General features: G+C 39.6%; 1 protein-coding gene across 1 annotated transcript; it reads left to right on the top strand.

Annotated features, from left to right (window-relative positions):
• The first annotated feature begins 13,939 nt into the window (after positions 1–13,939).
• Positions 13,940–69,315, top strand: SNCAIP (synuclein alpha interacting protein). The gene is made up of 11 exons (XM_075726552.1): positions 13,940–13,996; positions 23,346–23,418; positions 36,514–37,376; positions 39,025–39,204; positions 42,239–42,352; positions 48,278–48,403; positions 52,092–52,261; positions 59,384–59,476; positions 62,307–63,369; positions 65,130–65,200; positions 69,231–69,315. The coding sequence occupies exons 1-11, from the start codon at positions 13,940–13,942 to the stop codon at positions 69,313–69,315; spliced, it is 2,895 nt and encodes a 964-aa protein (XP_075582667.1).
• The last annotated feature ends 2,774 nt before the right edge of the window (positions 69,316–72,089 follow it).

Raw genomic sequence — 72,089 nt, 5'->3', positions numbered from 1 at the left:
GTTCTAGATTTTATAGAAGAGACTTTGTGAGAAATATTTTCAGACCCTGCTGGGATATAGTCAGGATTATGGCAATTTCCCATAAGAACATGTGTTTACCAGCTCCAGCTTCCTTTTGAAACACTGTAAAGAATTGCTTTCATGAATAGTTGTTTGTTTTTTTTTTTCTGTTTGAACAGGCAGAACAAACAGGATATCTTGGTCGTAATGAGCAGCATAATGAAATGATAAGTACATCCTAATTGCAGCTTGTTTGTGTCATGATTATGCAAACAATTATTTTGATAAGTATTTCTGCTTCTACACACCTTAAAAAGTCTTTAAACAGTATTGTCTCTTTTTCATTTTTTTCTCTGTTAAATTCTTCAATATATAAGAAGGACATTAAAATGAAAAAGCATTGAAACCATGCCAACCTGTAAAAATGTATATAAAATGCAAAATTAGTCTTCATCTCTGCCTTGGGTTTAGTTCTCAATGTTGGATCTCCTATATTACTAGCATTATGATATCCAGTGTTTGAAATGCAAACTTCCTTTTATTTAGTTTCGCACAAATTTAGCAAAATAATAGAAAATAAATGCTTAGAGAAAAAAGTCATTGTTGACATAACAGCCACCAATACTAGTCCATACATCTCTTTGGAGATCTGCTTGAAAGAATTGCATGCGTTACAGCCCTGGAAGGAAGAGGAGTCTGAAAGCACTGTTGATATACAAGGATCACCTCCAAGTTCAAAAACAGTCCGTCCCAACAAGCAGGAAATCAAGCAAAGGTGGCAGGAGTCAGTCCTGCTTGGTGGATTGATGAGCCATGAGTTCCTGACTGAACTCAGACGTGAAATGTACAAGAGGTGGAAACAGAGGCAGGTGACCTAGGACCAGTATGGAGTTGTCTGATCTTGCATGGATAGGGTTAGGAAAGCCAAGGCTGACCTGGATTGAGTCTGGCAGAGGATGTGAAAGGTTAACAGGTAAGGCTTCTACAAGTACATAAAAAGCAAAAGGAAGACTAGGGAAAACATGAACCCGCTGCTGAATGGGGCATGGGAACTGGTGACAAAGGACATGGAAAAGGCCAAGGTACTCAATGCCTTGTGTCAGTCTTTACTAGTATGACAGGCTGCAGGAATCCCAGGCACCTGTGATTAGAGGGAAGGTCTGGAGCAAGGAAGGATGAGGAGGACAACGACAAGGTGAAGGACAAGGTTAGGGAGCACTTAAACTGGACACAAATAAGTCCATGGTGCCTGACAGGCTGCACCCATGAGTGCTGAGTGAGATGGCTGGTGTCATTGTGTGACCACTCTTGATTATCTTTGAAAGGTCATGGTGATTGAAGACTGGAGACCAAATGTCACTCCTGTCTTCAAGAAGGGTAAGAAGGAAAACCTGGGGAAAAACACACTGATCAGGCTCACCTCAATCTCTAGTAAGGTGATAGAGAGTGTCTTCCTGCACAGCACTTCCAAACACATGAAGTGCAAGAAAGTAATCTATAATAGTCAGCATTGATTTATGAAGGGGAAACAATGCATAACCAACCTGACAGCATTCTACAATTAGGTTACTAGCTTGGTGGATTACGGGAGAGCAGTGGTTGTTGTTTACTAAGACTTTTTGACACTGTCTCCCATAACATTCTTACAGGCAAGCTCACAAAGCTTGGGTGAAATAAGTGGACAGGGGGATTGATTCAAAACTATCCAAGTGCTTGGGCCCAGAGGATTGTCATCAGTAACACAAAGTCTAGTTGGTTGCAAGTCACTAGTGGTCTACCCCAGCCATCAGTACTGGTGCCAGTACTGCTTAAAATCTTCATGTTCATGTTAGCAGTTAAACAGACCTGGACAATGGGAGAGAGTGCAGTCTTACTAAGTTTGCAGATGATACAAAACGGGGAGGAGTTGTGCTGCCATTCAGAGGGGCCTGAACAGCCTGATGGACTGGGCAGAGAGGAATCACACAAAGTTCAACAAAGGGAAATACAAAGTCCTGCATTTGAGGTGGAATAACCCCCCAGTGTATGCTGGGGGCCAGGCAGCTGGAAATGAGCTCTGCAGAGAAGGACCTAGGGGTCCTTGTGGACACCAAGCTGACCATGAACCAGCAACATGCCCCTGTGGCAAAGGCAGCCAACAGCCTTCTGGGCTGCTTTAGGCAGAGTGTTCTCAGCAAGTCAAAAGAGGTAGTCCTTCCTCTCTATTCAGCCCTGATGAGGCCACACCTGGAGTACTACGTCCAGTTCTGAGCTCCCCAGTACAAGACAGATACGGACTTACTGGAGCAAGTTCAGCACAGAGACACAAAGATGATTAAGGGACAGGAGCCTCTGTTATATGAACCGAGGCTGAGGGAGCTGGAACTGTTGAACCTGGAAAAGAGAAGGGTCAGGAGGAATCTTATCCTTGTGTATAATTACTCAAGGGAGCAAGGCTTTTCTCCATGTTGCCCACTGACAGGATGAGAGGCAATGGGCACACACTGAAACACATGAAACTCCATCTGAACACGAGAACGCACTTTTTTACTGTGAGGCTGGTCAAAGGCAGGCACAGGTTGGCCAGAGATATTGTGGAGTCTCCATCCTTGGAGATACTCAAAATCTGACTGGACACAGTCCTGGGCTTAACCTGCTCTAGCTGGCCCTGCATGAGCAGGGGGGTTGGACTAAATGATCTCAGGTGGACCCTTCCAGCCTAAGACATTCTGTGCTTTAACCTCAACACACTGTGCTATTTTGGGGGATAATGTTGATCTATCTATGAGTTATTTCTGAGGAGATATAAAGCTGTCAAAAATGTCTTTGCTCGTTGTTTCATTTTTCCTTTTCTGAAAATTGATTTTTATTGATGGAAAAATATTTTTTCAGTTCAGTCCTTGCTGTTAAAATTTCTGCATGTAAACACACCATTTGCCTCAAGTGTCCATTTTTTTTGAAACCATTGTAACATTTCATATGAGAAAATTAAGTATATTTCATGGGGAAGATGCTGATCTTTTTTGTGCGTGGAGAAAGTGGCCCTTTCATACCTGAACGATAAGAATGTCACCCTTTAAGTAGCTTGCTTTTTTTTGTGACTATTTCATATACCTCTCAATGACTGGTTTTTAAATTTACAAGTAGATAATTTTAAATGGACATTAGTATTTCTCCTGTAACAGAGATTTAAGAACTGTTGCTCTCTACATTAAGCACTGTCATTTTAGAGTCATGCTGTCACAAAATGTTTAGTGGGAAGACTGAAAAAATTCTTTCTGAGAACTAGTGGTAACTGAAGATAACATGAGGTTAAATACATATTCATAGAACAATTTAAAGGAAGAAGCAGAAACTTGTTACCATTTAAAGACCCTTTTTAAACAAGTGAAGGGAGCAGCAACCATGCCCAAATAGGGTCAGTGGTTGGCAGGAAGTAGTACTCCACAGCTGAGGTAAGTGGGATGAAAGTAGCAGTAGAAATAAGTAGAACTACAGGATATTTTCCACACTTGACTAGTTTAATGCCCTTTAACAAAAAATGTCTGAGAAGAATGAACATTGTTTCATTTTATCGTCCCTCAGAGGTAAAATCTCTTTTTTTATATGGAAAATTACTAAGTAAGGAATGAGCTTATAGAAAATAATGGTTAAAGTTACTAAATAAGGAATGAGCTTATAGAAATTAACGGTTAAAGTTACTTCGTGGTCCCTGTGTGCAAGAAGTATAACAACATGTCACAGTGGAGAGGAAAGGATGCTGCTGCAGTACGCTCAAGTCAGTAGAAACCGTACCTCTGTGCATGGTACCTCAGTTAAAGCACTGCTGTTCTTACTAGCACAAGTTGGCAAGTGGATAAGTGGCAGAGCCGGACCAGGTTCCACTTCTAATGCAAAAGTTAAGATGTTAGAAGTTAGAGTAAATCCCACCACCTGCTTTTCTTATAGTTTGACTGTGGATTGCGTCCAAAGCAGCAACTGTATGTTCTACTCCAAATGCACATAGAGCATCCAGTACAACTACTATCCTAATCTGGCCTCTGTTGTCACTAGATCACTACAAACAGTGGCATTATAGAAATAAGTTATGGTAATAGAACAGCATGTATTCTTGCTGTGTGTTCAGGTGAGGTTTCTGTCTGGTCTTTCCCTCCATTTATGCATATATGTACATATGTCATTTACAGAAGGGAGTTGTTTGATCTGGTTTTGATCTGCATGTCGGTGAGTCTTAAAACCCAGAGAAAGAGCTGGTGTGAAATAACTGAAGCAGTTGCCATATAAGCTAGAGTACAATGAAGTAAGCATATTAATATTACATGACTGTAGGGTATTTCATAATAAGAGCAAATGGCCTTGTAGTAGTTCAAAGGGAATAAAAATATAAATTAATCAAATACAGCCAATGAAATAGCTTTTTGAACAGGTCAGTTGACCCCTTATTTGTTTTGATCCTGTCATTAAAGTTAAGCAGACAGTGCATGAGCTTTTGTACAGTGCTTGAATCACGTATGCTGTTTCAGTTTTAAAATAACAGCTGTTAATTTCCAACTCCAAAGGTTTCTCCTTTAAGGCTAATTGAAACAAACAAGCTTATTTTTCTAGGCCTCATTCCAGAATGCTCAAGTGCATATATTCTGGCTGAATGCTTGGAGTCCAGTTTTCTTTATGCTTGAATATTGAAGGAAATACAAAACCGTGGGGTGGAAAGGTTGGTTTTATTATGCGAAATCTGGGGTGGTTTGCAGTGAGCAGATATCTTTGAAGTTGTGTTACAGTAAAAACAACTCTTCAATTAGTCAGATCACTCAGTAGTCTGAATATTGATTTCTTTTTGTTAGGTTGCTGTTTTCTTTTGGGAATGAAGAAGTAGAATAATTCTCTTTAAATATTAAAAGTAATGGTTATTCATGAAAGCAGTGAATGGAGTAGTATTTAGAAAAGCAAGAAGGAAGTACATCCTAACAGCCAAATAGACACTCCTTGCCTTAAGATGGGTGACATCTTAGTCACACAGCTATTAATGGCAAAGGTTGCTTATACTTTAGCAGAGCTCAGATGTCATCCTTGGAGTAACACTTTGCTTTTGCAGTAAGTTATGTGGAGTACTATTCAGTGTGCTAAAAAGTCCCAACAAACATGAGGAACTGTGTCTTAATAAGCATACTTTGTCTTCACTCTGTGCATCCTGTCGTACGTATTACTTACAGACTACATAGTGTCAGTCACTGTAATTGTTAAAAATACTTGATGTTAAAATGCCTCAAGTTGTGATGAATTTTCCATGCAATTCATGGGGGTAGAAGATAGAGCAGGTGAACTATACACTGTTACCTACCTCCACATGACTTCTTTGAAATCATCTCCCTTAAGGCTCCATAGGCTTGCTTTCTATCCAAGCAATATAGAGGAATATGTGATCTTCAGATCTAGGTAGATGAATAGGAGAAGTTCAATTATCTTTGGCCAGAAACAAATACATTTGTTCTTATCTAAAACCAGTGCTGAATGTGCATTGACTTCATTAGGAACAGAACTGGGCTCAGTATTTGTGCCTCTTCAGGGCTGCGGGTGGATTTTTTCTGCATGTCTGAATGCAGTTTTTCTGAAGTTAAATTTTTAAAATAACATATTTTGATCTTGGAAAATTGTTGTGCTTTGCTGCATTCCTTCTTCCTGTCCTATCAGTGTAGCTTGTGCACTGATGGTACTTGCGTGGTGACTAAAAGCAGTGCTTTTATTTTGACTTGCTTTAGAAGTATTACACTATTACAAATTGCTGCTGTGAACTTTTAAACTCAGGAAAACTTCTGACTAAATGTGTTAAGGGATAAGGTAATCCTGGTCTCAGAATTCATTCCTTCACTGAAATAAATCACATCATTTTTCAGCCTCACTGTTAACTTTTTTTTTTAACAATAAATTGTTATTTAAAATTCATCTGTACTTTTAAAAATCTCCCACTGCTCCTATTGAGCCTTCCCTTTATACTTTTATATTTTAAATTTGACTGGACAGATAATTTTCTTTGCATGATATACTTTTCTTGGCTTACATAGAGGGAAGAAAAGTAAATAAAATAAACTAGTACAAGAGAGGTGCTCAGTCAGTGAGAGACAATCCAGACACTGAGCATGACAAGTAATAGAAAAAATGTTATTTCATGTAATTAGAAAAAACAATCTGGGAGCCCTAGAAGGTAACAAAGATTGGTTGCACAATGCACTTCAGACTGCATTATAATATCACAAACCCTTATATTACTTAAAAGTGTCAACGTAGTCTAACTATATGTCAGGTTGTCCATTTTATTTGAATGCATGAAGCTAAAGTGGTATGCTTGAAAAGCAAATGAACTTCCATTTGAGCTGCAGTGTCACTTTTTACATTCTTGAAGTCATGTGCTTCAATATTTATTGATTATATCCAAGTAATTTCCCCCTTAGAGATAATGAAGAGAATATAAATATACGTGAGAAGCTGGGGCCTTCTAAGAGTGCAGGTATGTATAGTGTTAAATTTAAAGTATTGCTCACAACTAGATGATCATTGTAGGTCCCTTCCAACTGAAATATAATATTCTATTCTATTCTGTTCTATTCTAAAAAGATGAAACTGCAAGCTTTCTATGTATTTGATGCTTTTGCCTTGTGTTCTGCATTTATCACCTGTGGAGGCACCATCTGTATTTGGTGAGAAAAGATTTTCAGTTGTCCTGGAGATCTCCTACAAAGCTTCAAATATGACCTCTTCCAGTGTCCATTGCAGTGCATTCACATCAAGTTCATTATTTAATTGGATTACTTTTGTACCATGGAGCTCCGTTAATAGACAAGGACACAGCCTATGTGAAGAGCCAGACAAATAAATAGTGACTACACAATACCTGTCTCAAAGAGCATGTAGTCTTTAATATGAGACAACACACCAGGGAGCATACGAAGCAGTAAGAGGTGTGATAGCTGGAGAGGTGGTGGTGTTAGCCCAGACCAGCTTTGCTGGGACCCAGTGGCCAAGCTTTCTTGCTTTCATTCAATAGTGCAGTTCCCATATCCCCTAATTATGGCAGTGCTCCTGAACATACTATAGTGCTTTCCTGATACTGTGTGTTGATAGGGTTACAAGGCCAAATTAATTTTTGGTAGAACTTCACTGTTACAGTGGAATATGAGGATGGAGGAACTGAATTCAAAGTTCTGGATATTTCCTACTGCTGACAGATGTGCCTTCCTGAATTGCAGGTTTTAATCGGGTGCTGGGCTTTTCACTGCATGCTAAATAGATTTAACAATGCAACATTGCACTGTTCTGTTTGTTTGAAAGTGAAGAATCCTGGTTTTATGCTCTTGGTATTTCTTAATGTTGGGGAATAAAATTCAGATGCTTACCAGATTTCAAGCATTACTTGAAACACATACTGTGTGCTTAAATTAAAGACGTAAAGTCTTTCCTTTCTGCCCATGAATCTTGTTCATCTTGAGCTCCTATAGTCTCTGACGCTTAGGAAAGGGCAATATGTTTATTTTGTTATCTCAGACCTATAATTGTAAAATGTAACCTTATCCCCTAAATAAAAAGGAACCGTCATGGCATTCCGGCATTTAAAGCCTAATTCTTTAATATTAACTGTGCTTAAGGAAGCAGCCTTTTGCCAACCACTATAGAAGTATTTACATCTGATTTACTTTATATTTGATTGAAAGTTTAAGTAAATCCCCAAATATTTTGGTATAGTAGTTCTGAGATGTGGAAAATAAAATCTCATGTGGCATTTAGCAGGATTTCTTAGAGTTACAACTGAAGTAGACATTTAATTGACAGCAGATCTTTTTATTGTTATTTGTTCTTGTTATTTCTGTATCCATAAATAATTAAAATGATGCATTCTCAATTAGTTGTTTTGTTTTGGCTCAATAAATGACATTTCCCTTGTGCTCCCTCTTGGATTTAGTCTTTCACAGGCAGCACTGAGGCTGGTTTTGGCTGAGGTACTGGATCAGATTCCTTTCCGAAGCTACCGAATTCACTACAACCTTGTTGCAAAGGGGTCACTACAAATCAGTTATGCTTTTTCACTCCATGGTTTTGCATCGAGCAAACAGAACAAGAAACTGAACCTGATGGTTGCTTACTTTCTGCCTGCCATACCAGTCTCTTCATTCACTCAGTTAATTGACAGACAGCAAATGCTCACCTGTATGGCCTTGTTCTTGCCTGATGTGCATTAGTGTGGATAAGGCAATGACCATTCACAATACAAAGTCAGTGGCAGGAAAGCTTTTAAAGCATTCCTGCCATTCCCACACTGAGTCTTCTTCAGCTTCAAAAGGCACAGCAGCCCCTAGGGATTGTTGTTGGTGTGACTGTTTTTTGAGGCTGTGTGATAAGACAAATCCAAGGCTTGATATAGCTTAAAAAAGAAATCTGTGAACAATGTAAGCATTTCACCTGTAGGCAATGCATGCCACCAGTCTAGAGTGGAGTTTTAGTTTTTGCAGAAATGGATGGATTTGTTCCCTGTATCTAATATTTCATTGCCTTTTATTTTAATTATTATTTTACTGGGAATTACTTGCTTTGCCCTTTTTTTTTTTTTCTCTTTCACCTAATTGTATTGAACGTTTGTCAGTAACAAGATTTAAGTTCAGACAACTAGTTTTAGCTGAGAAGGACAACAGCAGAGGAAATCTATGTTTTGGAACAATAAGGATTGTTGCTGTTGTTTGAAAAGGAGAACTGTTTAGTATCTGTTGCAATATGTTATTATACCGATACTACTGTTACCACATTTATATGTGTTAATTTTTAGCTGGATGATTTCTCCTGGTGGAGCTGTTTAATGAAACTATAAAAAACATATTTTCTTGGGTACATATGGGTGATGTTTATGCAGTTTTCTTCTTTTAGCTGTGAATTCTGAGAGCAGACAGGATTTCTTTTACCTGTATAAAATGTGTATGTGTGTGTATGTGTCCCTCTGTGCAAATAAAATTGCCAGACAAGAAATGCCCTTTTTTGGGTTAAAATTTTGTGGAATATTTAATAACTAGCTTCCAAAATACAGTTACGAAAATTGATCAGTTAAATGTCAGACTGGCATTTCTGCTGGCAGGCTAGAGACAGTAGTCTCTATTGCTTTGCTGTTGATGCTGGAAATACATTATTTGTCTCATGTCATCCATTGCTGGCAGTTTCAGTTTTGCTTGCAATTATTTTTACCTTGAATTTGACCAGTTGTGCTTATGATCTGCTTGTGAATGCTGTTCAGATTGTTTATATTTCTGGTAATAGGCTGGATTCAGCCATTGCAAAAGTCTCAAAATAGCCACAACTGGAGTACTATCCTTACCATATGGTTTGCATTATATATGGTATAGTTCTACTGTGTTGAATTGTATCAAAAAAGTACACCTCTTGAATAAGACTCTAAGTATAATCATGGGAAATCTTATTTGGTCATGGTATTTGTCCTGAGTTGCAGTCCAGTTTTACCTCATAAAGAAAAAAAAGAAAATCTTACAGCAAACAGAATGCATGAGTCTCTTGTCCTTTCTTTACATATAACTGAACACTATCTTCAGAAAGAGAAGTTTTCCATAGAGAGAATGTGTTTGTTTTGGTTACCAACTTTCTCTTCAGCCTTTTTGTGTTTCACAGTCTTTATGTTTTGAGAAGGCAGAAGATAGTGTTTTGGGGAAGTAATGTTGCAAGACTGTGGACTGGCATGATGAGTTTTGTACATCTGTAGGTGAAGTGCAGTCCTTGCGTTAGTTGTGGATGGATGCAGCATTTTTTTGCCTCAATGGCTTCTTGCAGTTTAGAACTAAAAAATAAGTTTGAGAGGTTGAGATCTTTTTGTTCTAAAATTTTGAGACATGTGGTAACCAGGAATAGTAGTTCTTTTATTAAAGCTATAGAGGTTTTTTACGTGAATAAATCAGTTTTAATTGCAAAATAAAATCTTTAGGTCACTTCTTGATTGTGGCTTATGTGGCATGTTTAGGGTACCTTTATTTATCTCTTCCATTGATTTTTAGACATACTGGGTGGGGGTTTCTTTAATCCATGTAATTCCAGTGAAAACCTAAAACTCAGTGAAGCTTTGGTTTGTTTTTAGGCTATTTGTATGTGATATGGTCCATGTAGGTCTTTACCCATTAAACTTTTATATTTTAATTCTCATTCTTACTTCATACATGGAATGATACTGTATAGATTCTACAATCCTGTAATTTGTGTAGGACAGCACATGTAGAGTTGGCATTTATCTTGCTTCTAAAACTGACTTACTAATTTGGTTTGAGCTGGTATCGATAGTCACAGTGATAAAATGACAGCTAGTCTTTACCTCTGTGGAGGAACACTGCGATGGGTTGACCTTGGCTGGCTGTCAGATGCCCACCCAGCTGCTCTCTCATTCCCCCTCCTGAACAGGACAACGGGAGAAAATAAGATTAAAAAGTTTATGGGTTGAGATCAAACCAGGGAGGTCACTCACCAATTACCGTCACAGGCAAAACAGACTCAACTTGGGGAAAAGTAATTTAATTTATTGCCAATTAGAAATAGAGTATAATAGTGAGAAATGAACACAAAAACTAACACCTTCCCCCCACCCCACCCTTCCCATGTTCAACTTCATTCCTTTGTTTCTGACTCCTCTACATGCTCCTCCCTGAGTGGCACAAGGGGACGGGGAATGGGGGTTGTGTTCAGTTCATCACATGTCTCTGCTGCTCCTTCCTCCTCAAGGTGAGGGCTCCTCACACTCTTTCCCTGCTCCAGCGTGGGGTCCCTCTGAGAGACAGTCCTCCATGAACTTCTCCAACATGAGTCCTTCCCATGGGCTGCAGTTCTTCATGAACTGCTAAAGCATGGGTCCCTTCCATGGGGTGCATGCTTCAGGAGCAGACTGCTCCAGTGTGGGTCCCCCACAGGGTCACAGGTCCTGCCAGAAAACCTGCTGCAGCATGGGCTCCTCTCTCCGTGGGTCCACAGGTCCTGCCAGGAGCCTGCTCCAGCGCAGGCCTCCCATGGGATCACAGCCTCCTTCAGATATCCACCTGCTCTGGTGTGTGGTCCTCCAAGGGCTGCAGGTGGATATCTGCTCCACCACGGACCTCCATGGGCTGCAGGGGCACAGCCTGCCTCACCGTCGTCTTCACCAGGGGCCGCAGGGGAATCTCTGCTCCGGTGCCTGGAGCACCTCCTCCCCTCCTCCTGCACTGACCTTGGTGACTGCAGGGCTGTTTCTCTCACATATTCTCACTCCTCTCTCCGAGCTGCTGTTGCGCAGCTGTTTTCTCCCCTTCTTAAATATGTTATCCCAGAGGCACTACCACCATCGCTGACAGACTCAGCCTTGGCCACTGAGGGGTCCATCTTGGAGCTGCTTGGCACTAGCTCTATTGGACATGGGGACAGCTTCTGCCATCTTCTCACAGAAGGCATCCCTGTAACCCCCCCTGCTACCAGAACTTCGCCATGCAAACCAGTGACAGTGCGCTTTGCCACAAGCTGTAATGTCACCCGAATGCAACATAACTTTAAAAATATATACTGAAATTCTATGTTTCTGTTAAGAAAGCAAAATCTCTAATGTGGAAAAGAATCTGTAGACCTGAATGTCACACCTTTTCACAACACCTAATTCCTTTCATTGCAAGGATTTTGTCTGATTTTAGTGGTTCCATCTAAGAATAAACTTAGCATTTGGGAATTGTGCAAAATGAAAAGCTTCCGATTAGTTTCATATTATAGCCACTTCTGTCTCCTCATATCAAGTTGGACTGAGGGCTTTACACTGCTTTTACCTTTTCGTAGCCATCTCCGTTCCCACTGCTTCACTCAAGTCTAACAGCAACAGTGAGAGCAAATAACAGGTAGCTGAGGTTGTTCTTACATGCTGCCTTCCTCTCCAGTTTCTCCTTCCCAGGAGTTCCTTCCTTCTCCTATTGCAAGAAGCAGAAATATCCTAATACATTAAAGAAAAGCCATGCTTTATTCCCCCATCCCCATCCCTCTGCTGCCATTTAAAGGGAAATGATGCTGAATAGTCCTTCACCTTCAGTAACTTGGTGTTATGGTCTAACCCAGCAGGCAGCTAAACAACACAGAGATGTTCCCTGCCCCAATGGGATGGGGAGAGAATCAGGGGAAAAAAAAGTAGAATTCATGGGTTGAGATAAAGATAGTTTAACAGGACAGAAAAGGAAGGGAAAATAATAATAATATTAATATACAAAACAAGTGATGCACAATGCAATTGCTCACCACCTGCTGACCGATACCCAGCCAGTCCCTGAGCAGCGATCGCTGCTCCCCGGGCCAACCCCCCCAGTTTCTATACTGAGCATGACGTCATACGGTATGCAATAGCCCTTTGGTCAGTTTGGGTCAACTATTCTGGCTGTGCCCCCTCCCAGTTTCTTGTGCACCTGGCAGAGCATGGGAAGCTGCAAAGTCCTTGACTAGCATAAGCAGTACTTAGCAACAACTAAACCGTCAGTGTGTTATCAACATTATTCTCATCTTAAATCCAAAACACAGCACTGTGCCTGCTACTAGGAAGAAAATTATCCCAGCTGAAACCAGGACACTTGGTGAGAAATAAAAATTTGCTTTTCCAGCTCTTTTAGCTTAAAACTGTAGATTTGCCTCTTGGTTCTTCTAATAACTTTTCAAGAATAAGTGTCTTAAGATCAGCTTTGTGCTTGGATGGGGTTTTATGAAGGAGATTAATGACTGAGGTTTTGTTTGCCAATAAGTATAACACCTGCAGAAAAGCATTTTCTTCAAACCCCTTTTCCTAGGACATTCTTAACAGCATATGAATGTTTCACACAGTGGTTTTATTTAGACCTACACAGCTGACTTCATTATTCATAAACATATTTCTTGGCAGTTGTCGTATGAATAAACTGGGCTTGTATCATTTTTTTCTTTCAGGCATTTCCTTTTGTTATGTACAAGTACTAGAAGGATTTAATTTGCTTCCATAATAATACTTAACACTTATGTAGTGCCTCACATTATTTAAAAATGCATTATCCCTTTCTTTTTCAGCTTCCTTTAAAATAGCTTCCTTTTTCCACTTTTACTTCTGTTGTACTTGTCTGTAGTGATAATACACACCTTCATTCTAGTTAGATTAAGAAAGTAATGCGGGTTTTATTGTCCTTGATCTTCTGGTGGTTTATTCAGAATTACATACTGAATTTTCCAGCCAAATTTCTTGCTTTGTAAGAGTTTTCTCTTGTTTTTCCCTCGCTGTGAGGAAATGGTTAAGGCTGCTGATAATCAGCGCACATTGATATAATTCTGGTTTTGCCTTGGTTATGGTTTTGGGGGAAGTGTACTTGCAGGCTGAGGAGAGAAAAATCATCCATCTGTAAAGCACTGACTGCATTGTGTGTTAGTCTGCTTGTACGGAGAAGTGGAGATAAGGGGGATAGCATTTTGTTTTCTGTGCACAGCATGATTCTCAGTTCTTTTCCATCTTCTTGAGCAGAGGAAAGCTATAGTAACAGAAGTTGCTCTGTTCAGACCAGTAAAGTAATAGCATCCTTAAAAGAAGATACGTAATTAGCGCAGCTGTGGTTGCAGGGTCATGAGGGTGTCAACAGCTTAGGTCCTTACACCTATATTGAACATCTGGAAGGACTGAGTGTTGCTGAATCAAGTATTTCTGACTTCCAGTTCAAGTACCACCTAGCTATTCTCCCTAAAAATTGAGATGGCTTCTTCATGATATGTAGAGTAGAGATAGCAAATCATATTTAGCTTTTAGGATTAAGTTATGAAACACTTTACTATACAAGTTAAATGTTTTCCATAGTCTAGCAACTATATTAAAACATTTCTGTGTGGTTTTGACTCTTTAGTAGACAATCCATTTTTTCTTTTCTTAATTAGGTCTTCACTGCTGTGCTGACTCACCCAAAATGTCCATAGGAGAATAATGGAAGCCCCTGAATACCTTGATTTGGATGAAATAGATTTTAGTGATGATATATCGGTAAGTACAAGTCTTATTTTATTTGCTCAAGTTGAGACAATCTTAGATATCTCAATCCTGATATAACAAACAACACTTGTTCGAAGCCACACTCCTTTTTACCTCATATATAGTAATGTTTAAGTAGGTTGAATCTAGAATAAAATAAGGTGTTTTGTAAGGGAAATCTCTAATAAGCTTGGCAGGAAAACTTGATTCCTCTCCTTCAGGTAGTAAAAATAACTTGGAAATCAAATTAATAAATTAGTTTTATTTCTGGGTTGCTTATCTACTCTGTTGTCTTGAATGACTTATGTGCTCTCCAATGCTAACCTTAGACACCAAAATTATAAACTTTTTTTTTTAATTCAGTGTATTTCTGTTATAAAAAACCTCCTGCCTCTCTCACCTCTGAATTGCTCCGTTTTCATGTAAGTTGTTACTCTGCCCTTTCCACTAGTAGCCATCTCCAAATACAGCAAAATTGTATCTATAGGTGTCATGTCACTCTACCTGTGACATGGTAGAGTACAGAAAGAGGCGGAAGGACTTCCAGGGATTTATAGTCAGCACTAATCCTGAGTACCACAACTAAAAAAACTGCAGCTGTAACTGCAAGCAAAAATACTGTTCATCTACATTGTTAGTGGTTCTTATAGGAAGCACTGATACAGTATATTCTGTCACTCATAATAATACTCTTACTGCCAGTGTTTCTGCTTTTTGTGTAATAGAGTTGCTAATACGTTGAATGTCTGATTAATGATGGACTTGAATACATACATTAAATCCGCTATAAGAAAATAATTAATTCAATTTTCAGATCAAAGAAAGTGTGCTGCCATCTCCTTCTGCTTTTTTCATAATTTTATAGTTTTCTTTCTTTCTTTTTTACAAAAGGCCTGGTTTTCCCTTTAGCATTTGGGACTCTTGATTCATTTTAAAACATTCCAGATGTTTTATTTGCAGACAGATTCCTTCTGGAGAGGATTTTATTTTTACCTATTGTAACATTGACTTTTTATTAAAGAGCAATATGGCAAATGCCCAAAATATTATAAGACAATGAGCCAATCTTGAGCGAATACCTTATTCTGGGCAACTCTCTTCTTATTACTGTATTATGCTAGATCATGTCCTGGTATCTGTTTCTATACTCAGTTTTGTAAAATTGTAAAACGTAATAGATGTAACCTTTCCATGTCTCTCCCATTGTGGCTGTTGCTGCATACTGGTGGGTTAGGTTACTCACTTTTCCGCTGAACAGCTCAGGCTGCCTGTTTTAATAGGCTGTTCTTTCATTGGACACTGAACCTTAAATAAAAAACCAGCACAAATTATAGAGGTAGCAGTTTTACTCCCTGCTTTAGCAGGTAAGAGAACAAAGGATTTGTTGCCAAAATCCAGATTAACAAGAGAATTCATGATTATTCTAGTGCTCTACTCATATCTCACCACATACAATTTAGAGATACCTGACCTTCACATTTTATCATTATTCTGCTGTGGAAAGAGCAGCTGCACAGCATCAGTGTTAACAATTTATATTGTTCCTGTTAGCCCTCTGGTTCTAATCCAGTGCAGAAAAGTACTGACTAAAAATAATGGCAGCAAGAAGGATGTTAAAATGATGCACTTTATAAATGTACCTGATTTAGAAAGCCACTGTGTATAGTCCAGACCCTTGCCGACCATTTCAGCCAAAATGACCAAAATGTAATAGACAAAGAAAATGGACAGGAATTTGTTTTAAAAGGCAAATAGATATGTAAGTGGTTTTGGTTTCTTTTTTTTTGTTTATATTGCATTTGTACATAAGAAAATGAAAATGTACATTTCTCCAAAATCATAGACTCATAGAATGGCTTTAGTTAGAAGGGGCCTTCAAAGGTCATCTGGTTCCAAGCCCCCTGCCATGGACAGAGACATCTTTCACTAGACCAGGTTGCTCAAAGCCCCGTTTTGGTGGATTGACCTTGGCTGGCCATCAGGTCCCCACCATGCTGCTCTATCACTCCCCCTCTGTCAACAAGATGGGGAGAAAAATATGAAAAAAAGCTCATGGGTCAAGATAAGGACAGCGAGATCACTCATTAAGTAACTGTCACAGGCAAAATAGACTAGACTTGGGGATATTAATTTAATTTAATGCTAATCAAACAGTGTAGGATAATGAGAAATAAGAACAAATCTAAAAACACCTTCCCCCCACCTCTCCCTTCTTCCCAGGCTCAACTTCACTCCTGGCTTCTTTACACCCCTGCCCCAGTCAGCGCAGGGGGATGGGGGAGATGGGAGTTGTGGTCAGTTCATAATGGTTTGTCTCTGCCGCTCCTTCCTCTTCACACTGTTTTTCTGCTCCAGTGTGGGGTCCCTCCCACAGGATACAGTCGTTCATAAACTGCTCTGGAGTGGGTCCTTCCCATGGGCTGCAGTCAGGAATGGACTGCTTCAGCATGGGTCCTCCGCAGGGTCACAGATCCTGCCAGAAAGTGTGCTGCTGCGTGGGCTCCTCTCCACAGGCCACAGTTCCTGCCAGGAGCCTACTCCAGCATGGGCTCTCCACAGTCTGCAGGTTCCTTCAGGGCATATCCACCTGCTCCACCATGGACCTCCATGGGCTGCAGGGGAATCTCTACTCCAATGCCTGGAGCATCTCCTCCCCCTCTTTCTTCACTGACCTTGGTGTCTACACAGTTGTTTCTCTCACATCTTCTCATGCCTCTCCAACAACTGCTGTTGTATAGTGGTTTTTACCCTTTCTTAAACATGTTATCTCAGAGGTGCTACCAACATCACTGATGGGCTCAGCTTTGGCCAGCAGCAGGTCCATCTTGGAGCTAGCTGGAACTGGCTCTGTCCCACATGGGGGACAGCTTCTGCTGTCTTCTCACAGAAGCCACCCCTGCAGCCCCCCATGCTAGTTTGCCACATAAACCCAATACAATCGTCAGTAGTGGGCATCCATCACTTCTCTGAGCAGCCTGTTCCAGTGTCTCACCACCCTCATTGTAAAAATTTTCTTCCTTATATTCAATCTAAATTGACCCTCTTGCAGTTGCCCCTTGTCCTGTCACTACAGGCTCTGGTAGACAGTCTTTCTCTATTTTTCTTATAAGCTGCATTTATATACTGAAAGGCCATAAGAAGGTCTCCCTGCAGCTTCTCTTCTCCAGGATGAACAACCCCAACTCTGTCAGCCTTTCTTCATAACAGAGGTATTCCAGCCCTGTGAAGATTTCCATGGCCCTCCTCTGGACTTGCTTCAACAGGTCCATGTCCTTCTTTTGCTCGGGGCCTCAGAGCTGGCTGCAGTACTCCAGGCATGGTCTCCTGAGAACACAGTCAAGAGGGAGAATCACCTCCCTCAACCCTGCTGGTCATACTTCTTTTGATGCAGCCCAAAATACAATTGGCTTCCTGTCTGCAAGTGCATTGCCAGCTTATGTCCAATTTTTCATCCACTGGTATCCCCAAGTCCTTCTCTGCAGGGCTGCTCTCAATCCCCCAGTCTGTATTGATACTGGAGGTTGCCCTGACCCAGGCACAGAACCTTGGCCTTGTTGAACTTCATGAGGTTTGTATGGGCCCACTCCTTAAGCCTGTCAAGGTCCCCCTGGATGGCATCCCTTCCCTCAAGTGAATCAAATGCACCGCTCAGCTTGATGTCATGTGAAAACTTTCTGAGGGCACACTCAATCCCAATGTCTATGTCATTGATGAAGTTATTAAATAGTATTGGTTCCATTTTGCACCCTTGAGGGACCTCATTACTGGTTTCCACTTGGAGATTGAGCCATTGACTGTAACTTGTTGGACATGACCAATTCCTTATCCATCTAACCGTCCATGCATCAAACCTGTATCTCTCCAAATCAGAGGCAAGGATGTTGTGTGGGACCGTGCCAAAGGCCTTGCAGAAGTTGAGGTAGATGACATCTGTAGCTCTTATCACTCCATCGTAGAAGGCTACTAGCTTAGAGAGGCACAATTTGCCCTTTGTGAAGCCATGTTGGCTGTCTCTAACCACCTCTCGGTCTTCCATATGTGTCAACATTATTTCCAGGAGGATCTGTCCCACAGTCTTACCAGCCACTGAGGTGAAGCTGACTGGTTGGTAGTTCCCGGGGTCCTCCTTTTTACTCTTGTTAAAAATGGATGTAATATTCGCTTTTCTCCAGTCACTGGAGACTTGATCTGACTGCCGTGACTTTTCAAATATGATTGAGAGTGGCTTAGCAACTACATCTACCAATTCCCTCAGGGCCCTGGAATACAAATACAATGCTTATTTTGCAAACTACAATGCTACTATTCCAAATCCATCTGGTATAGTATACGTGAGTGTAGTTTAGACAGCAGAGTAGTTTCCTGGGACTCTTGTTTACATTAAACAAAAGTGATATTCTGTGTGCAATGACGTTAAGCAACCAAGCTGAATATTTTCATTTATTTCTTCATAAATAACACTCACAGGAAAGAAAAAAAAATATGACTTTGAAGTCTCATTAAATGATAAGATACAGTATAAAATTAAAAGTATGTTTAAACTTCCCCCTTTTTCCGATTAGGACTCTTGATTTTGCCCATAAATTTATTCCTGCTTGTAAGTTGTATGCTATTGCTATAGTTACCTGAAGGTTTCCTAATCCTTTAATTAAAATGCAGGTTTTCTATTGCACTGGCAAATTGTGCAAATGGAAACTATTTTATTTCTTGGTTTACAGAAATAATACCAAATGACCTGGCCATAATGAGAGCTCCTGGTGCTAGATATTTGTAGACTATTTGGGGTTGAATGTATAGATTATTGTTGTGATCATTCAAATAGCTCTGTATGAATAAAAGCCTGGTTCAGTGGTGCCAGTGCAGGACTGGGCCTAATTTGAAAGTTTGTGAAATGTGAGTGCAGTAAGTTAAATCAAACATAATTAAGCAGCTGTTGAATTGTCAGGTATTTTGAAACACCTTGAAAAACTTCATGTCAGTCTTCGCCTGGCAGAGCATCTGTAAACTCTATATTGTCAGGAGTATGGCCCATCTTGTGGCCTCCAATTTACTTGGCATGGGGCACCTCCTGAGCCTGCTGTCACCCTTTCTTAGCCATGGAAGGAGCTGGGTCACCCCTCAGGCTCACACAGGTGTGCAGGCAACACACAGCTGGACTTTGCCTACCCAGTGACCAGGACTTCAGGGCTCAGCATGGAGGATCCTACATAGTTGTGCAGACGCAGTCACTGACTGCAGTGGGTTGATTTATTTCCCATCCAGCTGATCAACTCATTGATAATTCTCTTTTTATTTTCCTTTCATGAATGAAACAAAATGCAGATGGCCACTAAAACATTTATAGAAAGTGTTAGATTCATACAAACATTTTGTACCTTTAACAGTGTTAGTGTCTATATAGGTCTCCTTTAAAGTTAAAGGGAAGAATAACATATGAAGTGTCTATGTAAGATGCTATAAACAATACATAGCACAAATAACCTAACCAGTACTCCAAAGATGCTGATCACAGCCATTAAGTAAGAAGTTTATTTTGGGGAGGTGTTATTTCTCACAGGCACTGTGCCAGCCTAATCTCTTTCCTCCACTTTTTTGCTCTGGAGCTGCTTAAATTGATACTACTATTGAGAAAATTCTTCCTGCAACCTTAGGCCAAGTATTATTGTATTACTTGTTCTTGATGTAGCTTGCTACTCGCAAATAAATGTCTAGGAAAAAGAGTGGTGTTGCACAGTTATAAATGATTAAGCAAATGTAATATAAAGGTGTTAATTTAATGGGATTTGAATATTAATGTAACTGTTTATTTTCCACTATAGCAAATAAACTGAAATGAGACTGTTAAATGGCTTACGGTAATAATAACACCTGAAAACAAATTAGCTATAATGAAGGAGGGTGTCTGTTTTCTCTATCTAAATGGAAACAAGGACCTGTGCATTTAAGAGCAGGACAGTCACTGGTGTCTTGATCCAGTGGAGCTGAATTTGTTGAGCTTTGATACTGACTCCAGTTGGAGTAGGACGTGGTCCTTAGTGGTTTTGGGTGTTCGGGTTCCGATTACATGGTCTGAGACTTACACTATGTGTTCAGCTTTGTCCTTTGACTCCATTTCAGGAGACATTAAAGGTATTCTCCACAACAGAACATTAAAAAGTAACTTTTGCTTTTTAATTTACAATTTTCTTACTATTTTGTATATACATTTCTATGCTACTACTCGTGATCTAGTATTTCTTTTTTCTGATATTTCTCAGACACAAGTGAGTCTGCAAGTGGCAGACAGGTGGCACAGCACAGAACAGCCTTACTAGAGATTGAAGTTTTTTTTCTTATGTGTTGGGTTTAAAATTCATTGCATTAAAATTTGAGAACAATGTGAAATTTCAAAGGTTAACATTTACATTAATTCAAATTCTGTAGCGCAGCTTTACATAATGAACAAATATTTTGTATCATACGTGAGATTCTGTTTTCCCCTGAATTAATAGTGTCTGTTGAAGAAAATTGGGAATATCTTGCATTTGCATGGAATACTTGTTACTGCTTCTTGTCTCGTTTGCTGTTGATACTCTTCTTCCATCTTACGAAGTTCTTAAGGGGTTTACTGAAATTCGCTATTTCAGGTTGGACGTAGGCATGCCTTAAATGCAGAAAAAGAACCCAAACCTGAAAGAGCAATCAAAAATGCCATTACGTGCATTATCCTGGGAAGAAGCCCTTAGTTTTGTTTGTTTGAATTTCTCCATCAACCACAACACACTTTGATTAAATACCAAAGATCACAGATCACAATAACCATTGACTAATGAAGCGATCTGATGTGCTTAGCTCTCACATTGTCACTTATGCCTTTGGACATGGCCCTCAACTCTGGTTGACTTGGTTACTCTAATGGTGAAATGTGAGAAATGGTGTTTTAATTTTGTATGTAAATCAATTTAAAATTATTGAATGAAAAGTGGGAAATAATTAATTTTAAATGCCATTGAATAAGCGTTAAGTCTAAAATTCTGTTCCAGGGAAGGGTTGCAATCTCAACTTCTTTTGCTGTTCCTCTGTGATACCCCTATTAACCTTGAACTTTTTGGTTGAAGAAAAGCATTACTGATGATCAGAGCTGGAGCTAGAGTATGAGAGGAGGTAGTTCTGGAGGGAAGAGCTGGTGACGGATTGTGCTTGTTGTTGAGAAAGGTCCTCTTTAAAGAGTAATTTTAGTTAGTTCCTGGACCAAAAGCCAGTTCTCCACATCTTGACCACAAAATACAGATGGCAGAAATGTAAATGCACAGAAGTCTTTTTGAGGACAGAGGTGAGTGGGAGGAAATCTGATAATGAAATCAAACCAATATGATTAAAATGCATAATCAAATGTATAGCATTCAATAGATTTTTTGGTGGTGGGAGGTGGTAACTGAATACATTTTAGTGCAATGTTGAAACAGAAAGAAAATCTGTTCTTCCAGGAAAGAACAGGAAAAAAAGACAAAAAGAGAAATGGCTTTCTGTTTTTGAGGTTGCCTGACAAAACACGTAGCAATGGAATACAAAAGGCCTCATTCTAATTGAATTACAAACTGTGTAATAGTTTAAGCTGCACCAGCTGGTCTTATGAAGCTACCATATTCCTTGGAGACATGTCCCTTGGATTCTCTTAAGAATCTTACTAGACCAGTTCAACATTTGCCTTCTGAGTCTTTGTGCTGAAATAGCAACATGTATAGCTATTAAAGCTCAATCTTTATTAAACAATAACTAGAGTGAAGCACAAGCACATGGTGTTTGTCCATGTGTGTTTAACTTGTATTAATTTGTTTTTAGTAGCATCTTTCTCCCTGTCTCTGTTCTGCTCTTTGTTGCTTTAGGCTGTTACATCCTGGAACAGTCACAGTCTTATAGACAACGTCTTGTTTAATGGGCATTGGAGTCATTAGGTAGTTCTGTAGAGTGCTGCTACACATTTTAATTAATAAGTTCAGTGCTGATCCTGGGAATACTTACGAGAGATTCTTGTTGTTGTTGAGGTTTCTCAATACATCCCTGAGTCAGGTCAGCAAAGGAAGAAGTAAGGCAGGGGAGAGGCTTTTGAGGCTTAATAAAGTAACTACAATCATTGAGCAACAGTCTTAAATTTGCACCAGAGAAGTAAATTACTTCTGCAATTGGTCACATGAGGTCAACTTTAGATTATTTTGAAGTAGATCGCCAGCTGTGCATTAGAAGCACATCAAACTTTGAATGACGAACTGTTAGCCAAAAACAGGACAATATATGACCATTTCTTTTTTGTATGGAAAGCTCATGTGGTTTTATATGTAGTTGTTTTGCTTCATTGGTCAATAGCACACCAGCTAAAAATATCTGTTTCTTTGAAAACATATGGTGTTTATATATTCTTTAAAATCTTTCAGTTGTGCTAATCCTAAATGCTTTTTGTCTGTTTTAGTTTCCAAAATACTGTTTTTAATAGGTTTTTTATACAAGCAAAGCCATTGATCTTTCACAGACATAATGATTTTCATTTGTTTAAGTGAAGATTCCTGTAACATTTAAGCATTTTATTAAGGAAGGCTTGCTATTAAGTAACTTAATTTCTGTATGTCAGAATGTGTAGTTTTATAACACTGGATCATGTGTCTTACCAAGGGTGTTCCACAAGTTTATAAGAAAAAGATTTCTGTTCAGTAAGATACATATGTCATCCCTGTTTTTTTTCCTTTTTAATGCTGAATTCAGCGGATAACATACTGGTTAATATCAGGCATATCCTGCCACATCAAAGTAATAGTGCAAGTTTGCATTAATAAAGCCTAGGGTAGAGAAATGAGCCTGTTATCTGACACATGTATGTACACGCATCCCTCTCTGAAATCAGATCTCTAAGGTGCAAATATGCTGTATTACTTTTACATATTGGTTTGTGAAAGCTTGAATTCTAATTTTTAAGCATTAAGTATCTTGCAGTATAATCACCATAATAGATGCCCAGGTGGGCAAAGTGAGACCCTCCACATTTATGGTGAAGCCTAGATCACCTTTGCTGTATCTTGCATCCCATGGAAAGGATGGATATATAAAATGTGTTTGTGACTTGAATAATGTTGGTCTGCAGGAAGGAGAAATCTGAGGTGGTGGGATGCTTTGCTGTAGCTTTGAAAGTCTGTTTAATATCCCTTGAGGTGGGACACAAAAGCAGATGCCATCTGCTTTTCTCATGCAACCTGAGAAGACCATCAGACTGCCAGAAGTACCCTTGAGTTGGTAGATTTAGGCTGTGCCCATGACATCAGGATCTCTTGAAAGTCTTAGTTTTTATCTTTTAAAATTAATTACTTCATATACATTTTTTCCTTTTTTACAGTATTCTGTAACTTCTCTCAAGACCATCCCAGAATTATGTAGAAGGTGTGATTCACAAAATGAAGACAGATCAGGTATGATGCCCACTTCTGTCCAACCATCATTTTCTAGGCTACTTTTTATCATGTACAACTTGGCAACAATAGCTTCTTGGCCGTGTTCTGTTGTTTTGTTTTCTCTCATTTTTGTACAGCTTTCTGGAAACATGACCTTTTTTTCAGCAGATGTTAGTTCATTAGAAGTAAAAAAAAGTTCCAAAAAAGGATTTGGCTATATACAGATAAATGTAGGGCTTCATCTCAGCAGCTCCAAACCACAATATATGCAACAATTTACTTGAAAACCCGAGAAGCCATTGGTGACAAGACGTAATAATGTAGGCGCCAATGAAAAAATGTTGGATACATTTACTACCCATATGGCCACGACCAGTTTGAGGGATGATGTTTTGCCAGAGTCTGAAACTGTATCAAGGATGCTACATGATAGAATCTACTCTAAGGCATACTGTAATAGTTAAGATTAAAGCAGAGTTTTTGAGTTTAATAGTGTAAACTAAATGAAGAATCATGGCGTATAGATGAGAACCAGCTGGAGACCTTCCCCCTGCCCCCCTGACAAAAAATGCATTCAGTGTTGTTTTTAACTCTGTAAATGAGATTAATCCCCTTTTGTTTGTCTCTTCCTGATGGGGGAGAAATTAATTGGTGAGAGGAGCATTTTTGTTAAGCTATGAAAAGTTTATTGTGTTTTCTAATGCTTTAATTGAACTTTTGTTAGTGTTGTTTCATCAAGTACCTTTATAACAGAAATGGGAGACCTGGAATTTGTGGGATGATAGAAGGCTTTCAGAACTGTGCTATAGTTTGACAAGTTTTATTTCTATATTTCCTTTCACAGAGTTGTAAATTTCTGAGGTGTGTAACCAAGTCGAAACTTTCTGAGAGCTACTTCTTCTATCAGTCATTAAAGGCCAGGTCATGACAGCCGTATGCCACTGCCCTTGGCAATAAAGGGAAGGAAGGCTTTCCTTACCATACCTGCTTGCCATGTTACTACCCACACAGGGCACAGCAGTGATTGCGCACATATTATTACCTGCTGCAAGCAGAGGCAGGGAAGAAGTGGAAAGGGAGAGAACCCCTGATTCACCCCCCTGAATTTGCCCTATCTCATTCTACCCCAGTGTTCCCCTTGTCCTCCCCCATCCGCTGCCATCCTCCCCTCCATATTCCCCCCATCCTCCCCCATTACACCCTTCTGTTCTTGCCCTTCCTTGCCCCTATCACTCTTCTTCTCTATTCTTCCTACCTTCTTGCTCCTTCTTCCCCCCTTCCTCATCCCTTTCTTCCTCTCTTCTTCCACTTTTGTCCCATCCTTCCCCCTTCTTCCCCTCTCCTTCCCTCCTTCTTACCCACTTACCCCATTCTCCCCACTCTCTCCCCATTCTCCCATTCTCACCCCATTTCTCCCCCCTCATTCTTCCCCCATTCTTCCCTTATTCCTCCTCCATCCTTCCCTCTTTCTTCCCCACTTCTTCCCCCATGACTCCTCATTCTTCCCTGCCATCCTCCTTACCATTCATCCCCTCATTCCTCCCCACATTCATCCTCCCATTCTTCTTCCCCCATTCTCCCCACCACTCTCTCTGCCATTCTCCCCACTGTTTTCCCACCGGTTCTCCCTACCATTCCTCCCCACCATTCTTCATCCCTATTCTCCCCAGTGTTCACCGCACCATTCTTTCCCCGCATTTCCTCAGAGCTTACCTTTGTTCCCCCATGTTCTTCCCTCCCCAGTCTTTCCCACTATTCTTCCCCATGAGTCTTTCCCCTGTTTTCCCCCCCAGTCTTCCCCTCAAGTCTTTCCCAATATTCTTCACACCATTCTTCTAGACCCTTCTTTCTCCCATTCTTCTCACCATTCTCCTCCCCACCATTCACTGCCCCTCACTGTCACCCCCTTCATTCCCCACCCAGTACCCGCCTCATGTCTTCCATGTCTCTTCCCCCATGTTTTCTTCCCACTGCCATTCCCCCCCCCGCCTTCTCTGCCTATCAGTATTAGCGGCTGATCATGTGGCAGCAGGACATTATCTTGTCTTGTCATAAAAAGAGTTAAAATCACTCAGCTGCTCCAAGAGCAAGGTGAACCAGAGAAGGAGTGCAAGAATAGCCCCTAAGAAATATTGTACTGGCTGGTCTGTTCATGAGGACTGCTCAGCTGCAGTGGCAGCATTGGTATCTGTTTTCAGGAAGAAGAGTATATTCTTTTTAAAATTCAAAAATTTAAAATAAAATTTAAAATTCAGATAGTCTTAAAGTAAAATGCAGACCAATGAAGACCAATAGCAAGGATGAAGCACTGGTTATGAGCTCTTCCTTAAGACCATGTGATATTGACGACTTACTGTGTAGCTCTGTTGTTTCATGGTCGCTTCTGCAGTTGGACATTTTTCAATGATGATTTTAATTACATCTGCACTCATCTGTTGCCTTGAAAAGGGGTTGACAGAAGCAAGTACAGGCATTGCTGGAAGACAGTAGTAGCACTGGGGAGTCTGCCAGTGGAAATTAATTCACAGCTTTGTTTAAAAGTCTTGAGTCAAAAAAGAGGTCTTTAGCACTGATAATAGTATTAGCAAACTGGAAACAGTACTTAAATCTATTTTTTCTCTCTACTTATCACTTAGGAGTTTTGGTGAATTGGAAATGGTACTAAAATCTATTTTATTTTTACTCTGCTTAATCCCTGAGTAGACATATAGTGCTGAACACGAAGGTATCACTTCACATCCCTGTACAGACTTCAGTATCTGAAGTATCTTGAAATATCAACAGAGCTGCATCAGTCACCATCATGTAAGGCCCCATCTGTTGATTTTTCATAGTTGCTTTTGATGCAGTCTCTTGCCTTCCTCATACTGTAGACCATTAAAAAATGTTCCCCAAATTATTGTTCCTATGTGCTATTTTTGATGAAGATAAACTATATCATAGCTCTTTAGTATGCATGACATTCATGCTATTTTATATCTGTATTCCATTGGCAATTTAAGTAATTACATGTAGAAAAACTCAGAGGTTTTACAAAGAGCTGATCCAGCTTTCTACCTCATACTGAATCCTGCTCAGATAGAGGTTGCGTTTCTTCTTTAAAACAGAGAAGAATGTGGAAGTAGACCTATCCAAGAATTATTTTTTAGAATAACTAAAAATTAAGTGTAAGTTAGCAATAGCATTAGATGTTTCAGGACTCTAATAATCTAAAAAATAATCCTCTGTCAGCTTTGTCTCAGAAAAATATTTAGTTTGCTAAGACAGTTAAGACAAAAGTATAGAGAAAATAAGATTCAACTTTAAACTTAAAAATATGTATAAATGTGCAGACAACCATTTTTGCAAACAAGATTGTTAGAACAGTTTTAAACCAGACAGTTCCTCTTTGTGGAATTACTTTTTTTTCATTATATGGCTGATATTATGAAAGTCTTACTATTCATTGTTCACAGATAAGTTTAGTAGGTAGCCCTGTAAATCCCATTTTCTTTCCCCATTTCATGTAAACCTTCAACAGTATGTTAGTAACATATGAAACTGTTTGCTTACATTGTTTTCAAATTACTCTAAGCACTTTTGATCCTAGGCAAACATACCAGTGTTTACCAGTCAGTGTGCTTTCTCAAGTATCTCACATAGACCTTTCAACAGATTTTTTTTTTAACTATTTCTGCCTGCCTGTAACTTTTGCTCAAATTACTTGTTCTTTTGGACAAGGAGAGATTAGTAAGTCTGAGAAAGGATTTCCCTATGTCTAGTTTTTCATCCCTGAATTCCCACTGTCACCTCCATTTATAGGACAGCACTGGCCAGTGATCTGTACTGGTGGGAAGGTCCTGTGGTTCCTTCTTCACCCTTTTGCAAGATGTGCATGAAAGTCATGCAGTTAGTACAGTCTCTGCCCTGACTCCTCTGTGTCCTTCCTTGGATTTAGGGAATTCTGACTCAGGAAAATTCCAAGGGATCCTTGGAGCCAAAGTATGTGTGTCAGTACCCTCCAATTACAAGGTAAAAGATACATGGGATTGGAGAAAAGGTGTATGGCAAATCCTAGTATATCCACAGTAAAGAGCGATTAAGGGTAATTGTTTTCTCTGCCATCATGCTTCAAGAGAATAATCTTTGTAGCTAGCATAATAACTAAGATGGGCATTGTTCTTCTTCAAAGATAGATAATTAGAGAGTGTATTTTAAAAATGGATCTAGCTAACTCATTTTTCTGAAATCAAGTGTTAGCCAGCCTGCCCATTGATTTCCAGCATTGTCTAATGTAGAATGATGAATTGAAACAGAAATCAGTCCTTTATGCTTTTGTTATTAAGCATGAAATTGGTTGCTTTCTTTCTGAGCAGATTTTCTAAGGCCACTTGAGCAAATGGTTCAAGACACCTGTGCTCAACAAGCTTCACTGAGCCATATCATTGTTCATGTATATTCTGTCAGCTATGATGACTTTTGGTTGTCGTTAAATGTGTGTCTCAAAAGAGGAAAATATCCTACTCTAGATCTTTATTCACAGGTTGATAAAAGCCAGCAGTTATCCTTCTACACTGCTTTATTCATTCCCAAAGTAATTGTCATTCACAAAATTATTCAGAAGATTAGTTTCCTATTTGAGAAAAAGAATTAAGTCAGTGAATATAAAATTGCACACAGTTTCTGTCTCAAGCTCTTGGTAGTTTTTAGCAATGAGAGAAATTAAAGTAAAATTTGATTTGGAGGCAGTGTTATATGGCATTAAATTCACAGAGCCTGTTGTGCTCCAAATGCCTCCCAGGTAAATATGTCTGAAACAATACAGAATTGATTGGATAATTCGGTGGTAGAATACTGAAGAATTTTCTCAGAAAAAACAATAATTAGTATGCACTGACACTTGTGATAGCTATATATAAGCTTTTTTCCTACCTCATTTTCACATCCCTCTTCCTGTTTTACACATTTTGTGCCAGAATGATGACTTCTGATTTTTCAGTAGAACTTTATTTGCTACCTCTCTTTTACATCCTTAGATCAGTCTGGACAAGAGTAAACTCAATTTATTAATTTTTAAATTTTTTTTGGCTCTTCTATATTCTCTGCTTTAGAAATGACAGATTTTGTAGTGTTCTTCCTCAAGCTAAGATAAGAAAACTTATTCATACACTGAGGCTCGTATTAATATTTGAATTACCTGGAAAAGATGCACTGTTATTTAAAAGCACTGTTATTTAAAATAAAATTATTATTTACCCTGTTTACCCTTTCTTTTTTTCTTTAGAGTAACTTCAAATTCCACTTAAATGAGAACAAATCCTCTCTGTTCTTATCTGTGCAGGGTTGTTCTTTAATTCAGGTTCTCATGCTATAGAACTTACATTAAAGAACCCTAAAATGTACTCCTGGAAGTTATTAATATATTAAAACTGTAAAACAGTGCCACCTTCAGTTAAAGTTGTTAAATATGATTTCAGTGATATTAATAACAGAATAAATAGATATTCAGAACTGTTTTTGATTATCCATCAATATGTAAGGAACATCCCTTCCTCCATCTCTTGGAGCCCCAATATTCATAGAATCATAGAATGCTTTGGGTTGGAAGGGACCTTTAGAGGTCATCTAGCCCAATCCCCCTGCAGTGAGCAGGGACAGCTTCAACTACATCAGGTTGCTCAGAGCCCCGTCCAACCTGACCTTGAATGTTGCCAGGGATGGGGCCTCCACTACCTCTCTGGGCAACCTGTTCCAGTGCTTCACCACCCTCATTGTAAAAAATATCTTCCTTATGTCCAGTCTAAATCTACCCTCCTTTAGTTTAAAACCATTACTCCTTGTCCTGTCACAACAGGCCTTGCTAAAAAGATTGTCCCCATCTTTCCTATAGGCCCATTTGAAGTATTGAAAGGCTGCACTAAGGTCTCCCCGCAGCCTTCTCTTCTCCAGGCTGAACAACCCCCACTCTCTAAGCCTGTCCTCATAGGAGAGGTGCTCCAGCCCTCGGATCATTTTTGTGTCCCTCCTCTGGACCTGCTCCAACAGGTCCATGTCCTTCTTGTGCTGAGGGCTCCAGAGCTGGACGCAGTGCTCCAGGTGAGGTCTCACCAGAGCAGAGTAGAGGGGCAGAATCACCTCCCTTGACCTGCTGGCCACGCTTCTTTTGATGCAGCCCAGGATTCGGTTGGCTTTCTGGGCTGCAAGCGCGCATTGTTGGCTCCTGTCCAGCTTTTCATCCACCAGTCCCCCCCAAGTCCTTCTCCACAGGGCTGCTCTAAATCCCTTCATCCCCCAGCCTGTATTGATATTGGGGGTTGACCCGTCCCAGGTAACTTGCACATGGCCTTGTTGAACCTCATGAGGTTCACACAGGGTCAGCTCTCCAGCTTGTCCAGGTCCCTTTGGATGACATCTCATCCTCCCGGTGTGTCAGCTGCACCACTCAGCTTGGTGTCGTTTGCAAACTTGCTGAGGGTGCACTCGATCCCGCTGTCTATGTCATTGATGAAGATGTTAAACAGCACTGGTCCCAGTATGGACCCCTAAGGTACACCACTTGTCACAGGTCTCCATGTGGATGGACATCGAGCCGTTGACCACTACCCTCTGGATGCAACCATCCCACCAATTCCTTATGCACCAAACAGTCCACCCATCAAATCCACATCTTCCCAATTTAGAGAGAATAATATTGTGGGGGACTGTGTCAATGGCCTTACAGAAGTCCAGATAGATGACATCCGTTGCTTTTCCCTTGTCCACTGATGCAGTCACTCCTTCATAGAAAGCCACTAGGTTAGTCAGGTAGGACTTGCCCTTGGTGAATCCATGCTGGCTGTCTTGGTGTCTGTATACAAAGTCTGAATCACAGTGCTCTAAATGGACCTGGAATGAGTACAAGTCTTAATTGATCCCAGAGAGAGTCTCTGCTGAAGTCATATCACAAGGAAGAAGTTCAGGCATTTCTTTCAGAGGACAGTAAAACTCCAAATGTGAAACTTTGTATATACTTACTGCAGACACCCAAATGATTATATAGTACGTGAGCAATATGGTGAAATACTGTATTTAAAAAAAAAATTGATCGGTATGGGCAGTTGTAAATGCTAATCCCAGGCTACCTTAATGATGATGATGGAAAGTGGAGTAAACTCCACAGTAAGTGAATTTTTAAAGCAAGGTAAAGGAAAGTCATTTGGATGCATTCATCGGTAGCAACAGAGTCAACCTAACAGAGTTTGTTCTCATGTATGGAATCATAGAATCCTAGAATGGGTTGGGTTGGGAGATACCTTCAAAGATCATCTAGTTCAACACCCTTGCCATGGACGGGGACATCTTTCACTGGATCAGGTTGCTCAAAGCCCCATCCAGCTTGACCTTTGAACACTTCCAAGGATGGGGCATCCCAGCTTCTCTGGGCAACCTGTTCCAGTGTCTCACCACCCTCATCGTACGGGTGCAAGACCTTGCACTTGGCCTTGTTGAACTTCATGAAGTTCACATGGGCCCAGTCCTCAAGACTGGTCAAGGTCCCTTTGGATAGCATCCCTTCCCTCAAACAAACCAACTGTACCACTCAACTTGGTGTCATCTGCAAATTTGCTGAGGGTGCACTCAATCCCACTGTTTATGTCATTAATAAAGATACTGAACAGTACCAGTCCCAGTACAAACCCCTGAGGAACACCACTTGTTACTAATCCTTATCTGGACATTGAGCTGTTGACTGCAACTCTTTGGACGTGGCCATCCAGCCAATTCCTTTTCCATCAAATACTCCATCCATCAAACCTATCTCCCCAAATCAGAGGCAAGAATATTGTGGTGGACCATGTCAAAGGCCTTACAAAAGTCAAGATAGATGACATTGGTAGCTCTTCCCTTGTCCACTGATGCAGTCACTCCATTGTAGAAGGCCACTAACATTAGGCATGGTTTTCCCTTGGTAAAGCCACATTTGCTGTCTCTACTCACCTCTCTGTCATCCATATGCCTTCACATAGCATCCAGGAGGATCTGTTCCATGATTTTCATAGGCACAGAAGTGAGGCTGACTGGTCAGTAGTTCTCAAGGTCCTCCTCTTTACCATTTTTAGAGGGTAAACAATTGAAACCTAAATGGTAAAGAAGCTTCTTGTGTTGTCAGCAAGGGCAGAGGGTACCTCCCAGTATTGTGTACTGGGAGTTTCCAAGTACATGCTGACAAAATCTTGAGGTAAAAGCCCCCAAACAGTGTCTTCTCATGTCTCTTTGTCAGTTTTGCACTTTATTTCCAGTCTTGCTACTACCTTCAAGCAGGTGGCATTCTTTCAGGGTGGTTAGGTCTTCATCATAGCATAACTTAAGTCAGAAGGCACTTCTGAAGGCCATCTTGTCCACTTCCCTGTGCCAGAGCAGTTCCAGTTACACTGGATTGCTCAAGGACCTGTTCTCCAAATGAATGCTGCAATAAAGAACATTGCAACCAAGTTATTTCGGGGAAGTGTTATTACGAAAGCAACCATAGTGCTCCCACTTTTTTGTCAGCAAGAAATAACTCTGATTCAACCTCAGAGGTTCATAGACCATCAAAAGATCTATTAGGCATGATAAAATCAGCAGATAGTCTTACCATAGTACAGCACTATCAGGTGCAGGGCCCAAGCAGCATATTGTTCTCCATTATTCACAGTTTTACTGTGGTTTGTGACTGCACAGGTATGGAGTTCACAGAAAACAAAGTTTGAGATACAAGACAATTTAGAGTTAGCAGTCTGGGTGCAGGTCAGGTCATTAATGTCATTGATGACTGATAACTGTTTGGATAAAGGGAAGTCATCCAGTTTTTCTCCTGAACAGTGGTTCAACGCAGTTGACTATAAGATATTGCTCTCCATCCTGAGAAGAAACAGAGACAGCAAGCTAAAAAGGCTCAAGGATTTTATTGAGGGATGTAGGACAGCAATGGGGATCACTGGTTGCTACCTACAGAAGAGCAGGAGTGAATTGATACTCTTTTTCATTCCTGTTAAACTGATGTGTAGGTGTCAAGTGACCTAGTAGAGCAACATGGACTCAATTGCCAACTGATCTGCAAATGACTCAGTCTTTACATCCATTTTCCTGATTGCCTGCACCACTGCCTGTTGTATTTCCCGGCTGTTTAACAGCAGCATTCATGACTACAGAACATTGGTCAAAGAGTAAACCTAAATGATTCCGTGGTGATGGTGACAGAAACAGACTGTTTAAGAGTTTGACCATTTCCTCAGTCAGTCAGTGCTCTTTGAATGTGAGTCATTCTGGGTTCATGAAGACCTGGCATAGCAACATCTACAAATACCACTCTGTAGTATGGTCAGTTCATTTTGTAATGGTAGTGATATGTGATATACAGGCTTTTGCCACCTCCTATTTGTGTCACCAGTGCTGTAAACCCATATGCCAGGGAGACAGGCTCTTGCACACACACCAGCAATGAATTTCAGTAGTAGTTTCCTTATAGAGCTGAAGTAAAAGCTGAGTTCTTTGTTATTTTCATTATACTCGGGACAATTTAGAGGTATTCTGATGTTTGGCATTAGACTGTAAGTATCACAGAAACTGCCTGTCTCAAAGTTTCATCTGTGCATGAGGTAGTCTTGATGGTTGGACAAAACTCATAGTTACCCTTTAATTCTACATACTCTCATATAGCAGATAAAACTCCCCTCTCAGCCCCCCATGCCCTAGATACAGAGATGATGTTGAAAAATGCTCTGAAGTCAACAGACGCTTCCAGTTGGAAACATGTTATAAGGAACTTTTTTAGAAATTTCAAGGTAAATTTTGATTCCTAAACCAAAATCTGATGAAGTGACTAAATTGCAAGAGAAGTGGCTTCCTAATTGTCCCCTTTTCTCATTAGCGGCCCCAGTAGTCCTAGGACATCTATAAATAAATAAATAAAACTATAAATAAGCCTACAGGCCTCTTCATTCACATTTTGCGTATTCTCTTCCTCAAGAAGAGCACAATATATGGTGAATAAGTACTTTTGCAAATTTGATCCTTGCAGGTTTTCATCAGATACTGTTTTCTTTAGTGCCAAGGAAATGCTTTGGCACCTCAGGTTTATCAAGCAGCATGACACTTCTTTACTGATATGAATGAAGTCCCCTCAGTTTTTGTGTTCCTCTCTCTTTTTACTTCAGCAACACAACAACAGGATCATCCAAATCTCTCATATTAATGAATAAAAGTTAGAGAAATAATTTTGACAATGTAGCTGGAAAAAGGTTTGGTCGTCACCATTTTACATTTGAGATACTGCTGCACAGAAGAGATATGGCTTATCCAAGATTATACCAGAATTATGTGTCAGATTCTGGAATCAAGTTAGCTGCTCCACATTCTAGTCCCTTGCCTTAAACTCAGACCATCCTTTACTGTTGTTTATAAAAGAATCAAAAGGTATTTATTGACCCAGAATCTTGACAGCCCCTGTCTAAGTTCGTGAGTATGGAGAGATGAGCAAGAGACTTTTCCCCTAGAGAAGCTGTTGAAGACTACTCACATAACTCCTACTGTGTTGTTGCTTTGGAGGACATAGGCAGCACTTGCTTTTGCTTCTTCAGGGAACAAGCATCTGAAAAGAGAACAGAAGAGATTCAAGCCATACCCTGGTCCACTCTGGCCTATGGCTTCAGTTTTGTGTAGGGGGAAGCCATGCTGTAACTGTCTAAGCTCTGATGCAGCCTGCACAGCACCCAAGTAGAAAAGAGCACAAAGAAGGATTGTGTCTACCAGCCTCACTTGCTTTCTTCCCTACTGCTATGTGGTTAGATGCTGTGTTCTAATCCTTTATTTAATGCAGTGTAAATTCATCATCCTAGTTAAGTGAAGAATAACTTCCTAAGTCAGTAAAAATATTGCTAACTGTTCTCAGTGTTCCAGTTTGTTTTCTGGAAAAACAGTGTTTGTAAAGAGATTTTGGGAAGAAAAACAATGAAAAAAATTGAAGTATCTTACTCTGCTCTAACTGTAATGAAAGAAAAGAGAAATACATGACTTTACAATGATCCAAGACAGATTTGTGACAAAGGTCATTGCTTCTTTGCAGTGTCTGATTTTACAATTTTATCATCAGTGGTTTATGTAAATGCATGTTACTAAGGTTAGAAAGTGGAGAAAGCCAAGAAACAAAACAAATGTAAGCTTAAATAAAGTGACGACAAACAAAATGTTGATGCCTTTTTCTCTGTCTAGACCCCTGTGTTGAAAGCAGTGTTTTCATAAAACTCAGACAGAATTCATTTCCATACTGAGTGCATAATAGTTCCTGTCAGAACAAAACAGCTGGGAAACAGATGGTATCCATTTCCCTGTATCACTTGGAAAAAATGTCGCATGTAAATAAAACCAACATAAAAGTGTAGGCCTTTGAACCTAGAAACTTATACAATACATAAATAAGTCAGTACAGTGTGTTCTTTGTATTGGCCCACTAAGTTACATGCCTTTTGATTATTATTATTTTTATTTTTTCTTCAGAAATGTATTCTTAAGTGCTTCCAAAAGTATTAAGGTAATTTTCAGACAGCCATAACTATTAAGCTATACTAATCTTTCACTTCAGACATTAATGTTGCACTGAATGTGTATATATCTGTTTCCTTAGGAAAGTGTTCACGGCAAATTGTGTGTTTTGACCACAAATTAGATCCCACTGATATGCAGTTAGCACGTGTAATAAATCTGCTTTGTTTAAACAGTATTCTTGACTTTCAGAATGCATTAACTCTTAGTGTACATTGAAAGGGGCATAGAAACTGCATAAAGGCTTTAGTGGTTTTAGTGCTACCCCTCAAATGAAAATAACAAAATAAGGAAAAATCTTTGCCGGAGTTCCACTGGTTATGGAGATCGTATATATCACCAGCTGGGACTGTGTGACAGAGTGAAGGTTCAGTAGAATTGAGTTCAAGTTCAGTAGGATTGAGTTCAGGTGCCCTGAGCTCCCTTTCTTCTCTACAAGTCAGATTCACTGGTCAAACTCCATCTCCTGCAGTGCACTGAAACAATGGTCTGGAAAGTCCAGAGCTATATATATGTGCGCGTGCACGTGTGTGTATGTACACAGACGTATGTGTGTATATACATACACACAGGATATATGTATATATAAGGGGTGGAAAGTTTGCCAGAGAGGCCTGACATACAGAGGAGAAGTGGAGAAGGAAACATCATACCTCAATAAGTAGGCTTAGTTTTCAGATCAGAGAATCACAAAATCATTTATGTTGGTAGGGACCAATTGAGATCATCCAGTCCAACGACCCTGCTTAAGCAAGGTCAGGTAGAGCTGGTTAAGCCCAGGACTGTGTCCAGTCAGATTTTGAGTATCTCCACAGGTGGAGACTCCACAATGTCTCTGGGCAACTTGTGCCAGGATTTGACCAGCCTCACAGTAAAAAAGTGCGTTCTCATGTTCAGATGGAATTTCATGTGTTTCAGTTTGTGCCCACTGCCTCTTGTCCTGTCAGTGGGCACCATGGAGAAGAGCCTCGCTCCCTCTTCTTCATTGCTTCCCATTGTGTAATTATACACAAGGATAAGATTCCTCCAGACCCTTCTCTTCTCCAGGCTGAACAGTCCCAGCTCTCAGTCACTGTTCATATAAATTTACAGTTCTTGTATGAAAAATGCATGTCCCAGAGATAACAGGCCTTAAAAATTAAATTATTGTTACTGTTGTTAAAACAAATCCCCTAAAAAGTTCTGACTAACCCTTTTGTTGACTTCCAAGAAAATCATCCTACTCTTGTGATGCATGTCTGTGCAATAAAAAAAAGCAGAGTGCAAACTACCTTAGCTGGGCAGGACAACTGTAAACACCACTAGGCTCTTATTGATGCCCATTACTTGATTAAAATTACTTTAGTTGTAAGTGATTACAATGTATATGCTGTTTGAAGAAAGTTTCTTTTCTGGACTGTCAAATTCTTCAGCTATTTTGATAATGAAGCTATTAAATCTGCTTAGATATGAATGTGGCATGTTATCATGTAATTCTTGTTTCCAGTGTTTGGCCAGGTATATCTTTAAAGCGTGCTACATCATGTCACATGTCAGTAGTAATCACTTCTAAACCACATTCCTCTATTTCTCTAGTTTCCAACAGCAGCTGGAACTGTGGAGTCTCAACTCTTATCGGAAATGCACAGAAACCAACAGGGATTGCAGATGTGTGCAATAAATTCAGACCAGTGAAGAGGGTTTCCCCATTAAAGCACCAGCCAGAAAACTCTGAGAACAATGAAAGTGATGACCAGAAGAACCAGAAGGGAGAATGCCAGAAAGGCAGTGATTCTCAGTCTGCACCTCCAAATGATGACCAAACCCCAGGAGAAGGAGAGAGCCTTAAAAGCAAAAACATCGAGCCCGCTGTTCTGCTTGGGGAGCTGGAGCACTATGACCTGGATATGGATGAAATTTTGGATGTGCCTTATATTAAATCAAGCCAGCAACTTGTTCCTCTTACAAAGGTAGCTCCTGAGAAAAAACTTTTGGGTGTATGTTCAACAGTGAATGGTCTTAGTGGCAAGACCTGCTCTGCAGGGAACACAGAGAGCTCGCCTGCTGGCGGAACGCAGTTCTGTGTGCTGTCTCCTGTGAAAGGTTCTCAGCTCAGAAAAACGCAGCCCATTGTCCTTGATCAACAGAAGCATTTAACAGAGGAATTAGAGCTTTCCCAGCCTTTAGTTAAGTGTAGCTCAGTCCATGAATCTGAAGCCCAGGGCAAGGGCTTCCTCAGCAGGACATTTGTTGATCCTCATGCTCACAAAACTGAGAAGACTATGCCAAACTGCCACCTGAGGACTTTCCACCTGCAGACAGCAGTGGCAGAAAGCAAGCAACTAGAGGAACTGAGTATGAACTGGAGCAGTGCAGGGGGCCCAGAAGAGAGGAGCGAAGAGGTGAAAAAAATTAAGAGCATCTTAAACATTGTAAAGGAAGGCCAAATATCTTTACTGGTAAGTATCATATTTTTCATAAAACACAGAATAAGGGCAATCTGTGATGTGGTTTATTAAGCCAGCAAAGCTGATGAAGTGCGTATTTTGAACCGCTGCCATTTTTATCTTGTACGCTCCTTAGAAACTGAGCTTCCAAATGGGCTTCCAAATGGAAAGTTGTAATCTTTAAATGAAATATGTAGCACAACCAAGATACTAATTTTATGTAAATGTAGCCAAGATTGCTAGTTTATGCAGTACGCTGAAATCATATAGAAGGCAGGCATTTTAACTGTGGAGATCACTTAAATAACAAATTTAAATCTTAATTGAGTTTTGCCTTTCACAACATTTGTGGGTCGCTTTGTTTAATTATTGCTGGTTTACCTCAGTTGTTATTTAGAGGCTGATGATAGGAACAGAGGGGCTTCTGTTGTATTCTGATTATTATTCAGGAGTGTTTATGCTGTCTTGTTGTGCGGCATTCTCAGGCAGGAGCTTTCTCTAAAGCCTTGTTGGCCTCTGACCCATATGAAGCTTTTTAGTAAATTCGAGCACTGTGATCAGGCACTATCAATGATGGTTTCCAAAGTAACTAGATGCAAGTTAACACAATGATGCAGAGCATGTGATCTCCACTCAGAATGGCTGGTGCAGGCACAGAGTATATATAAGAACTGTTTTTGTTAGATTTTTGTTTAGCTTCTCTGTTTACCAGTCTAGCTCAAGCACAAAGGCATGCTATTAACATAGCAGCAAGAACAAAGGCAGATATTCAAAGACTAGACAAAGGCAGAAGAGAGTATTAGATTGCTCAGTAAGAAATAAAAGCAAATTAAATTCACCCTGAAGTAGGAATTGGGGGGAAAAAAGAGGTCATCGTAGGTAGGTAGGTGGAAAGAAAATGCATATTTTTTTCCAAACAGGTCGAAACCTCTGAATGAAGTAGACTCATCAAACAGTATTCTGGCAAGTCTGCGCAACTTACCATTGCTACTCCTTAAATCTGTCTTCCTTCTTCCATTTTCCTTCTGGAGTTTCTCAGTCCAATGGTTTTGTCTCAAAATTAGATTTGGGCAGAAATAATGTATTAGGTCATGGTAGTGTAGTACTTCAGGTAAATATTCCAACAAATTTTTTCATGGAAACAAGCTATCAAATAAATAAAAGTCTTCTGTCGTGTTTTTTAACTACATTTTAGATTGTGCTTAACACACGGTGCCACTTTTGTGATGAACAAAATTAATCAGGAACTTTTTTAGGAGTCATGCATGTTTTCTGTTCAATTACTCATCAATATAATGCCAAAAACAAAAAAAAAAAAAGAGAGAAACCAAACCCAAAATAGACAGAAATTATGAAAATGCAGCTACTTCATTGATCAAACTAGTACAAAGACTTAAAGCTACTCAAGATCTTCCACTGCTGTATGACAATTGCATGAGAAGGAAACTACACAGTGAATCAAGCCAGTGAACCTCTATCCTTTTGCTAATAGTAGCCAGGTTCTGTATAGTGAAGTGAAGAGCTCCTGGTTTTGAGTTATAAAAGAACATGCCTATGGGGAAACATCTTTGTATTTGGCTTGCGTCTTGGGCTGAGAGGCTTAACGTTCTATGTATCTTTTTATCCTTAGTTATAACTAACATAATGCCTGTTTTAACAGCCACATTTAGCAGCAGATAATCTGGATAAGATCCATGATGAATGTGACAACAATCTGTTGCATGTAGCAGCATCAAAGGGACATGCAGAATGCCTGCAGCATCTCACTTCTTTGATGGGTGAAGACTGTTTGAATGAACGAAACATTGAGCAGCTAACTCCAGCTGGATTAGCAATAAAGGTAATTTAGTCTCTGACTCTACTGTAATGTGACATAAAGGTCATTTAGTTTCTTTCTGTGATGGCAGTAAGTAATACATCCAGCAGGATGTTATTTTTCAAGCGTTCTATTAAGTGAGAGCAAAAAGAACCATTGGCTGGTACCACATAAGCAAATAAAAATCGATTACTGCGCAGGATACAATATCAGCTCTATAATACTGACATTTTATTCATTGTTGTCAATGCATGTACACTCATTTTGAAATCAGTTAACTGACTCTAAAAAAATTATTATATTTTAAGGAACTTTCATTTAACTCAGACTCAGTTGTTCCTTTAGAGAGCATAACATTTTCTTGGGTTTTTACAAACACAGGTATAATCTTGTAAGACAAATGTGAGAACATGTTTACAAAGCATAAAAACCCTCTGATCTACATCTGGAGGCGAAACTTCTTGGTTGTCTAGAACAATTGTATCAAAGTTAAAGTGTACGTGTTACAGAACAACCTGTCAGAAACCGAAAAAAATAACATCAAAGCTTACAGGAAAACCTATTATGTAGGAAAATGTGAAAATTATTGGTGTTTCTTCACTCAAATAAAACATAGTGGCGTACAGGAAGGCTGATAATTTAACCATACTGATTCTGGTTCTTTAGTAAGTGAGATTGAACGGTTGAATGCCATTCCTTTTAGCCACTTAAGTACCTTAAGAAGAAACAAGGAAAGGGGTGAAATATAATACAACAGTTTCTGTTTCTTCTGGGGTTTTTTTCTTACTTGCTTCTTGGGAAAACTTTAGAAACTGACAGAGGACTGGTGGATTCCAGCCTGCAGGTTTGCATCTTTGGGACATCATTTCAATGACCTAGGGCCCTGGTGCAGGTTTCAGGGTTGGATTTTTTTTATTTTTCTGGGACAAGCCATATGAATATAAAATTAAACTGTTATCTAGTTGTACTAACAAAATGCTATTATAAAAGTGAGGTGTTTAGCTTCAATACTTTGGCCCATGTCCAAACTGAATAGTTATAGTCTGCCAATTTAAAGTCTTTCAGTTTTAGCTGGAAATTTTAGCTGGAAGTTTTCTTTCTTGTTTTTTCAACCTCAGTATATAATGTGTTTATAAGCCAATAAAGCCTTTTGTCTTTTTCCCAAAAAAAGTTGGCTTTTCTAATAATTGGTTCCTTTAGTTTCTCTAATATTTGAGCATGCTTTGACATTCACAGAAAAGTGTGTATATCTAATGGAGTTTTTCATGTAAGTGAGCGTGCTCAGGCCCAAGTGTTTCTAATGATGACATGCATGGCTGGACTTGTCCTGGATCGTTGCAAAGTTTTGTAAGAGTCTTAAATTAATCTGGCATAACTACACTTTGTAGCTCTTAATCCTTACTCCCAAAGTGGTTTTGCACACTGATAGAATGGACTTTACTCTTCTTGCTCTTACTTTATACCATTGTAATTCACATAATGTTATACCATGTGGGACGTGCAACTAGGTTCCACAAAATTGATGACTATCAGAACGGAAGAAAACTTGGGTGCAGGAACATAAATTTCCATGGAAGAAAATGTCAACAATTTCGTGATAATGCATAACATTTCCCAGTAAGGAATTAATTAATTAAACCTAATTCTTTTGATTTAAGACCTTTTTCTGACCTGGAGCTGTGGGCTAGAAAGTCAGAATGGACTGGTATGTTATGGCCAGTCGCACTGTAATACTGATAGTTTATTTTAACTAATTGTGGAGAAATCCTTTCCACATAAGTAAAATTGTCTTATTTAGCAAGTACCTAATTTTAATAATTCTTTACCTTGAATTTAAAAATAGAAAAATATTTTACTCTGTTGTCATACAAAGGAAAACAAAATAAAAAATCATTAGTTATTCATGCTTAGTAATATTTGAACCCAAATATGATGAGGAGGATTTTTCTAGCGTAATAAAAAGAATACAAGTAGTTTCGTTGTTTTACTTCATTACTGAAATTGAGAGAAATAGAGGAAAGTAAGTAAAGTAAAATGGTGTGCATTTTTGTGTTTATATACATACATTACATATGGAAGGAATAAGACAAATGTCTGATTTTATTCCAATTTTTCTTTCTCCCATATAATTTTAAATGGGTTAATATTTATTACATTCTTCTTGTTTTTATAAAAATAAAACTGAAACTTGAAATGGATATTTCTTTCTTCTCATGTTAGCTTTTTCCATTTTATGCACACAAACAGCTTTTTATGTTACATATGTTGACCTCTGTGAGGTTTTGACTGAGCAATTGAAATACTTGTTTCAGCTATAAAGAATATAATAGCCTTTATGAACATGAGAATTGAAAAATGAAGTCAGAGCAGACCAGAATGTAGGTCATGTCAAACTGCATTTACCAAAATACCATCACTGAAAAGGGGCTACATCAAGAGAAGCTGCTAAAAATTCTTGCCTTTACACTGGGCCACAAGCACAATCTGAAGAAAATGTTCATCTGTTTCCACAGCATCTACACCCCATTTCACAGTAACTTGCAAACTACTGGAAGTGTGTATAGCAGCTTGGGAATCTTGAGACTAGCCTGTAAAAGGTGTTCAGGGCAAAAACTACCTTCTTGTGTTTGTGTCTGAACAGTATCTATTACAGTTAGGTCCTAATCCGTGAGGATTAGGTCTTCAGATACTACATACATAGGAAGCATGCATTTAATTAGTGATTAATGAAGATGAGTTTGTAGGGAAACTGTTCGCTCTGCCCCAGTAAATCATCTCATTTAGTCATTGAGCCTTGCTGTACAAGCAGTGGAAACAGAACTATGGTTTTGCTCTGAACAATCTGAGAGTAGGGGTCAGATTGTGTATATAATACTGTTTGACTGTCACTTTCACATTGCCCATTTGATGATAATCAATAGCCAAACTATAATCGATCCAGGACAGCAAGATAAACAAGTGCATTACATGAGAGCTAATAAAAGAACACATTTTCTTTTTGTAGATTTGTTTAGAACTGAAAAAGCCGGAATTTAAATTCTTTTTTAAATTTGTTTAGAATGGTCAGCTGGAGTGCGTTCGGTGGATGGTGAGCGAAACAGAAGCTATTGCAGAATTAAGTTGCTCAAAAGACCACCCAAGCCTTATTCATTATGCGGGTTGCTATGGCCAGGTATGACTTTCATTTACTTTTTCAAATAGATTATTTAGATGGTCATACAAGAATTTCAATTTAAAGCACCTTTATTGTTTTGTAGTTTTTAATTACAGGTGTTCTTAATTAGTTCAAATTAGTTCAAAAAGTTCAAATATAGTAAAACCTTTTCCCACTTAATTTGTATATTTTTTTCAGTATTTTCCCTCTTAAGTCCTTTTTTTTTTTAAGCTTTAAGTAATGGCTAGGAAAAGATTAGCTGGCATATTAGGCCAGCCTATCAATCCCAAGAATATCTAGGGAGATTAGCTGTCATGATCCCTAGGGGAATCCTAGGACACTTCAGAAAATCATCAAACATTTTGTGATAGTTCACATTCTCTTTCCAGGAGAGACTAATCTCAAAAAATTTTGGCAAATTGTGACAATTTAGGAATTCAGTATATTGGCAGTGAAGTGAAGTGTGGTGAGACTTGAACATCATCTGTCTAGCTCTAGCCAGTTTTATTGAGAATTACATATAAAAATATGTTGTAAACCAATCCTGTTCCACACCTAACTTATCTGTAAATCTAATGATGAGAAACCACAGAAGTACAGCATTTCAGTGCTTTGCTAATGTCTGGGGAAACATATACCACTTAATCGCACCACATTCTCTTCCCACAAAGTCTGTTTTTCCTAAGTAGACCTTGCAATAACCCCTCTTCAAAGGACCTTCTCCAGGATCTACTGCACAAGGAATAGTGATCGGTCATTCTTCTCTAATCTCTTTGGCAGATGGGCCCATTTATCATCCGGTGTCTTCAACAGACATTAAGGATAAATGCAGAAAACCCACTATTTTTGTGCTAATGCTTTTTTTTCTCTTACTTGTTAAGAGAGAACAAGCAAAATGTAACCACTAAGAAAATTGTCTTTCTCTTTCCTGCACAAGTGTGGTTGTCTCATTCAATGCCATACAATTATTGTGGTGTGTTTCTGCTGTTAACTGATCCTGTCCAAGCATGAATTTACTGGAGCGGGAGGGAAAGAGCGAGGGCAGGTTTAGAAGGCTATGGAGCTGAAGTCTACCCTTTGTGCTGCTGCTGCCGTAGGCACACAGACACTCTTGTTTTCATGCTGTGCAAAGACCTCCGTTGCCTTTTCTCCACTCACCTACTATGTAGATGTTACTGGTGCAAGTTAGGACCCTGCTGGATATACTGATTGATTGTGTCCTGCTTCCCGTAGCAAGTTTGGCCTGTAAACCTAGCACTGAATATAGGGAGGCTGGGAGCCATATCCGAACTGGATTCGAGAAAGGCATGTTTGCTACTGGGAAGAAAAAGTTTGGAAGAGAAACTGAGAAACTTTCATGTGAACTTACATTCATATCATCAATTGATTAGCCTAATTTTTTCCTCCTCTCTAAAGATATTTCTACAAACTAAATCCAGTGAAGCTTTGGGGTTTTTTCAATGAGCTATGGTGTCTACGGCCAGGAACAGATCTGGCACACTTTATCTAGATTCATTTTAGAGCAGGACGGAAGCTCTACCATTTAAGAAACACCAGCTACAATCAGCCACCCATGAAATTTAGAAAGGTGATATATAAATTGCTGCCAAGGTTTCTTATTTAGCTGAATGCCAAAGAAAGTTCACATGTAATGTCCATTATCTTTTTTTTTATAATCCATAAACATCTTGCAAACATGAGGGAATGCTGAGGCTGAAGGGATGCCAGACTATCTTACCCAACTGTGTTAAGAAGAAAAAAACTTTTGAGAAATTCAAATGAGTAGTTGGCGCTATCCTCGAATCTTTAATTTATTTTACCATTACTTACACAAGAGATAATCCATGTAAACACTGGTCTTGGCAGAATTACAAGAGTAATATTTTTACAAGGAAGACCTGTTACTGAATCATTTTCTAAAAGAGTCAGTCCATCCATTGTTTCCCCAGGCATTAGGCATGCACACCATATTTTCCTTCAAAAAATATTATTTAGAATGGGCAGCAAAAGGGAGTTCGTAGCAAAGCTCCTGTGTTAAAGGTCATCAAACCACAGTCATGGCCTGACTCCAGAGACATCTTAACAATAAGACATCTTGTCCAATAAGAGAGGGACCGCATAAGTTCATCCAACGGAAGAGATGAAGAGCTTAAAGTCAACCTGTAGCCTGGTCAGCATACCTGCTAGCAAGGGCTTCTTTAAGCATGGGATTATGCAAGAAGCAACCATGGTTGTTGGCAGGCCTCTCCACGCCAAGCATAAGTCATGGGTGCATGGCAGATTGTGTACCAGCCGTGTCTGGCATAGTCACCATGTGACAGGAAGGAGACGGTGGTGCAGTCGTAGGTGCATATAGTAGGTCCTGACTAAAAGCTTCACAGAGCTGTAATTTAGTTCCAACATGGATGCTGTAGTAGCACTGACTGCACAGGTGAGAGGCAGAGGGTGGGGAACGCCAAGGGTTTGTTGCCTCTGAGCTCCACAGAGTCTAGGGGGACTTGAGGGAACCAGAGCTACAGCATGACTGAGGACCTACAAGGAGTTCTGTGCACCACTTGGCAGTGGTGTAGTGCTGCAGAGTGCAGTGGGGAGGAGCGTGTGACATTCAGACACACAAATGCCTAACAATACACCTTTTTTGCACCTTAGGATGTTTGCCTTCCTGTCTAATGTCATTTTTGCAGAGATAATATGTTGTTTTCACTCACTCCTACTCTTCTACTGTGAAGGGATACTGGGAATGGCAGCTTAATTAATTAATATTGATTGATGGGGCTAGGGTTAGCTGTAGAGTCAGTACTCTACACCATGCTAATCCTTCCATTTGTAGTCCATTTAATGATTTAAATGGTCTTTGTTAGTTGTTCTTTCTGCTCCAAAAGCCAGCTGATGGAGCCAAAGTCTGCAGCCTGTCCCAAAACAGAAATTAAATATTGTGACATTTTCCCAGAATCTTTTTTTAGAGATGTTTGAATTATTGTAGGTCTGGAATATGCCAGAGGGATGTTAACCACTGCTACAACATAAGACCATTGTACGTCTTAAAATTATCAGATATACTGAATAATTTGTCAGTATTTATCTGTTCCTGTTACATAACAAATATGTGATTATTTTCCATTATCTTAATCTCATTAATTTTCTTATTATCCTTCATTTTGTCTGAATAAATTAAGTTGATGACTATAAACCTATCCCTAAGAACACTTTTCTTCCAAATACATAATGTGAGTGTTACAAAAGAGATATATGAGTGGCTGAGGGAACTGGGGTTGTTTAGTCTGGAGAAGAGGAGGCTGAGGGGAGACCTTATCGCTCTCTACAACTACCTGAAAGGAGGTTGTAGCGAGGTGGGTGTTGGTCTCTTCTCCCAAGTAGGTAACGATAGGACGAGAGGAAATGGGCTCAAGCTGCGCCAGGGGAGGTTTAGATTGGATATTAGGAAAAATTTCTTCACGGAAGGGGTAGTCAAGCATTGGAAGAGGCTGCCCAGAGAGGTGGTGGAGTCACCATCCCTGGAAGGGTTCAAAAAACGGGTAGATGTGGCACTTTGGGACATGGTTTAGTGGGCATGGTGATGTTGGGTTAATGGTTGGACTGATGATCTTAGAGATCCTTTCCAACCTTAATGATTCCTAGTTTTTACTTTCATTATAAATAAACCATGCACCAAGCCAGGAAACATGAAATTGCTACTCTCCCCTTAACTGATTTAGTGGTGGACTTGGTAATGTTAGGTTAATGGTTGGACTGGATGATCTTAAAGGTCTTTTCCAACCTAAACGATTCTATGATTCTATGATGTGTTTTGATTTATGATGTTTTCATTTTTCCTAGATGTAAGAGAAGAAAATAGTTGTTTTCTTTTTTTTTTTTTTGTCAAGAATACATTTGTTAAAACACATAGTCATTTGAGAGAAACACAAACTGTTTGAGTAGGCCTCTGGCTTTGTGCCTGTGATCAGTTGATGCACAGGCAGTCCTAAGTACAGATGATTGCATTTAGCCATCCAGGCACTTGATTTCCGTGTTGATAAGATAAATGACTAGAAAGCATCATTTGCTCCATGCTGATTGTGATAATAAAATTACAGAACATGCTTAACATTCTGGTCCCTATTATGTTCCAAAGAAATATATAATTTCAAAGCTATAGTTGTCTTCCAATTCTGCAGAGGAGTTTTGCGAAAATATTTTTCTTTTAATTATTAAAACATAAGGACAATTCATAGGAGTAGTGTAATCCTTCTTCACTGCTGGCCAACACCACAGGCATCTCAAGAAATTGCTCGAAAGTATTTTGAAAGGGATATGTGATCTGAAGTCATCTCTCCATGCTGGCTGTCAGCTGGATTGGGCATTCAGCCAAGGAGAAGTAAAAATACCTATCCCTTTACCCTGTAATAAAAACAAAGCTGCTGTTAAAGTGGAAATATGAAGAAGATAAGTTCCAGACAGACTAGCCCTCTGAAGTAGTAAGCAGAGATCCAGGTGCTTGAATGGGTAGAATCATATGGAGGAGACCTAAAAGAGTCTGAGGATCCATCTCCTTTTCCTTGACATCAAAATTTCTGTGGTACTTTTATACAAAAAAAGAGGTTTATACCCAAGGTTCCTAGCTAGAATTTCTTTTCCTCATTTTTATTCTTTCTCCTTCCTACCTGATTACTGCTCAAGAGTCATAGATAGGCTTTCAGTACTGTTTTATTTAGGTACACTTCACTCTTACAGACCCGCATATCTAACTGTGAGCGATTATGTACTTACATATCACTGAAGTTACTGAAGTGCATGTAGGTTAAGGCTGTGCATTTGTGTTTGCCTCACGAACACTAGAATCTACAAAGCCCTTTTGAACTAGAGCCCTTAGCCAGTATGACACCTGATAGATATCAATGGAAGATAATACTAAATACATGTTTAAATAAAAAAATTTTAAACTAGAAAGTAATATATTCTTTTCAACTATTCAGATGCAAAAACCGGGAGCTGTAGTCAGCTATCCTTTAATGGACCTCACTTTTTTATGTAATCTATAGATTTATTCTAGATTTTCAATATGTATCACATTCAGGAGACCACAATGAAATTTAATCTGGAGAGGCATGGAAGGTTGCTAGAGAGAAGAACATTTTTCCAAATAAACCTGCTGGGGAAAATAAGGAATAAAATAAGCTTGGTGCACATATATAAACTCTCCATTGTTAGAAAAGAGTACCCATATAAATGTGTATTATACCTGCATATACAGACAAAAAAGCAATGTTAAAAAGAATTAAGTTGGCACCTCAGTTTTGGCTTCCAGACTTTCACTTGCAAGTTCTGTTGTTCAAGTTTCCCCATCCTTCCCAATATGCAGGCACATACAGATGGTCCATTAGTCAATACATTGAGAGCTCAGGATAGAGAGATTTCCTCATTTTAGTTTTGTTGCTTCTCCTCTTCCACAACAGCCCAGAGCTGGGGCATGATGATAGATTTGAAGAATCTAACTGCTCAGTTTTGTGATCTGCATATACTGCTGTTTTAGTCTTCCAAAGAGGCTTGTGAAGTTTCACCAGATTTCACAAGTTGATTTCCAGATTGACACACAGGCAGTTCTGTCTCAGGTCTCCTCTCCAAAATACAGGCATGTATGCTTTTTAACATACAATTTCCCAAAGTGTGTTATAGAACTCATTATTTTTCCTATCATGTCTTTTTATAAAACAAATAAAGTATTTCAGCTTATTTCCTTGGGGGGCGGGGGGGGGGGGGGGGGGCGGCGACACCAAAACCAGAGGCAGACACATGATACACTAAGTCCTACAAGGTTAAGAGAGACTGAAAACAAGGAATTATTGGACAGTATTAGTTACAGATGACAGTACCAGTATTCCTCTAGTACATTTAGCTCTTCATTATTTCTTATCTTTTGTGACATCTCTTTCCCCCTCACCCTAGGAGAAAATCCTTCTGTGGCTTCTCCAGTTTATGCAAGAACAGGGGATTTCACTGGACGAAGTTGACCAGGATGGAAATACTGCTGTTCACATAGCTGCTCAACATGGCTATCTAGGATGCATACAGGTAGAGTGTTAGCTGTTTCAGAAACCTCTTTACATCAAACTTCAATGACAAAGACCATTAAAATTATTATAGGAGATCTTACAGGTGGGAATAATTATTGATATATTAAAATATATTAGAAGGAAGAACTTTAAACCAGTAGGACTCAGACTGAAATACCAAAAAGCTCTGGTTTTTGGATTCTATTGTCAATTATGCTATTGTTAGCCTAAAGTAACTGTTGTATTGCAAGAAGAAAGCACGGTTATATTGTTTATGCATAAGCAGCTAACGTGTATGTTTTTATGTTACAAAAGAGCAGCCAGCGTAGATATGCGTACTCTTCTTACTTTTCTGATATTTTCCTTCTGTTTCTTTTTCCAGTGAATAGTTGTAGCTCTTCACTTAGGGGAAGTCTGACAGATAAGTTTCTTCTATGTTGAAGGATTTCCACCTTAAGTAAATAATCCTTTCCAGTTCTGTAATCTTTCAATGTATCTATGCTAAACAATGCAGCGGTGATGGTGATTTCTAATTCTCAATGAATCAGCTTGGCCACTGAAAGCAACATAGTTCTGTTGTATGGAGCTGCTGAAAAGGGTTAATTTGTGCTTCTGAGAAGGCTTACACAGCTACAGTACTTTTGGGAGCCAGTTTGGATACCTCTGTGCAGTACCAATGTTAAATGCAGACATACCAAAAAAGCTGTAGCATTGAACTGGATGGCTAGGTGAAGCATCTTAACTTTGCGTTGAATTGCAGATGTACCCACTGTCCATCAAAGTTACTAGAACCATTAATCATAGGAGTACATTTCAGTATTTCGTGTTGTCACTTTAAGTGAAAGCTGTTTGGAGAAGAAAAAATAATAAAATTATTCCAGGAGATTGCAGAAAGGTATTTGAGGAACAAATTAGTTATTGGAGAAGAATAGGTAAAAGAGTAAATAACCATGTTATTTGTGGTTATTTAACCACATTATATTTGTGCCCACTGTTATGTTGAATCCACAGATGCATAGCTGCTTATTATTGTTATAGCAGTCTGTTTATATACCTGGACAGAGAGAAGACATAACTCCATAAAAGCCAGCTTGAGAGTCTCACCCAATAAAACAGGAAAAACAGGTGACAGTTGAGCTGAATGAATAGAATTGAAAAGAACACAGTCAAATAGATTTGGAGGACATGACCATCTCTGCATTTTCTCATTGATGGGACATATCTTTCTTTTAAGATGTCAGGAATGGACCCTGTACAAACTCTTATGAGAATAAAATAAACGAATCATCACATCCGTGCTAAATCTAGTGGTTTTATTATTGTATGGTAGACAATTACTATGATCAGTTGGAAAAAAGTTGATAGAAGAAATGTTTATGATTTACTAGTGGGGAGCACCATTGTGGTAGGGTGTGTGCTTAGGGTCGCTAATTCAACAGTGTCTCATCAAGATGTACAATGCATTTGAAGGAGAAATGAGAGTAGATGATTTTGAACAGACTGGTGACATCTGCAGGCTTTGTTCATGGATAAAACTAAACCAAAAAAAGAGAAGCCCTGCTTTCCCCGTGAAGAATGAAACTTAATAAATGGCTTAGAATTTTCAGGATGATTTTATTGTAGATAAATACACAAATCAACAAGTGTTTTGTGTTGAAGTGAAGCCATGAGAAATAAATCATGAAAATATCTAATGACAGCAAAAATATACAAGGTTAGTAATGTCACCTCATTAACACCTCACAGTCTTAAGTGCAGTTGATGTTTTGTTGTGCTGTGAAACAAAATAAGCCCTCAGCCCAGTAAGCTTATAGTCTAATTTAAAACAACATACAGTGAATGATCTGGTAAAATGAAAGAAGTGATAAAAGAGGCAGGGAGATTATAAGTAGCAGTACGAAAGATGGAGGGACACAAGCTGTCTGTGTTTCCCCAGCCCTCTCAATCACTGTGGTTAAGAGCAGGTGATACTCCTATCATGTTCCAAACTATAAGATTGCTTTCTGCAAGGTCATAACCCTCCCTTCTTGATCTTCTTTATTGGCAAATTATACCAAATTTATTGACATGAGATGCAGTGCAAGACTGTTCATAATTTTCCTTTCTGTATAGATTTAGCAGACCAGACAGACCACCATTCCTCTTTTCTGTCAGCAGCTGTAGAGGTCTCTGTGCATGATGTTCTGAGTCAACAAGGCCACTCCGATCCTCAGTGGCTTACTGGCTCTGCTTGGATAAGTCAACTAAGAGCTGAGCCACGTAATTCCTCTTCTGCCTGTGTATATGTAATGTTAATGATGCTGTAGTTTTTGGATGGTTTTGTTCAGAATTTTTTCCAAAGTGCTATGAGAAATGTGTGTCTGAACATTGATTAGAATATTTACATCCTATTCTAGGCTTTCCAGTAAAGCAAATAGTGCTTAACACTGATTATCACAAACAGATCAGAAAGAGTGAAGGTTTGGTCTCAGTTCTTGCTTCAGTTATTGCATGTCTTGAGGTCAGCCTGGCAGAAGTTCCTTTGCCCTTACAATGCTCTGGATTCAAGTCCCAGAGGTAACTCAAATGTCATGCTTACAACCTGGACAGTTCTCCAGCAACAAGCTAGGGTTCTCCGCTAGTGCTGTGAATAACACAGGGGTATACATCAGAGTATGAGCCATTATTTTTCTTAAAGAGTAAAAGCTGATGCATATTTGAGTATCTCTTTGAAAGAAAGTAGGGGGTAACCAAGCAAGTACAAAGCAATGAGACTTCTTTCAGCATTAAAAAAAAAACGCACCCAAAACTCCCCAAAAAACCTCCAGATTGAAACAGTCATTGTACGGATTTCTTTTGGCAAAAAGTAATTTGTGCCTGTCTGACCTAAAGGAGTTGTTGGAAAGTATCTGCCATACCTTTCATATCCAAACATCACTTGGCTAAGGAATCAGGACATTGAGACTGCTGTGTTGAGTGTTTTAAACTCAGGGATTCTGCTGTGGTAGGAAATCAAGAGCTAAACCACAAAAGAAGTCAGCAAATACTGTAGCAAAGACATTCCTAAAATGAGATTCTAAGGGTGTGTTGCAGTGCCTTGCAGTGCAGAGATCCCAAGAACAGCAGATACCAGACCTGGTAAGCCATTACAGCTGATCACCACCCTCTATAAACTGGCTAGCAATGTGTTCGTGCTGCCCTGGACCCTGATGTTATCTAGCACAGATGTCCTTTGAATTGCACTTGCTTGTGTCTTCTTTTCTAGGTCTACCATGTGCAAAGGTAGGACAATGTTCAGTAATGCATACACAGGTGCATCTGCAAAAGGTTATTACTGTGGCTCAGTAGGTGCCTAAACGTAAGTACTCTGTTTTCACTTGGTGGTCCCACACACTGTATGAATGCTACAAGTCATGCTATGCTGTAAATTGAGTAGAACTCCAAGGGAAGAGGAAGGAAGAATATAGTCTTTTTATAGTTCATCTGAACCACATCTCACTCTTCTGTGTTATCCTTGTACCTGAATGACAGATTTCAGTGGTATGTGTTTTGAGTTCAAGCTGCATATAGACTTGTCAGTGACTGATTTTTAAAAATTATTGGCTTAGACCAACATCTTCAAGCATTTTATTCAGGAGTGCTTTGCATCCAGCTGTTCTTGTGGTTGACCAGAAGTCACAGCGGAGACTTACACTTACAGGTCAACGTTTCCTTTTGTGTTTTTACAGACCTTGGTTGAATATGGAGCAAATGTCACCATGCAAAACCATGCGGGAGAGAAACCCTCACAAAGTGCTGAGCGACATGGGCACACCATGTGTTCCCGCTACTTAGTGGTTGTGGAGACATGTATGTCATTGGCCTCTCAGGTTGTCAAGCTAACTAAGCAGCTGAAGGAGTAAGTGTTTCACTGTTAGCAGAGGGATCATTCTTAAAACAATACCCTACTTTGTCTTCAATTTATTAGCAGTGTCTGCTTCTTATATATGATATTTTCAAGTCATATTTCTACCTTATTTGTCCACTCTTTCCTGCTTTCAAGCATTTGATCCTTCACCTTTAGCAGCTCAGTTTTTCAGCTGTTCTCTTTGTGGCAGTTTGCTGTGAACATAGATGAAGGGACTGGGAGTGGAAAAGGGTATGTATGAAGTGATCCGATCCCTTTTCCCTTTGCATACCTTGGGAATCACATCGTTGCTGATCATAATTTCTGTTCTCATAGCATTCTTTTATATGCAGCGAGGGGCTCTTCCCAGTTTCAGTACTGAGTGTTGATGTTGGGAGGAATAATGGAAATAGTAGTGGAAGGGTTTTTTGGACTTGGAAGGTCACCAAAGCCCATGATGGCTACTCAGGAAATATCTTATGTTCTGTTTTTTCTTCATAGGAACTGGTTTTAATATTTTAGTATGGTGTGTTGGTTTTGGCTGCGATAGAGTTAATTTTTTTTTTATAGCAGCTAGTATGGGGCTATGTTTTGGATTTGTGCTGGAAACAGTGTTGATAATACAGAGATGTTTTGGTTACTGCTGAGCAGTGCTTACAGAGTCAAGGCCTTTTCTGCTTCTTACCCCACCCCACCAACGAGGAGGCTGGGGGTGCACAAGAAGCTGGGAAGGGACACAGCTGGGACAGCTGACCCCAACTGACCAAAGGGATGTTCCATACCATATGACATTGTATGCAGCATAGAAAGCTGGTGGAAGAAGAAGGAAGGGAGGGATATTCAGCGTGATGGCATTTGTCTTCCCAAATAACCATTAACGCGTGATAGAGCCCTGTTTTCCTGAAAATGGCTGAACACCTGCCTACCGATGGGAAGTAGTGAATTAATTCCTTGTTTTCCTTTGTCTTCATGTGCAACTTTTGCTTTACCTATTAAACTGTCTTTATCTCAACCCACACGTTTTCTTACTTTTACTCTTCTGGTTCTCCCCCACCCACCAGGGAGGAGTGAGCAAGCAGCTGTGTGGTGCTTAGCTGCCAGCTGGGGTTAAACCATGACATATGGTTTTTAATACACATTCTGTAAAGAACCTGTTATTTTGAAACATGAATTTATGCAATTGCTTGCTTTTATTGTAGGTGCAGTTACTGTGACTTAGCATGTCAATATGGTCATAAGACTCTCAGAAACCACCAGCACTGAACTAATGACTAACTAACTGATGTTGTACCAACTTAGGTACATGATCAAGAGATTGTCAGCTACCACAAGCCATGAAAATGGCTTCTGACAGTCCCATATTTAAAGGAGACCATATAATTTTATGCAAGCAGCATGTGGGTAATTATACTGGGTATAAATTACAAGACTGTTAGCAGGGCAACTGCAGGGGCCACCTGTGTGAGAACAGGGGAGGGGCTGCCTTTTGCCGCACAGAACTGGTTCCAGGCGGCTGCGCAACAGACCCGCTGCAGGACACAGCTAAGCTCGTCAGCCAAATTGGTGGCACCTCTGTGAAAACGTATTTGAGAAAGGGCAGAAAATGCCAGAGAGGAGGAGGGAACAGAAGAGTGACAAACAGAAGGAACAGCAAGGTGAGAGGAGCAGAAGGTGCACCCTGGAGGAGCAGACATACCCCCAAAGGGACTGTGGCCCACGGAGTACCCATGCTAGAACAGGTACTCCCCTTGAAAGGACTGCAGCCCATGGACAAGCCCACACCAGATCCTGCTTCCCCAAATGGACTGCAGCCAGTAAAGAACCCACACTAGAGCACATGCAAAAGTGAGAAGGAAGGAGCGGCAGAGGGAAGGAAGGAGCAGCAAAGAGAAACTGCTACACACGAACCCTGACCTGTGCTGCTCATTGCCTCACTGAAAAGACTGGGTGTGACCTGCAGCAATGACAAGAGGGGCAGAGAGGTGTCTGGAGTGAAGCCTGAGAACAGGGGAGAAGAGAGGCTTGGAGTGCAGATGAACCTGGGAGTGAAGTTGAGCCTGGAAAAAGGGAGGATAGGTGTTTTAAGTGTCTGTCCTTTTTTTGTTTCCCAACACCTGAATCAATTATTAAATATTTATGCTAATCAGCAATGAATTAAGTTAAATTCCCCAACTTGAGTCTCTTTTGCCCATGACAGTAATTGGTAAGTTGTCTCCCTGTCTTTATCTTGACCAACAAGCTTTTTTGCCTCTGTTCTTCCTATTTTCTTCTGCTATCCCACTGAAGGATAGGTGGAGTAAGAGACTGGCTGTGTGGGTGCTTGGCTGCCAGCTGGGGCCAACCCATTACAGTGATACAATTTTTAGTTTCAAACTGGATATCTTGAAAATAAGGTTAAAAATTATCTGTATTGTTAATTCACCCTTTTTGTACAGTCAGGTATCTATTTGGTACTATTTTTACAGCAAAAGAAGTGTGTACTAGCAGTCCTCTCTGTTATTACAGAATACCTTCCTGCATTTGAACTATGCTTATTTTTATGTTTGTACCTCTAAGTTTTATATTATAAAGCCATTTTGTCTTTGTGATATCTTCACTCTTCTTTTAGATTTATACTCCCATAAACACAAACAGTGAACTAAGGATTATTATAATTTTCACAGTTTTCATAATCTTACAGTATGACACTGCACTGGACATTTCAAAGTAGCAGGTGTTTTGTAGTTGGTTCACTTGCTGAGAAATACTAAAATATATAAATCAGCTGATATAAAGGCAAAAAACAGAACATAGGGTGTTTCCTGAATAGCCTGCATTAGCACCTGACTCATCTCAATATATAATGAAATTTAGTTTCCCCATAACTCAGCAGAAAAAAACCCCACACACCAGGAAGTAGAAATGGCAACCACAGATTCTCCATGTTTTAGCTCTTTTCAGTTGTCATCCAGTACTTGATATAAGTGTTACCTCTCATATGGAAAAGAAAGACTTGTTATGTCAGTCAGCAGGCTGTTTACCCCCACAGAAATAGTCTAGTTCTGACTTTCCTAACAGAAGCATTAATACTTTTCCAAGTCTTCCCCCTGTCATCTCACAGACTGCATGCATAGGAAGTCATTTAAATAATTCTTATCTGGCTCCTGATGTGTTCCTTTGCTTGTCTCAGCTGGAGTTAAATCTGCTTCCCTTCAGCAGCCTATTTTTTCAGCCTTCAGATTTAGCTCCAGTAAGTGCAACAGCAGCCTTTTCTTCCTCTTCTACAAAGGATGTGAGTCTCTTATGCAACCCTATTGCAGTTTATTGAGGCAATGAAATACTCTATTTTCTGCTTGAAAGAACAGCTTCTGCGTGGCTATTTGGGCTGCAAGCCTCAGGCAGTGAGTGGCTCTGATAGAAGCAGTGGACAATATTCAGAGGCCCAGGAGGGCTCAGGAGCTGTAGGGGATGACAGGAGATGACTCTTGCCGTGTTTTGCAGCCCCACCCTGTATAAAAATCCAAGGATGGTAGAAGTACCTGCCTGGGCCAGCTTCTCAAGGAGCCTTACCCCTAGCATAGCAGGAGAACTCATTTGCTACAGCACCTCTGAAGATCCTGAAAGCATCAGTTGGCAGCAGATGGAAGTCCAGTTTACAGTCTAAGTCACTTCAAACTGCTGTTACATAGGAATAGCTCCAACTTGGGCAGCTGATCGGGCTTTTCTGTATTTTCTCCACCTACTTCTGCTGGTGTCAATGGACATTGTTCTAGAGACAGAGGAGTTATGATTGTATCATGATGGATTACTTGAATGGTCAATATCAACACAGCAAGCCCTATGTGCTTCCTAGCCTTATCTCACCTGCTGTAAACATGAGCTGATCATGCAATCTTCTTTTATTCTGGGTGCCTTATTAGCCAGGGATAAGAGCCTCTTTCTGATAACACTGTATGTCCCCAACCACAGGAAGACTGGAGTGGTTGATATTGTGCAAGAAGAATACCAGTGCAGAAACTTAGACTAGCACCTAGCAAGACCTATCTTCAAAGGTCCTAAACCAAAGAGGAAGTACCGTCTTTCATTCTCTTTTTATCAGCCCTTCCAGTCATCAAGGCAACAGAGAGCAGTTCTAGAGAGAAGTTATTCCAATCCATCACACTCTTTGGAGCCATTCCTGAAAAGAAGGCAAAAAACAAAGGCAATAAAATCACATTTTGCCAGAGTCTTCACATCTTTCAACTTCTTGATCCAAAGCAGCTTAGTTGACAAATACAGGGAAGTATAGCAAAACCTTTTGAGTTGGGTCTAAGTCTCCATTCAGAGAGAAAAGCCTTTATATTTGAAAGAAGGAAGATATTTGTTGATCTTTTTGATATACTATCAAGCCAAAATCTCTGGCAGGGCAAAGATCAAAGCAAACCATGAGTCAGAAGATGAAGATGAAAAAGTGGTTGAATATCCTCTGTGGCCACCACTTTTCTGTGTTCTGTAAACAAAATCCATGATTTTCCTGTAACTTCATAGAAATAGCTGTAAAAATAGCTGAATAAAAAATTATTGTAGTGGTATGGTAAGGTGTGTGCAAGTTGCTGGTTGCTGGAGGTTTTTTTGTGGTAGTGTTATATAGATGTAGAGTAAGAAATCCAGTATAAACTTGACAATGTTCATCTCTTTTTTTACTTAGTTAAGCTGTTTTATTTTCTGCTTTGTAGAGTGGCCATTCTTGCTTCATTTGAAACGAAACGGAGAAGTAAAGCAACATACTATGAAAGATACTTCAGTAGAGCCCAGTGCCTCAGCCTGTTCCCTGTTTAGTTACTGAGCTCCCTGATTTCATGAGGAAGTAGCTGGGGTCCACAGTTGTCTAAGTAGACACAGAAGGGTCCTTACATGTTACTTACTGGGAACATTGTCTAAGCTAAGACCCTCAGAATTTGGGCATTCAATATCATAAAGTAGACCCTCTTACCTCTGAAGCTGCAGTGCTCTTGTGTCCTAAATCAGTCTGGTTGTAATACTTAGCAATATTGCTATTCCAAGAAGTTGTGATCCCTTGTTTTCAATGTTATCTTAGAGACATATATGTATGTTATATATCTTTAGGGAGAATGCTGGCAAGATGTGTGGGTTTCTGTGAGCTATTTACTAACTAGTTAAACTGTGAAAATGGAGGAAACTTTAATTCTTTTAGCACAATAAAATGTTTAAGTGGAATGAGAACCTTAACTCAGCAGAAGAGGTGTCAGAGATTTCCATTAAAGCTAAAAGCATAAGAAGCTGTTAGCTGCATTATTTAGATATTTAGAAATAGAATCTGAAGGAAGCATAAAAGGCAAATAAAACAGATAAATTGCATCACAACCTAATCTCAGATGAAAATTTCCCTGGCTCTTAAAAGACACTATCTGGGGAGCTGCAGTATAAGCCAGTGTTGACAGATGGTAGGAGTAATTTTAAAATAGTCTAAGGAAGTGTGTAGGCAAGAGGAAGGAAGATGGAAAATTAAAGGAAGAAGGGATCTACATAAAGCATGGCTGTATTGTAAAATGTGATGGCAAGGCAGTATGTCAAGACCCCACCTTTATTTCTGTAGCACTTTTCAGATCCACTCTGATATGTTAAAAGTAAAATGTTTGTTTTCTGCCAGCCCTGCAAGTACAGTACCGAGTCTAAAAAGTCATCTGGATTCTTTCTGGCTTTGACATTGCCAGTTATAAAGACTGCATTTGGAACTCAGCTAACTCTTCTGCTGATGGCATGCAAGCTAGGAAAGAGTCCAGCTCACTGGCGGAGAACTGTATTAGTTCTGCAGATCCAGTAAGAATAAAAGTACTAAAAACATATTGCTTCTACAGCAACAGAAGCAGAGCCTGGGAGAAGCAGATAAACAGTCATTTTCAAATGGTGATTTGATCAGGACCAGGGAATAAAGCCAAATGTACCAATTGTATTCCAGGTGAAAGACAGCATATGTACAGTAACAAAAAGCTGTAAGTCTCTTTTTTTCTAGTAGTTTGCCAATAATTCTGTCTGTGCAGAGTTTAGAGGCAGTGGAACTTACAGATGACTAAACTAGATTGAATGTTATCTGTGGTGGTTGACAAGCTAAAGGGGTGTTTTCATGTTAAAATGGGAGGTCTAAATTGGATGGGAGCAGGGAGAGGGAGAAGAACTTTTTGTGGCAAATTGATCTGTTCCTTCATTTTCATAGAACTACTTGAAGGTTTGCAGGTTACCTTGTTCAACTCGGTGCTTCCTATGGAAATAAGTTTGTGGCACGACAACAGAGATTGTGATTGCAGTTCTACGGTAAATGGAGTTTCTAGTATGGATATCACTTTCATATTGCTAACAATTTATGTCTACTGTAGCAATTTTTTAAACATTGGACTCTAAAGTTATTTACAAAGCAGTGTAGATCACACCACCACACTGAAAGTGATAGACTGCAGTAGGTACAACACTACTGGGTATAAGATGAGTGCAGAGCACAGGTGGGACCTTTGGTAAGGTTAGGCAGCAGGCCGATGTGTTTTTTCCTACTCCCCTGAATACGCAGAGGTCATACTTAGCTCCAACCTGCAGCTGAAGAAGATTGGACCTGCCTTTCCCAGTGGGCAAAGGCTCCTCTCTCGGTTCATTTGCAGACAGAAAAAGAGAGAGTAGTAGTCTGAGCCATCACCTAGCTGAGTAAAAGCCATCCACCAAATGTAGGAAGTGACTTCTTAATCTGTACCTTTCCTCTTCCTTTACACAAACAAGTAAGAACCAAGTGGCCCTAAGTTTGCTCCACCACATTTTTGTGTCTGTTTTTCTGTGAGTCACTCAGTTCCAATGTACTGCTGCTTATGATTGTGGGATCATCATCACTTGTCCTTATATGAAGTATAATAAATAATCTCTGACAAGTAAGCGTCTCTCAGTTGGTCTTGTACGGTGATCACAAAATGTCCACAGGGATTTGGAGACAAGTACAAGCTATCTATTTATGCTATTATTTATAATTTCTCTTTTTATTTACTACGTAAGGTATAGGTGAAGAGGACTTCTTTTTTGAATACAAAGTTGAACAGGTAGTATCAGTTATCCTGTAGTGTACTAACACTGGCAGTTTTACAATTCAAGGTAAACAGTCCTACAATTTTCTTGCAGGCAGACAGTGGAACGTGTGACATTACAGAACCAACTCCAGCAGCTTTTAGAAGCCCAGCGGTCAGAGGGCAAGTCACTGCCCACATCCCCAAGGTAAGGTGACTGCAATTGTGCTGCAGCTTGGATTTGCACAGTTTCATGGTACATCAGTTATCAGGAGATGCTGTGACCTGTCTAAATAGTAGATGTGTTCTGTAAAGTAAATGTGTTTTTTTACCTCATGGGCTTGAAGCTGAGCTTCTAGAATTTGACAGTGTGTAATGCTGTATAAATATCAGAAGTTTTGAGTATAAAATGAATAATCCCTGTTTCCCAACAGAGTGAAAATCAGATTTACAGTGGAATAGAATATATTTTGTATTAGATGAATAGCAGAGGATCCTAGAAACCCCTAGGAAAGTTGTAAAGTTTGACCTTGTGGTGGTCCACCATACATTACTGCCAGCAGTAAATCATAAAGCCAGTTACCAACAAAACCTGCTTTCAGATTAATAAGACTCCTTATGCTCATTAAATCTTTTGCCTGCAGTAGCTATATAAAAAGTCAAAACTCAAGAAATTTTATGTATTGTTTACATATCCTGTCAGAAGTCTCAGAAATAGACATAAACTGAGTAACATTAAAGAGGAGGAAAGTAAAGGCAGAGGACTGGATCTGGAGTCCGCTAACATATCTTTCTGACTTCTACTATAGACTTCCAGTGTGATGCATGGAAGTCAAGCAAGCACACGACTCTGTGATAGCAATCTGAAGACGACTGAAAGGACTTAAGTAACTCACATGCAAATAGGACTTGGTTTATCATTACCTTCTAATTCAGTTTCCACTCTGAAAGACATATACAGTGCTTCTCCTTGTTGAGAGTTGTTAAGGAGCTACATATATGTTAAAATATAAAGCCAGCATAAAAGCTTCTGCAGGCATTGATGGTCAGAGCTTTGGGTTGTCAAGCATAGACTCATAGGATCAGTGCCTCCTTTTCTTCCATTCTCACAGCACTTTTCTGGACAGGTGCTCCATGTCCTTGAATTTCATGTGTCAGTGTTTCAGACAAGTGCAAATAGTCACAGAAGTAGATACAAAGACATTGGGATTGGAGATGCATTTGTGTAAAGGTGCTTCAGCCGGGAAAGGGCTGTAAACTCCAAACTACTGCTGAAGTAGAAAACCACACTGGAAAGAGTTGTTTTGTCCTTTTTTTTAGAATCATGGTCTTTGTCTTCCCTGTCTGCCAGCTCAACAGGGAGGATGGGACCAAACGCTGTCTTCCAGCTCATTTGGTTTCTGTGATTTTTGTTGACTGTTCTTTTGAAGTGGTCTTGCATCTGAGTACTGGTGAGCACCAGGACTGTTTTACTTTCAGTACCAGATAAGATCAGGTGAGAGCAGATCTCTCATCATTCAGTATTCCTGTAAAAGGGTAGATTTCAACATCTTTTTAGTTAAGTGAGCAAGTCTGAAAATGATACTCTATTATTTAAAATTTTATTTTAATTGTTGACTACTACTTTTCCATCCAGCTAGAACTCACTTGTGGATATTATCATCATCGAAGGAGCCAGTAGCAGATCTAAGAGAACCTATCCCTTTTCCTTCCAGTACTTAAAGGGGGCCTACAGGAAAGATGGGGACAAGCTTTTTAGCAAGGCCTGTTGTGACAGGACAAGGAATAATGGATTTAAACTAAAGCAGAATAGATTTAGACTAGACATAAGGTAGAAATTTTTTACAATGGTGGTGAAGCAGTGGAACAGGTTGCCCAGAGAGGTAGTGGAGGCCCCATCCCTGGAGACATTCCAGGTCAGCTTGGACGGGGCTCTGAGCAACCTGATCTGGTTAAAGCTGTCCCTGCTCACTGCAGGGGGTTGGGCTAGATGACCTCTAAAGGTCCCTTCCAACCCAAAGCATTCTATGATTCTGTGACTAGGAATGTCTACTGTAGATACATGCATATTCTTCACTGTCTGTTTCAGTTTGCCACAGAAGAAAAAGAGCAGAATTAATTGAACTAGGATGGCTAGGACAGGCACATGAATTTTGATTACTGTGAGAACTATGGACACATCAGAGTAGAATTTGCTTGTGAAAAAAGAAATTAAATTTATGAATTCACTGCCTCATACTAACTTTAATTTTGTCACCTTACCCTTGCTTAGAGGAAAAGTGGTTTAAAATAAGAACATGGAGTATTATGAGCTCTGGCATATGTCATGGGGAAAGAAATGGTTTCTGTAATTTACGTTCTTTGCAAATCAGACTTACTTGAGATTGCTGTTTCCTAGCTATATAACATTTGGAGTTCTAAATTTAATTTATTATTCTAATAGTATTGAAATAAATTTGTGTCACCTTTCTTATGCTTTTCAGTATTTCATATCTGAAAAGGTTTTGAGTGCAAATGGCCCTGACTTTTTATGAGGTCTTATATGGCTATTATTAATACCAGATGAAGTTTAGATTTATTAAATCATTTCTATGCAGAGAGCTGGTACTTTCACAATATTTAGAATAAGCTACTTTTGTATTATGATGTGACTTGGATAGTAAGCACTTGGCCTTGCAAGGTTTTTTCACCTTTTAAAATATGTCAACTCACACGAACAGGAAACAGTAGTTTCTCTAAAGTTTGCCTCAGAAAGTCATCTTTGGTGTTGAAATAACCATTCTAAGTTTCGATTTTAAGGAGTTTTCTTTGTTAGAGAAAGTGAACAGACTTAAATCCTAATTAGGAGTGGAAGCAGGGTTACATCCTTCTCTCTGTAATCCTCTCTGTGGTATCATAGTAATGAATTCCATGTGAGTAGTGATGAAGAGGATAAGTAACAACAAACCAAGACAGACACGTACACTGGAAATGGCAGTTTCACATTTTGTATGTGTATTAATTTGGCTGTGGTATTTCCTCCTCTTTTTTTCTTTAAGCTCGCCATCATCTCCTGCTGCTGGCAAACCCCAGTGGAAACCATCTGAAGCAGATGAATTGTCTCCACCAAAAAGTAAATTGAACACCCAAGATGGGATTCAGATTCTTGGCAGCTTGGGACCTTCTAGTCACACTCGAGCCAAGATAAAAGATGAGGACTCAGATAAAATCTTGCGCCAGTTGTTGGGGAAGGAGATCTCTGAAAATGTCTGTATGCAGGAAAAGCTGACTCTGGAATTTCAGGATGCTCATGCATCCTCCAAGAACGTCAAGAAGATTTTGCCAGAGAAAAGGGAGCTGAAGTTAGCCAGACTGAGGCAACTGATGCAGAGGTCACTCAGTGAGTCTGACACAGACTCAGCTAATTCTGAGGACCACAAGAACACCCCTGTGAAAAGAACTGACAAACCAAGGCCTCAGCCCATAGTGGAGAGTGTTGAGAGCACAGAGAGTTTGCACCTGATGATTAAGAAACATACTTCCACAGCAGGACGCCGCTTCCCTTTTGGTATAAGGGCCTCTAAGTCTGTGGATGGCCACAGTCCCTCCCCTACTTCAGAGAGCAGCGATCTGGATAATGAAGCCCTATATCAATCTGGTGCTGTACCTCAGAACCAGTTTTGTGGAGACAACTCTTCGTCCAGCATAGACAGTGCCACGGCTCAAAAGGTTGCCACCAGCCCTAAGAGTGCTCTCAAGTCTCCATCTTCAAAGCGCAGAACCTCCCAGAATTTGAAACTCCGGGTAACTTTTGAGGAGCCTGTGGTGCAGGTGGAGCTAACAGAGTCAGAACTAAATGAGGAAAAGGATAAAGACCGGGGCAAAGGACTCCCGCGGGCTCCACCCGGCTCCGGGGAGCCAGCAGGGGACCAACTGAAAAGGCCTTTTGGAACCTTTCGGTCCATAATGGAGACGCTGAGCGGCAACCAAAATAACAACAACAACTGTCAAACAGCAAACCTGATCAAAACCTCATCGACACTGCCTTTTACCTCATTAGGAAGGAGGACAGCAGACAGCAAGGGAAATCCAGCAGCTCCCACAAAAGGAAGAAACAAGCCAGTGAGTGCACTGAAAGGAAGGGCCTTTTTATTTTCTTGTCTCTTTAAGTAATGAATAAGTTCGACAGCTTCTTCTTCCTCCCTTTTTATAGCAAAAGAATGCACACAAATACTTTACTGTATTTGATATGTAGAAAGCCCATCCACTGTTTTAATTTTGGAAGGCTTTTCCAAGGAGTGGCAGGTATTGCTTGTGTGCAGTCCGTACTCTCCGTGCACATGGTTTCCATGTTCTGTGTGGAAGGCTTTCCACAGAGACATGATTCACCTGGAAATGATGTTTGATGTTGCTCTGAGTGACAAGTCATACAAGAAGAATGTCACGCTTGAATCCACGGGATTTCTGAGGAGTAAATAACTGAAGGACTAGCCCTGTCCTGTCCGATAGCCAAAACTGAGGAGGCCAACAGGATAGGAATAAGTGGTAGAATATAAAGAGGAAGAATAGCAGAAATGCTCCTTCCTGCTTCAGTGGGAGCTACAGCCATCCCCTAGATGTTGAAGCTATCAGTACCCAGCCTTCTTTGTTCACCCTCTCCTCATAGCACAGTCTTCTTGTGGCAGAGCATATGGTTGATCTGTAGCAAAGTGTACTGGATCCAGATCATCCCATCTCTGTGGTCAACAGAGTGCCCTTCCTGGGATCCCAGCAGAAAGAGGGTGTCTCCAGTTAGGAGTCTGGCTCTCTTAATTGAAAGAAAGGAGAAAATACTTTGAACAAATATATCTTCCAAGAGAAAGGAAGAGATACTGAATGAAAGAGACAGAGGTAGGAAATACTGTGAGTGCAGTGTGTTTGTGGAGCAGAAAGGAGAAGTGCGAGCATCTGGAGAGACAATAAAGAGTTGAGTGAGGGGGAATGGTAGATGATTTAATCCTCCGTGAAAGACAGGGTGGGAGGGAAGGGGTGGATGGAAAGACATGAGGTGAAAGAATAATTTCAAGACGAAAAAAAGAACATACAGCAAGCCAAGAGGTGGAGGAGGAATAGTGAATTATATACTGTAAAAAGTATGACAAGGTAATGGGAGAAAAACAGAGGAAAATCTTAGGCATAGAGGAGGCAAAATGAGTATGGAAAAGAAGCAGTGGAAAGAGAGAACTGGGAAACGGCAAGCAGTCCATATTAATTTATACTGCTAGAACAGTAGTGCTATAGCAGAATGTGAAATGAAATGAAAAATTCAAAGGAGACCTAACAGGCTAAATTGCAGTGGGACTGCATTTATTGAAGTTTACTCAGAACCACAGTATGAACTACTGATTTGAGCCTTTAAAGACGTGCACCATCTAGTCAAACAGCCAGTTGAACATAGAAGAATTTTCATAACACAGTGGCAATTATTTTCAAACGAGTGATTCAGATTTTATAGTGACAGAGGAAAAGACAGTCTGTCTTCGAAGATGTTCTGATAGATTGCAAGGTCATGAGTGGTTTTCATAGTTCCCTAAGAGATTTGAAGATTTGGATGAGGTAATTCGAAAAGTATTGTCGCTTGCACTGTGAAACACATGTTGTCTGTGAAAAGGCAGTGTTTGCATGTCATTGTTGCCAGTATCAAAATTGTGGAAAATATACATTTTCATACCAATCCAAAGGACCATAGCACACGTCTCAAAGAGTGAGATTCAGCCTCATTTACTAACTCAAAAAGAAATCTGTTAAAATGTAATTGACTGCATGTCTTGGTAGACTTCCATGGTATGCATGTGGTAAGCTCAGTGCATGTTTTTAACTGATATGCTGTTGTACTTCTTTAGGGTCTTTACTTCAGCTACACCAATCTTTCCGCTAGCACGCTGAATGAAGAACTTCTGTGTAACTGTGCTTGGTATGTGCTTATGCATGGTGATATTTAGCATCTCTGTTGCTTTGTTTTCTCAAATTGCATGTGTTTGCTAACATTATTCATAACTGAAATACTGGAACTGATTGATGCGTAAGAAGGGAAATAGATGAAAAGATGAACATTAAATTCCTAGAAAAGCAGAAATTTATGATGGATTTCTGCTGATGTCACCATTGAACTGGCTACAGGATTTCAGTTCCAAGCAAGTATAGAAAGTATTCATACTCATAAATCCACCAGGGAGTATAGCACATTTTGGCTGAGTATTCAGCCTCTGTTGAATGAAAGTCAAGTACCAGATGAGAATGGAAATTAAATTTCCTCTCATGATGAGAGCAAAAAGACCACAGTTCATCTCTAAATGGAGAGTACAGAGAACATGAGGCAGAATGTAGTGTTCTCCTATTTTCACACATTTTTCTTACTCTCCCGCAGACTTTGAAGTTAAATCTGTTTTTTAAAAGTCTGATAACTTTGACTGTGTTCAGACTCCTTAATTTAGACATATTCCATCAGGCAGATAGAGACCAGTCCCTCAAGGTCCATAAAGACATGTTGGAAAAAACAACATTTGACAAAATGTGTGTTTGTTTTATAAGCAAATGCTTTGTAAAAATTGCCTGTCATTTTTATACAACTCCTAACACTTGCAAATTCTTGTGATGATAATCTTTTTCTGTTAAAATGAGATGTAAATCCTTTCATGAGGCCTGGAAGTGATTGGTATTCACACCAAAATTATAGATTTGAAAATACTTTGCAGAAAATTATAAATTAGTCATTCTGCAGTTCAGGAGCCTAAATTACTTTCAAGTTACTCTTTTCTAAATGTCTAATAATTTTTTTTTTGTTCACTTGTTTTCTAATGCCAGGACCTTCCCATGCTTAAAAACTCAATTTCCGTAATGGAAATGGGAGTCTTGTTCTGAAGTCATTGGCACAGTGTATGTGAAACCAGAAACAGAACTGTAAGGTTTCCAAGAAGCTTCATTCTCTCCTGAAAACAAAGAAGGAAATTCCAGTGCAGAAAACTGACTGCACAGCAGCAGTTTGAGGGAGCATCAGTGGGCAGCCTCCAGTCAAAACACCCAGCTGCCTGTCCAGACCGTGGAGTAATACAAAACTATTAATCTCATCCTTATGTTAGAGCCATCTCCTGGATGTAGCCAGTTGTTGAATTTTCCCTGGATGGTCCGGGGAGACTGTGTAATTGCCATTTGAGAGCTATTTTGAAAAAGAACCTTTCTGGAAAACAATGCAGTCTTTGGTGTTTTAAACCTTTGTAGATTTTTATGGGGGGGGGGGGTGGTGGTGGGGGGGGGGGGGTATATTTCTGGATGCAGTCCCAAACCCATTTTAACTCTAGAACCTTATATAGGAGATTTTATTAGCATCTTCTGAAGTCATTATACAAAATCTACCTTCAGTCAGATGACATTCCTGTCCACCAGTTTCCAGCTTCTTTTTTTTCAGCTTCTGTTTATTTCATTTGTTTTAGCTTTTCATTCAAAACACCCAAGTACATCAAGGCTTTGTAGTTTACATTTTCAAATTGGTCACAGCTTAATAGTAGAGGATTGTATTAAATTTTCTAGTGCCCTTTTAAAATTCTGTACACCCTATTTTTCTTAAGGCCCTAGAGTAAATTTTGGATGTACAGGATAGTTTGGGAAATTTTTTTCCCCTTTTGGAAGGATTGGCTAGTTTTTTGCATATTACAACTCCAAGCAAAGGCTTGTAGTTTTTTCCATCTTACATGTATGCCAATGAACAGTTCTTTCCCACACTTTAAATCATCTGAGATCTGCAGTACATTAAAGTAAGCACTAACTCACCATATCAATACAAAACCCTGTATTAGCTGCAGCTACCAACAGCAAAAATTGCTTCATACATCAGGGGCAATTAGCAGAATCTACCATCAGGTTTCTGTCAGATAGTAAACTGGGCATGCTTCTAAAATAGTAAGTGGATCTAACCTACCAGATACCCCACTGCCAGACCTAGTGCTGGATAACTTACAACTTCAAATATAAATGCTAGAAAAAGGATGCATATCTGTATGTCTAATAAAATAGTTACAATTCAAACTAGTACAGTATAAAATCAGTATGAAAGTAATTTAGGCCTTGTCCCAGACAATTTACAGTTGTTCTGTTGTGAACTGTAATGATGATGCATCAGTGCCTGTTGCGTGAGGGGATGTTTAGTATTTCTGTGGTGACATGGGCACCAGTATTAGAAATCTGATAAGTAATTAGTAATATTGGTAATATGTTTCCTTCAGGTCAGCAGGCACAGTTGTAAAAGGCATGTCTGTTCAGCATTGTCACCTAGAGACATCTGCATTAGCTAAAAATGATCCTCTTCGAGGTCACAGTGCAACTGTAGAGCTGCACAATGGGCTCTTTGGAGTGCTTAGTGAGCCTCTACATGGGGGACTCACCCACAGGGTCTTTCAGCACTGCAAGTCTAAGATAATGCAGTAGTTAATTGATGCAAATTATCTTGGCCTTAGGAAGCATCCTTTAATAAAGCTCCATGGTTAATGCTAAACATACTGTTGATAACAGCAATGCATGTTAAGTGCCAAAAAGTAGTTACGGCAAAAAGTTAAGTGCTCCTCTTTTACCTCTTCAAACTCAGTCCTACAAATTCTACCTCCCCTATCTCAATTCTATGTCTTTTGCTCTTGTTTTGGGTTTGTGGCAACAGTAATATAGATGAATTAAGGGGATTTTAAAATAAAATGATCCCTCATGCCCTTTTATTAGGACCCACAAGTGTGGTCCCTGAGAAGGTCAGCTTCTGTTAAATCATGAAGTAACCACAAGGTTATCTAAGCATCCTATGTATCAGTCTCTTGGCGATATTTGGTTCTTTGTGGTAACTGTAGACTGGAATAAAGCTATTCTGGTTTACAGGAATCAGGCTTGCAAATACGTGAGTTTGAGGCAAACATTTTATACATGTACTTTTGCCCTTTGCTGTAGGTTTTTAACTTCCTGCTGGTATCTGTCCTTTGCAGCAATAAACCAGCTAGTCATGATTGTATTGTAGGATTTTTACAGTTCAACAGTAGTAACTAAAAATGAGCCTTTTAACCTGCTTAAAACTTGCTGTGGGCTGGGTGCTTAATCAAAAATCCTTCAGCTGGAAGGTTAATTGAAGAGAGGGGGAACATACTGGGGATTCAGAACAAGGACATAGGAAAGGAAGTGAAGAAACTGAGTGTTACAAATACCTAATGTTTAATTTTTCTACTTTAATTGGCAAGCTATCATTGAGTCTCATATACAATAGATTTTTAATTTTTTTTTTAGTTTAACTTTACCTAATGTGAAAATGAAGACACACTATAGAGAAATTACCCTTATCTGTGTACCTAATAAAATCTTAATGATTTGAATTGAGATTTTACCTAAATTACAATGTTAAAAGAGATAGAGGCCCTGTGTCAGAAAGAGAATTACTGCTTGCCATTTTTCTTATGGCCTTTGCCACCATCTTCTACTTAAGCAGACATGTAAAGTAAGTCCAATGAATCACCTTCTGAAAGTGTTTATTTCTCTCTGGTTATTATTAATGGGGACTAGATGATTCCCTTACAGGTAGAGTCAGAAGTAAACAGGAAATGTCTAATGGTTGTTGTAGTGGATCTTTTTATCACTATGGTACTTTTCCCTAGAAGATGAGGAATTTTTGGACATTCTGTCCATTATTACCAGAACATTATGACAATGCACTAATTAATGCTGTAAATTAAAAAGCTCTGCATCATCCTATTGGTTTTCAGTTTCGATTTCAGAATAGCAGCTACCATAAAGTCAGTAAGAACCCACAGTATTAAAAAGAATTTTGCATAGTACATGTATAGAGAAATAAGCCCACAGAGAAAGTTAATTCAGAGTTCAATACTTGCAAATGGAATAAAACAGGGTAAACAAACACAAGGCAAACCCCTCTAAATTGTTAGTCTTACCATCAGTAATTGTCTTCTTTTCCTCTCCAGGCATGATGACATCAATAGGAAAAGCCAGAAATCTGACAGCCAAAAGAGTACTGAAGAGACAGAGCTGCAGGAATTCTTCCTCTAAACCACATCTCATGATGTCTCACTTCGTTTGAAATACCTGAAATATATCCTTTTGAAACAGTAATATGAGACATACCCCTCACCAGCAAAACAGCAGCTGTTAGGATGCCTTAATTTGTAGCAGTTAGACCATATACAAAACTTTTTTATGATATATGTGTATATGTAACTTGTTTGTAAGGTGTGCTGTGTAAAGGCATGGGTGAGAAAAAGTAACAATTTGAAAATTGTTATGACACAGGCAACCTCCAAAATGTTTGTTGCGCCACCGAACACATTTTGTACTTTGTGTCTTGCATGGATATATTGTCATATACCTTTATTTCCCTTTGTCAGTGGCATATACTGTTAAAGTTTCAGCCAGGACTCTGCCTGCTCAGCTCCTCAGTGAGACCAAGGCAAAAGCATTGATTTTTTTTGAGTATGTTTTGTCTGTTGTTATTTCTATTTTTTGTAAAAAGGAAATAAAGATGGTCTTAATAGGACACACTGAGTGCGGATACTTCCCATACTTCACTGTTTCATCTTTTGAGCTTTAAGTGTTTTATTGGTCTTTTTGGTGTTCATTTGATAATGAGATAATGCCCAGTACCAAGATTTCAGTTCAGTTAATCAGTTGAGTCGAGACTTGCTTTTATGTTTACTGGTCCCTTTTCAGCTTTAAAATGTGTATAAATAAAAAGAAAGCATAAATGCAATTTTAAATTACCATTTATTGGTACTTGCCAAACACTGGCAATGTGCTCAGCTCTGTTAAATTACTGAGTAGTTTGCTAAGACCTAGTCCATATTCCGTCAAAGCTGTCATGATCCTTTGATTTAATGTTCTTTGAACCTTTCAGAGAAAATGCAGTTGTCTTACTGAATTCACTTTGTTTCTGGTAAACTATGAGTATGTTCTGCAAATGTGTCATACAGCACAACATCCAAAAGCAGGCTACTAGGCAGTCTCTACTTGACACATTTATTTCTATCAAATACGTATATATATATTTGCTTTATTTTGATTATCTTGATCTGTTTCCATTTGAAGACTGCTACAGTTTGATGAGAAAGATCCAAATACATGAGGATTTATTTTACTGGCTGTTCTAACAGGACATAGGGAAGTCATAGGAAGTTTGCCAAAGAAATTTTTTATCACAAAGACAGTCATAGAATCATAGAGTGGTTTGGGTTGGAAGGGACCTTTAAAGATCATCTTGTTCCAACCTCCCTGCAGTGGGCAGGGACATAAAAAATTATGAGATTATGCGAATTAAATTCCTGCAATTGCAGAACTAGTAAGTAAATAATGTGGACACTCAAGAGGATTTTGATGAAGTACAATAGAGTTGCTTTCTGTGCAGTTTCTCTTGCCTGTTTTTTGCTGTGTTTATGTTGACTGCTGGGCTTCCTTTCTGGTCAGTGAGAAGAGAGAGGGACTTCCTGAATGTGACTCATCCCACCTATTATAGATATCTCGTTTACAGGAGTACCAGTCCCTTCCTACATACTACAGGGGAAGTTGAGGCAGTAGAGCTCTTGGAAGAGTAACCCAGTATTTAGATGCCTTTAATTAAGCAAGATAAATGTCTTTCTTTGGGTCACTCTTCAGAGTGATGTCACATTTGGCCATGCAACCGCCATGGACCAAGACGGCTGAATGCCCCAGGCACCCTGCTTATAGGCTTTGGATAAGCACAGAGTCCTACTGGATAAAATGGAGCCAACTGAGAGATCAGCAAAAAAACCCACAAATAGAAATAATAAAAGCGTGCACTTACAGAAATGAAATTCTGAGTTTCTTTCCACAGTTCTTATCTGTCACTTGGCAACACTTTGATTTTTGAGCTGAAGTAATAAACCTAGCACTCTAGCTGACCTGAGCTGTGTTGTTTAAAGAAACAACCAAACCTCCAAAAATATCTGTCAGCCAGGAACAGCAGTACCTCTAACTGGGCCTCTTGTCGTCTGTGTGCATATGAAAAATCTGAATGCAAAGTGAGAAGAGACACATGTGCTGCAATTGCCAGAGTGCTGAAAGAGAATACAAGAAGGAGAGGTCCTGTGTGTGGTAAACGGGCTTAAAACAAATTGGCAATTTGTGTTTTTGAGAGTGTGAAGAGTGTTGACTATGGTCATGCGAATGGCAGAAGCAGCAATCCTGCTGAGTGATCTTGACTGGTTGGAGATATGTAAAGACTGTCATAGCTATCTGTAGTATCTAGCCAAAGCAGGGGATAAAACTGAACTTCTGTGAAAGGATTTGAAACAAACCAAGGTGTAAGTATTGTCAAATCCTGGAAGAAAGAAATTGCCTATTCTGGAGCCTGTGGATTTAAGAGTCACTTGCTTCTGCAGGGTAGCACTTTCTACAGAGTGTATTCTCATACAGCACATGGTGAATCAAATTATGCAAGTATTGTAGGGCAACAGAGATTACTAAATGAGATAGGACTGGGATGCTAGAAGATGTTCAGGGTCTGTGGTTAAAGATATCCGCTAGGTAACTGATGTTGTGTCGAGGACTCCCATACCAGATAATTGGATAACTGAATACAGCTGGGGAGGAATGGCTGTTTTGAGTGAGAGCCACATGTGCTGTTCATATGGCTATCCGCGGTTCCTGAGCATGTTGGGGCAGAAAGCAGTTTCAGGGCTAGCTAGTGCAAAAGAGAGGCCAACTTGATGTAAGCATAAAAAGTAGTGTCTGGAGGGTTTTATCTCTGGAGAAGGTAAACTCATGTTGTATAAACTTGATTTTATTGTTCCTAATTTGTAGTTTCTTTCCTA

This window comes from Pelecanus crispus, chromosome Z (genome assembly GCF_030463565.1).
Source record: "Pelecanus crispus isolate bPelCri1 chromosome Z, bPelCri1.pri, whole genome shotgun sequence".
NCBI lineage: Eukaryota > Metazoa > Chordata > Aves > Pelecaniformes > Pelecanidae > Pelecanus > Pelecanus crispus.
Note: the sequence above shows the minus strand (reverse complement) of the source record. Positions and strands in the feature narration are given on the sequence as shown.

Coding starts and splice junctions, on each gene's coding strand:
- SNCAIP (XM_075726552.1), top strand. CDS start 13,940: ATGGAAGCCCCTGAATACCTTGATTTGGATGAAATAGATTTTAGTGAT. Junction 39,205..42,238: donor CAGCTGGATTAGCAATAAAG/GTAATTTAGTCT, acceptor AAATTTGTTTAG/AATGGTCAGCTGGAGTGCGT. Junction 63,370..65,129: donor CAAAAGGAAGAAACAAGCCA/GTGAGTGCACTG, acceptor GTACTTCTTTAG/GGTCTTTACTTCAGCTACAC.